This window comes from Symphalangus syndactylus, chromosome 6 (assembly GCF_028878055.3).
Source record: "Symphalangus syndactylus isolate Jambi chromosome 6, NHGRI_mSymSyn1-v2.1_pri, whole genome shotgun sequence".
In the NCBI taxonomy this organism is placed as follows: Eukaryota; Metazoa; Chordata; class Mammalia; order Primates; family Hylobatidae; genus Symphalangus; species Symphalangus syndactylus.
The window spans coordinates 146958612-147029125 of NC_072428.2; the positions used below are offsets into that span (position 1 = coordinate 146958612).

At 52.0% G+C, this 70514-nt stretch overlaps 2 long non-coding RNA genes across 3 annotated transcripts; both read left to right on the plus strand.

The window, feature by feature from the left end:
* The first annotated feature begins 5880 nt into the window (after positions 1-5880).
* LOC129476887 (uncharacterized) lies at positions 5881-28987 on the plus strand. 2 transcript variants are annotated; one of them, XR_008655153.2, is made up of 10 exons: positions 5881-6119; positions 13017-13113; positions 13759-13880; positions 24776-24952; positions 25201-25298; positions 25534-25723; positions 27137-27481; positions 27840-28070; positions 28330-28480; positions 28888-28987. It is a non-coding gene; the product is annotated as an uncharacterized lncRNA (long non-coding RNA). The 2 variants fall into 2 exon arrangements; XR_010121479.1 differs by lacking the exon at positions 27137-27481.
* Positions 28988-60595: 31608 nt separating this feature from the next.
* LOC134736972 (uncharacterized) lies at positions 60596-62427 on the plus strand. The gene is made up of 3 exons (XR_010121480.1): positions 60596-60861; positions 61323-61623; positions 61873-62427. It is a non-coding gene; the product is annotated as an uncharacterized lncRNA (long non-coding RNA).
* The last annotated feature ends 8087 nt before the right edge of the window (positions 62428-70514 follow it).

Below are 70514 nucleotides of genomic sequence, written 5' to 3' on the forward strand. Positions count from 1 at the left end.
TCACCTCCAGGGAGCACTTCCATCACCGTCACCTCCAGGAGCACCTTCATCACCATCACCTTCAGGGAGGACCTCTGTTGTTGGAGGGCAGCACCTCTGTCACCGTCCCCTCCCTCCTGGGCTCCAGGTCATGACTTGTCAGCCTCAGTGCAGCCAAGGGGGGCTCCAAGGCCTGAGGCCTCTCCGGCATCATCCTCTTAATAAATCTCTCTGTGGCCAAAAACGTTCCACGTCATTTCTTCCTCGATGTCACTTTCCTCACTGAATACCTGATTAATGTGACATGATAATAATTTACAAAAAAAACCTATTTGCCATGAAGCCCAGGTCAGATGTGAGGGGTGTGACCGTCAGAGCAGACAGTCCTGGAGCCTGCAGCGTCGGCTGCGTGCCTGCCTGTCGTCCGCTGTGGGCTCTGGAGCTAACGGAAGGGCTTGCCGCCAGTGCTGGCGATTGTCTTCCCCAGCCAGAGCCTGCCTGGGCCGCACAGCCGTGGCTTGACTGTCAGCAGCTCCTAAGCGTGGCACAGTCTGTGCTGGTGGCGTTCTTGCTTCCGCTCTGTTTATGACCAACACGAGGTCACATCGAATGCGAGAAAGTTAAAGGAAGGATCTATTTTCTGAAAAAAGGCAGCAGTGTTTCTGTGTGGTGGTGACCCCGGGACATCACCCCACCCTGATTTCTTCTGGCTCCAGCATCACCCTCCCACCGGCCGCAAGTCGCAGGAAGACCGCAGGGTCTGAGGGGGGCTCTCGGGTTTCAGTTCCACCTTCCACTTTGCACAACATGATGATGGGCGGTGACTTAACCTGCTGAACTTCAGACGCCCCATTTACAAGACAGAGATGAAGAAAACTCAAGCACACAGTTCCCCAAGCACCTGGCTGCGTTTCAGGTGCCCGGGACAGGTGGGTGGCCCCGCCCACTGGAGCTCCCACCCTGGTCACGCACAGAGCCCAGAAACGGGGTCACCATAAATTGGAACTCAGAGCAGAAAGGCCTTGTGCGGCGGGAGGCAGGCCTGCTGCAGGGCTGTGCACACAGTTCCACTTCCAAAGGCTAAGGAAGCCGGGGCGATACCCACCAGCCTCTCTAAATCCCCCACGCTTGTTTCATAGATGAGGGAATCTGGGCTTTAGAGAGAAGAGCCTGCCAGGCTCATGGGGGCTAGAGGCGTCAGACTCTGGACCCTCCACTGTGGACGGCAGAGTAATGGCCCCGATGATGATCACGTCTCATCCCCAGAACCTGAGAGCGAGTCGTGTTTCACGGAAGAGGGAACGGAGGCCGCTCCTCAGCTGACCCTGGAGAGGGGCCTGTGGTGGGCTCTTCGGGGCGGCGCCTGAGGTAGCGTCTGTGGTGGGCAGTTCCTGGCGGCGCCTGTCGTAGCGTCTGTGGTGGGCTGTTCCGGGCGGTGCCTGTCGTAGCGTCTGTGGTGGGCAGTTCCTGGTGGCGCCTGTCGTAGCGTCTGTGGTGGGCTCTTCGGGGCGGCGCCTGACGTAGCATCTGTGGTGGACAGTTCCCGGCGGCGCCTGTCGTAGCGTCTGTGGTGGACTTCCCGGGCGGCGCCTGACGTAGCATCTGTGGTGGGCTGTTCCCGGCGGCGCCTGACGTAGCGTCTGTGGTGGGCTGTTCCCGGCGGCCCCTGTCGTAGCGTCTGTGGTGGGCAGTTCCCGGCGGCGCCTGACGTAGCGTCTGTGGTGGGCTGTTCCCGGCGGCGCCTGAGGTAGCGTCTGTGGTGGGCTGTTCCCGGCGGCGCCTGTCGTAGCGTCTGTGGTGGGCTGTTCCCGGCGGCGCCTGACGTAGCGTCTGTGGTGGGCTGTTCCCGGCGGCGCCTGACGTAGCGTCTGTGGTGGGCTGTTCCCGGCGGCCCCTGTCGTAGCGTCTGTGGTGGGCAGTTCCCGGCGGCGCCTGACGTAGCGTCTGTGGTGGGCTGTTCCCGGCGGCGCCTGAGGTAGCGTCTGTGGTGGGCTGTTCCCGGCGGCGCCTGTCGTAGCGTCTGTGGTGGGCTGTTCCGGGCGGCGCCTGTCGTAGCGTCTGTGGTGGGCTGTTCTGGGCGGCGCCTGTCATAGCGTCTGTGGTGGGCAGTTCCTGGCGGCGCCTGTCGTAGCGTCTGTGGTGGGCTCTTCGGGGCGGCGCCTGTCGTAGCGTCTGTGGTGGACTTCCCGGGCGGCGCCTGACGTAGTCGCAGGGTCCTCAAAGCCGATGGCCGATGGAAGGAGGCACAGGGAGGGGGAGTCCCAGACGCCGGTGAGAGATTCGGCCGCCGCCGCTGGCTCGGGAGACAGGAGGAGCCCCAAGCTGGGGAAAGGGCAGCTTCGAGAAATTGAAAAGGGCTGGAAACAGATTGTCCCCGAAGCTTCCGGAAAGACCCAGCCCCGAGACACGGTGACTTCAGCCTGGGGAGCCCTGGGCCAGACCTCCGGCCCCTAGAGCTGTAGAGCAGGGTGGTGCCCAATATTTTTGGCATCAAGGACCAGTTTGGTGGAAAATTTGTCCACGGATGGCGTTGGTGGGGGGATGGTTCTGGATGAAACTGCTGCACCTCAGATCATCAGGCACTGGATTCTCGTAAGGAGGTGGAACCGGGGTCCCTTGCACGCGCGATTCACAATGGGGTTCTCGCCCCCATGAGGCTCCAGTGCTGCGGCTGGTCTGACAGGAGGCGGAGCTCAGGCTCTAATGCTTGTGGTACTGTCACTCCCTCCTGCTGTGCACCGGCTCCCAACACGCCACGGACCCGCACTGGTCTTGGGCCGGGGTTGGGGACCCCTGCTGTTGGGGACAGACTCGTGCTGTCTTCAGCCCCCGAGCTTGTGGGTGTTCATTTCAGCAGGCTCAGGAAGCTCACACACCCTCAGGTGCTTCCAGTCCCAAGACCCCAGTCTCAACCACCGCGCCCCACCCCGCCCCGGGGCTAGACTGTGCAACACGCCATCCGCATGTGGGCTGTGGAGCTCAGCATGTCTGCGGGAAGGCGCCAGCTGCACGCAGGACCCCACGGTGTTACTGCCCTCCGCCGTCTTCAAGGGCCCAAGGGCTTCTCGCTGCCTCCCGGGCCTGTGTGCCAGCAGGGCTGATTCGCTGTCTCTGTCCGGTAGACGCTTGATTCCCAGGATCACAGGCACACGTGTTCCCGGGGAGCCCCAGCCTCACTCCAGCTAGGACTCTCTCCGTGTGCCTCCTTCTCTGGGGTTGAGGACCCTGTGGCGACATCACTCCCCACCCTGGACAGCCCAGGGCGCTGCCTCCCTGCAGCCTCTGCCCTCCTCGGAGCCCCTGCAGCCCCATCGCTGCCCGGACCCCCGCCCTCCGTGGCTTGCAGAGCCCTTGCCCGTGCATTTGTCCCTCACCTCGGTGGCCTCAGCACATCATACTCTCCTGACAGAACCCACTGTAGAGTGACCTGGGCTGCCCAGGCCCCCGTAACCTCCCATGTGCCATTAGGGTGAGCAGGACACAGCTTGCTAAAAAGTGGGAGGCAGGTAAGAAAGCTGAGTGTAAACAGTATTGACTTCTCAGTGGTCATTTAAATAGGCTGCTGCAGATAGTTTAAGACATGGTTAAGTGGGTGAGATCCTTCTTCAGTTTTAACTTACTCTGTTTAACTAGGATGCTGACCAAGACAAACAGCATAGGGCAAAGGCAGGCCAGGGGAGCGTCTGCGAGGGTCTAAGGGGAAAGGTGTTGGAGGGAAGTCGGGGGGCTGAGCCCGGAAAGAAGCCCCTGGTCACACAGCCTGGCATCATCTTCAGGGTGGGGGTGCCCCGGCCGGGTGTCTGGGGGGCTGCAGCAAGGCCCTCATGACTGTACCCGTGGTCTCTGCAGTAGAGGAGAGTCCCCCTGAAGGGCTCCCCACTGGCCATCTGCAGAGCCAAGGCAGGTGGGGGTCGCACTACCCCAGGGCAGAGCAGCGAGGCAGAGTCAGCGGCAGTGTTTGCCCCAGGACCACGGCCCAAACTCAGACAACCACCACCTTGGCGGGCCTGGGGACCCCGGCCTGGCCCACGTCTGCTTGCTTTTTGCCTCTTTCCTAAGGTGGAATAAACACACCCAAAGCCCAGCTGTTGGCGAGTGCTGCTCAGGGGTGGCCCCACCTGTGGACTCGGCTCCCGGGTGGCTGCAGGGCGGTGGTAGGGTCTCCGTCCTTCAGGTCACCACCCTTGCTGAGGCCAAGGGGTTGGGAGCTATGGCAGGCTGACCTGAGCCCCCAGCTGTTATGTTGAAGCCCCGTCCCCAGGCGGCTGTGTCTGGAGGCCAGGCCTTTACATCTGTCATTAAAGTACAAGGAGGTGGTACGATGATCCTGACCCGCTCTGACTGGGTCCTTACAAAAGGAGACATAAAGACACAGATGTGCGCAGAGGACAGCTCAGGAGGGACCGGGGTGGAGACGGCCTCTGCAGGCCTAGGAGAGAGACCTCAGGAGGAACCAGCCCTGCCCACACCTTGATCTTGATCTTCTAGCCTCCACCGTGAGAAATATCTGCAGTTGGAGCACCCGCCTGTGGGGCGTTGCTGTGGTGGCCAAGCTGACCGTGCAAGAGGTGCGAAGGGGACAGAGGCCGGGGCACCTCCCAAGGCAGGGAAACTGCAGGGGAAGCTGAGGCGGCAGCAGCTGGGGAGGACTGAGTACAGCTGTTTTTCCCCTGTTTGGCTTTTTCTTGCTGTTTAAGCCCTGAGACCCTAGGGATGGAGGGGAGGAGAGATTTGAGTATTTTTAATTATTTAAAATTTTCTTTTTAAATGCTGATGCTGTTCAATAATTAACTTTCTCTAGATCCTGCTGTTTCTTAAATGGAAAATTAAAGGCAAATGGAAGTGTTGAAAAGAGAGCAAAATCAATGACAAAATGCCCTTTATGAAAAGCCCAAACTAGGCGTCACCAGAACGAAGCCTCTCCCACCAGGGTCAACCCTCTGGAGGCTGGGGCTGCATGGGGTGGGGGCTGTGGGGTCCCAGCCGACTTTGGGCAGGACCGTTGCAGGCTGGCCTCCCCCGAGTCCACTTGGATCCTCTGCCTTCACACCGGGAGCCCAGCCCTGTGGGGCTCTGCCTGGGGCGGGCGGCTCCTGAGGGAGAAGCTGAGCGGCTGCAGGCAAAGGCTCTGGGGCAGGGACCTGGGGGCAGTGGGTGCCTGCCTGGGCTTCCTCATTCTAAACGGGCCGTCTCCACCATTTCACCTGCTAGCATTGGAAAAGTCCGTGGTGGGCGTCTGGTCCTGAGGCCTCTGCTGGCTGCGGAAGCTGTGGAAGGAGCGGAACAGGAGCCCCCAAAATCTACTGTCCCCCCAAGTTCTCAGCCACCCAATACTCTCTGACGGGCTCTGCGCTGGCTGTGGGGGTCCCCCTGGGGCATGGTCCACAGGGCCTCACCCTCCCACCCCTCGCCCTGTTCTCCTCTGTCATCACCCGAATGTGTCCCCAGATTCCACCTGCTGAGGCCTGAGCCCCCAATGTGATGGTACTGGGGGGTGTCAAGCTTCAGATGAGGCTGGGACCTCATGAGGGGATCAGTGCCCTGTACCCTGTAAGAGGAAGAGATGCCAGAGCTCCCTCTCTCAGCCTGTGGGTCACAGCGAGAAGGCAGTTGTCTGGAGCTGGGAATCCAGCCCCCACCAGGAACTGAATCTGCTGTCCCCTCTAACTTGGACTTCCAGCCTCCAGCAGAGTGTGCTCTTCCAGCCGCCCAGGCGGCCTGAGCTGACCAGATGCCCTTGGTTTTGGTGTGTGGGGCACAGGTCTGAAGGCAAACATGAAGCCGGCGAAGCCTCTGTGCCGATATTCCCAGGAGTTTTCACCCTCTCGGAAAGTGTCACAGACAAGGACCCTCCCTGAGGATGTGACAACACCCCTCCTTGCCCTCAACTCTACAGCGTCAGGTGTTTGAAATACATATATACTTTGTGTTTTTTCTAGGAAGATTTGAAACTTCTGGCTTAATCTGACATTTTGCTGTGGTGGTGATCCAACCTTTAATTGTTAAAATCATCTGATCCTTAAACGGTTAATTCTTAATCATTAGAGTCCCATCATCAGGGAGTCTCTGTCCGCATGGCCTGGAGTATTTCAGGGCACACATGGCCGGGGCTCGAGACAGGCTGGTGAATGGAAGAATAGGTGAGTGGTGGGCTGGCGGTTGTGGGGGGTCTGCAAGGGACTGGGCCCTGTCCCACGTGAGCACGTCCAGGCCGCAGTTAGCATCACCTTGGCAAGCCCTATAGGCTTTTCTCTTTTTATAATCAACCTTATTGAGCTGTAATTCACATAGAATACAATTCACCCATTTAAAAACATACAGTTCAATGATTTTTAGTACATTCACAGATACGTGTAGTTATCAGCACAGTTGATTTTAGAGCATTTTCATCAGCTTGAAAAGACACCTTGCATCCTTTAGTGGCCATGCCCCTAACCCCACACCCAACTCCAGCCCTCAACAACCACTCATCGGCTTTCTGTGCCCATGAGTTGTGGGTTCTGGGGACTTTCTGGAGAATGGGATCATACAGCATGGACGCCTGCAGGCCAGGGGCCCTCCTCATCCTGGTTTTAAGGTTCACCTACATCATAGCATGTGCCTGTGCTTTATTCCTTTTATTTTTTTATTTATTTTTTTTTTTATTAATTTTTTTTGCATACAAAAACAATAAACATTTTCTAAAAATACATACAAACAAAAAGATGCGTATCAAACATATTAGGAAGGTTGCACATGGGAAGTCGGGGAATAGAAATGGGGGTGGGAGTTAAAATAAATGAGAGAGGGACTTTATATGGATCAGTGATAATAACTCAATCCTCCATTTGACAAAGAAGAGGGAGAAGGAAGAGGAAGAAATAGAAAGTGGGATAAAGGATCAGAAAAGGAGGAAAATAGAAAAAATTAGAGTATGACTCCAGGGTAGACCTGTTTTGTTGTCATTGAGTTGGTTGGTTGGTTTGTCTGTTGTATTCTTCATGTTTCGCCAAGTTGGCCAGACTGGTCTCGAACTCCTAGTCCGAAGTGATCAACCCGCCTCGCCCCCTAGAGTGCCGGGACCACAGGCGTGAGCCACCACGTCCAGCCCCCACATTGCTTCTGGTTTCCATGGTAGACCTCCCAGACGGAGCGGCCAGGCAGAGGAGCTCCTCACTTCTACCCAGACACGGGGCGGCCGGGCAGAGGGGCTCCTCACTTCCCAGACGGGGCGGCCAGGCAGAGACGCTCCTCACTTCTTCCCAGACGATAGGTGGCCGGGCAGAGGCGCTCCTCACTTCCCAGACGATGGGTGGCTGGGCAGAGGCGCTCCTCACTTCCCAGACGATGGGTGGCCGGGCAGAGGCGCTCCTCACTTCCCAGACGATGGGCGGCCGGGCAGAGGCGCTCCTCACTTCCCAGACGATGGGTGGCCGGGCAGAGGCGCTCCTCATCTCCCAGACGATGGGTGTCCGGGCAGAGGCACTCCTCACTTCCCAGATGGGGCAGCCGGGCAGAGGCGCTCCTCACTTTCCAGATGATGGGTGGCCGGGCAGAGGCGCTCCTCACCTCCCAGATGATGGGTGGCCTGGCAGAGGCGCTCCTCACCTCCCAGACGATGGGTGGCCGGGCAGAGGCGCTCCTCACCTCCCAGACGGGGCGGCCGGGCAGAGGCGCTCCTCACTTCTTCCCGGACGGGGCGGCCGGGCAGAGGCGCTCCTCACTTCTTCCCGGACAGGGCGGCCGGGCAGAGGCGCTCCTCACTTCTTCCCGGATGGGGCGGCCGGGCAGAGGCGCTCCTCACTTCCCAGACGGTGGGTGGCCGGGCAGAGGCGCTCCTCACTTCCCAGACGATGGGTGGCTGTGCAGAGGCGCTCCTCACTTCTTCCCGGATGGGGCGCCCGGGCAGAGGCGCTCCTCATTTCTTCCCGGACGGGGCGGCCGGGCAGAGGCGCTCCTCACTTCCCAGACGGGGCGGCCGGGCAGAGGCGCTCCTCACTTCTTCCCGGACGGGGCAGCCGGGCAGAGGCGCTCCTCACTTCTTCCCGGTCGGGGCGGCCGGGCAGAGGCGCTCCTCACTTCTTCCCGGACGGGGCGCCCGGGCAGAGGCGCTCCTCACTTCTTCCCGGATGGGGCGGCCGGGCAGAGGCGCTCCTCACTTCTTTCCGGACGGGGCGGCCGGGCAGAGGCGCTGCTCACTTCCCAGACGGGGCGGCCGGGCAGGGGCACTCCTCACTTCCCAGACGGGGCGGCCGGGCAGAGGCGCTCCTCACTTCCCAGACGGTGGGTGGCCGGGCAGAGGCGCTCCTCACTTCCCAGACGATGGGTGACCGGGCAGAGGCGCTCCTCACTTCTTCCCGGATGGGGCGGCCGGGCAGAGGCGCTCTTCACTTCTTCCCGGACGGGGCGCCCGGGCAGAGGCGCTCCTCACTTCTTCCCGGTCGGGGCGCCCGGGCAGAGGCGCTCCTCACTTCTTCCCGGACGGGGCGGCCGGGCAGAGGCGCTCCTCACTTCTTCCCGGACGGGGCGGCCGGGCAGAGGCGCTGCTCACTTCCCAGACGGGGCGGCCGGGTAGGGGCACTCCTCACTTCCCAGACGGGGCGGCCGGGCAGAGGCGCTCCTCACTTCCCAGACGGTGGGTGGCCGGGCAGAGGCACTCCTCACTTCCCAGACGATGGGTGACCGGGCAGAGGCGCTCCTCACTTCTTCCCGGATGGGGCGGCCGGGCAGAGGCGCTCCTCACTTCTTCCCGGATGGGGCGGCCGGGCAGAGGCGCTCCTCACTTCTTCCCGGACGGGGCGGCCGGGCAGAGGCGCTCCTCACTTCTTCCCGGACGGGGGCGGCCGGGCAGAGGCGCTCCTCACTTCTTCCCGGACGGGGCAGCCGGGCAGAGGCGCTCCTCATTTCTTCCCGGACGGGGCGGCCGGGCAGAGGCGCTCCTCACTTCCCAGACGGGGCGGCCGGGCAGAGGCGCTCCTCACTTCTTCCCGGGCGGGGCGGCCGGGCAGAGGCGCTCCTCACTTCTTCCCGGGCGGGGCGGCCGGGCGGAGGCGCTCCTCACTTCCCAGACGATGGGTGGCCGGGCAGAGGCGCTCCTCACTTCCCAGACGGTAGGTGGCCGGGCAGAGGCGCTCCTCACTTCCCAGACGGTGGGTGGCCGGGCAGAGGCGCTCCTCACTTCCCAGACGGTGGGTGGCCGGGCAGAGGGGCTCCTCACTTCCCAGACGGTGGGTGGCCGGGCAGAGGCGCTCCTCACTTCCCAGACGGTGGGTGGCCGGGCAGAGGCGCTCCTCACTTCCCAGACGGTGGGTGGCCGGGCAGAGGCGCTCCTCACTTCCCAGACGGTGGGTGGCCGGGCAGAGGCGCTCCTCACTTCCCAGACGGGGCGGCCGGGCAGAGGCACTGCTCACTTCCCAGACGGGGCGGCCGGGTAGAGGCACTCCTCACTTCCCAGACGGGGCGGCTGGGCAGAGGCGCTCCTCACTTCCCAGACGGGGCGGCCGGGCAGAGGTGCTCCTCACTTCCCAGACGGTGGGTGGCCGGGCAGAGGCGCTCCTCACTTCTTCCCGGACGGGGCGGCCGGGCAGAGGCACTCCTCACTTCTTCCCAGACGGGGGCGGCCGGGCAGAGGCGCTCCTCTCTTCTTCCCGGACGGGGCGGCCGGGCAGAGGCGCTCCTCACTTCTTCCCGGGCGGGGCGGCCGGGCAGAGGCGCTCCTCACTTCCCAGACGGTGGGTGGCCGGGCAGAGGCGCTCCTCACTTCCCAGACGGGGCGGCCGGGCAGAGGCGCTCCTCACTTCCCAGACGGTGGGTGGCCGGGCAGAGGCGCTCCTCACTTCCCAGACGGTGGGTGGCCGGGCAGAGGCGCTCCTCACTTCCCAGACGGTGGGTGGCCGGGCAGAGGCGCTCCTCACTTCCCAGACGGTGGGTGGCCGGGCAGAGGCGCTCCTCACTTCCCAGACGGTGGGTGGCCGGGCAGAGGGGTTCCTCACTTCCCAGACGGTGGGTGGCCGGGCAGAGGCGCTCCTCACTTCCCAGACGGTGGGTGGCCGGGCAGAGGCGCTCCTCACTTCCCAGACGGTGGGTGGCCGGGCAGAGGCGCTCCTCACTTCCCAGACGGTGGGTGGCCGGGCAGAGGCGCTCCTCACTTCCCAGACGGTGGGTGGCCGGGCAGAGGCGCTCCTCACTTCCCAGACGGTGGGTGGCCGGGCAGAGGTGCTCCTCACTTCCCCGACGGTGGGTGGCCGGGCAGAGGCGCTCCTCACTTCCCAGACGGTGGGTGGCCGGGCAGAGGCGCTCCTCACTTCCCAGACGGTGGGTGGCCGGGCAGAGGCGCTCCTCACTTCCCAGACGGGGCGGCCGGGCAGAGGCGCTCCTCACCTCCCAGACGGGGCGGCCGGGCAGAGGCGCTCCTCACCTCCCAGACGGGGCGGCCGGGCAGAGGCGCTCCCCACCTTCCAGATGGGGCGGCGGCCGGGCAGGGGCTGCAATCCCAGCACCCTGGCAGGCCAAGGCAGGCGGCCGGGGGGTAGAGGCGGCTGCGAGGCCAGACCACGCCACCGCCCTTCAGCCCGGGCAACACCGAGCACTGGGTGAGCGAGACTCCGTCTGTAGTCCCAGTACCTCGGGAGGCTGAGGCGGGCAGAGCACTCGGCGTCAGGAGCTGGCGACCAGCGTGGCCAAGATGGCGAACGCGTGCCTGCATCCAAAGGAGAAAAGGCAGGCAGCGGTGGCGGGCGCCGGCAGTCCCAGGCAGTCCGCGGCGCGGGCAGCAGCAAGCCGAGTAGATTGTAGCCTGGGCCAGAGAGGGAAAGAAAGAAAGAAAGAAAGAAAGAAAGAGAGAAAGAGAGAGAGAGAGAGAGAGAGGGAGGGAGGGAGGGAGGGAGGGAGGAAGGGCTTTTATTTTTATTTTTAAAAATTGTAGTAAAGGGCCTGGTTTTGTTGTTCATGCCTGTAATCCCAGTGCTTTGGGAGGCCAAGCTGGGAAGATTGCTTGAAACCAGAAGTTTGAGACTGGCTTGGGCAACAAAGTGAGACCCCATCTCTACTAAAAAAAAAAAAAAGTCAGGTATGGTTGTGCACCTGTAGTCCCAGCTACTTAGAGGGTGGAGGCGAGTGGATCGCTTGGGCCCAGGAGGTTGGGGCTGCAGTGAGCTGTGATTGCACCACTGCACTCCAGCCTGGGTGACAGATTGAGACCTTGTCTCAAAAAAAAAATGTAGTAAATATACATAACATTAAATCTACCATTTAAACCATTTAAAAATATACAGTTCAGTGTCATTAAGTGCGTTTGCAACCATCACCACCATCCATCTCCAGAGCTTTCTCATCTGTCCCCATTAGGCACGAACTCCCCATTCCCCTCCCACCAGCCCCTGGCACCCACCATTCTACTTCTGTCTCTATGAACTTGACTGCTGTAAACATTAATATCTCATCTAACTGGCATCATGGAGTATTTGTCTACTTGTGAGTGGCTTATTTCGCTTAACATAATGTCCTTAGAGTCCATTCATATCGTAGCATGTGTCTGAATTTGTTTCCTTTTTATGAATGAATAATATTCCATTGTATGGATAGGCCACATTTTACTTACATCTGTCAGTGGACACTTGAGTGGCTTCCACCTTTTGGATATTGTGAGCAGTGCTGCTGTGAACATGGGCGTGTAAATATCTGTCTGAGTCCCTGCTTTTAATTTCTTTTTGCATTTATCCAGAAGTGGAATTGCTAGATCGTATGGTAGTTCTGTGTGAATTACCTCTAATTTTTTGAGGAACCACCATATTGTTTTCTACAGTGGTTGTGTCATTTTACATTCCCATCATCAATGCATTAGGGCTCTGATTGCTCTGCATTGTTGCAAACAGTTGTCATTTTCTGCTGGGTTTTTTTTTTTTTTTTTTTTTTTGAGACAGGGTCTCACTCTGTTGCCCAAGCTGGAGTGCAGTGATGTGATCTCAGCTCACCACAACCTCCACCTCCCGTGCTCAAGTGATTCTCCTGCCTCAGCCTCCTGAGTAGCTGGGACTACAGGTGCCCACCACCATGCCCAGCTAATTTTTGTATTTTTAGTAGAGACGGGGTTTCACCATGTTGGCCAGGCGGGTCTCAAACTCCTGACCTCAAGTGATCCACCTGTCTTGGCCTCCCAAAGTGCTGGGATTACAGGCATGAGCCACCTGTACCTGGCTTCATTTTCTGCTGTTTTGATATTAGCCATCCTAATGGCTGTGAAGTGGTATCTCACGGTAGTTTTCATTTGCATTTTCCTAGTGATAAGTGATGTTTAGCATCTTTTAACATGCTTATTGGCCATTTGTATGTCTTCCTTGGAGAAATATCTATTCAGATACTTAGCCCACTTTAAAATTGGGTTATTTCTCTTTTTGCTATTGAGTTGTAAGAATTCTTTGTATATTCTAGACACCCTTTTCAGATACACGATTTGAAAACATTTTTTCCCATTCTGTAGATTGTCCTTTCACTTTCTTGATGATGTCCTTTGAAGCATGAATGTTTTACATTTTGATGAAGTGCATTTATTTTTTCTTTTGTGTTTCTTATAATTTTGGGGTCATATCAAAGGATTCTTTTTTTTTTTTTTGAGACAGAGTCTCACTTTGTTGCCCAGGCTGGAGTGCAATGGGATGGTCTTGGCTCACTGCAACCTCTGCCTCCTGGGTTCAAGTGATTCTCCTGCCTCAGCCTTCCAAGTAGCTGAGACTACAGGCGCATGCCACCACACCTGGCTCATTTTTGTATTTTTATTAGAGATAGGGTTTCACTATGTTGGCTAGGCTGGTCTTGAACTCCTGACCTCAGGTAATCTGCCCACCTTGGCCCCTCAAAGTGCTGGGATTACAGGCGTGAGCCACCATACCTGGCCATATCAAATAATTCTTTGTGAAATCTAAGGTCATGAAAATTTGTCCCTATGTTGTCTCCTAAGAATTTGATAGTTTTAGATCTTACATTTAGGTCTTTCATTCATTTGAGCTAAGTTTTATATATAGTGTGAGGTAAGGGTTCAATTTTATTTTATTTTTTCACAGGTGGCTCTCCAGTTGTCCCAGCACCATTTGTTGAAAGACTACTCTTTCCCTATTGAATGGTCACAGCACCCTTGTTGGAAATCAGTTGACCATAGATGTGAGGGTTTATTTCCAGACTGTCAATTCTATCCCATAATGAAGAAAGCACCACACTGTTTTGATTGCTGTTGCTTTTTAGTAAGACTTGAAATCAGAGAATGTGAGTGTTCCAGCTCTGTTCTCCTCTTCCAAGATTGTTTTGGCTATTCTGGGCTTCCTGCAATTCTGTGTGACTTCCAGAATCAGCTTCTCAATTTCCACAGAGACATCAGTTGGGATTCTGATAGTGAGTGCATTGAATCGGCAGATCAGTTTGGGGAGGACTGCCATTGTAGCAATGTCAAGTCTTTCAATCCATGAACATAGGTTGTCTTTCCGTTTATTCAGATCTTCTTTAATTTCTTTTAATAATGTTTTTTAGTTTTCAGAGTATAAATTTTACTCTCTTTTGCTAAGTTTATTCAAAAGTATTTTATTTTTGATGTTATTGTGAATGGAATTGTTTTCTTAATTTAATTTTTGAATCACCCATTGCAGGTGTATAGAAATAAACTGATTTTTGTATATTGATCTTATATTATGCTATTTTGATAAGCTTAGTTATTAACAGTTTTTTAGTGGATTTCTTAGGATTTTCTGTGTACAAGATTATGTCATTTGCAAATTTTCCTTTCCAATTTTTTTTTTTTTTTTTTTTTTTTAGATGGAGTCTGGCTCTGTCACGCAGGCTGGAGTGCAGTGGAGTGATCTTGGCTCACCACAGCTTCTGCCTTCCAGGTTCAAGCGATTCTCCTCCCTCGGCCTCCCAAGTAGATGGGATTACAGGTACCCACCACCACACCTGGCTAATTTTTGTATTTTTAGTAGAGATGGGGTTTTGCCATGTTGGCCAGGCTGGTCTCAAACTCCTGACCTCAGGTAATCTGTCTCCCTTGGCCTCCCAAAGTGCTGGGATTACAGGCGTGAGCCACCGTGCCCGGCTTTCCTTTCCAATTTGAATGGCCTTTATTTCTTTCTCTTGCCAGATCGCTCTGGTCAGAACCAGTAAAATATTCAATAGTAGTGATGACGGCAGACATGCATGGCTTGCTCCGGATCTTTGGGGGATGTTTTCAGTCCTTCATCATTAAGTAGGATGCTAGCTGTGTGTTTTTTTGTATGTGTTCCTTATCAGGTTGAGGAAGAAGTTCACGTCTATTTTCATTTTTTCAGTGTTGTTATCATGAAAGGGTGTTGGATTTTGTCAAATGTTTTTTCTGCATGTACTGAGATGATCATGTCATTTTTGTTTTTTATTCGGTTTATAAGATGTATTACCTTAATTGATTTTTGGATGTTAAAACAACCTTGCATTTTTGGGATAAAACCCACATTTTTCATTTATAATTCTTTTTATATGTTGCTGGATTTGGTTTGTCAACATTTTGTTGAGGATTTTTGTGTCCATATTCTTAAGAGATATTGGCCTAGTTTTCTTGTGATGTCTTTGTCTGGTTTTGGTATCAGAGTAATACTGGCCTCACAAAATGCTGAATATCTGAACAAAACAAAACAAAACAACCTCCCAATGTATCATTTAATGAAGTGCTCTAGAATTTTGCTGGCGGTACACGTGAAATTTTCTAGTACTGCAGTTACTAGATGGACAGTCCTATTCTACCAACTTTTTGGCTTTAAGATTCCATTTGCACATTGTTTCTGCCTTCTCCAAAGGCTTTGAACGTACATTTAGACCAAAATATTAAAACTTTGACCACTGTGGGTGGCTACATTTCACCTCACATTCATGAAGTCATCAGTTAGTGAGTGAATGAGTCCCCTGCCTATGGAGACCCTCTCCGCCCAGACTCCACAGATCCCCTCTGCACGTTCTGAGCTGCAGGGAACTCTGTTTATTCCCCAGCTATCGGAGACGTCTCCAAACTGAAATTACGTCTGCAGTTTCTGCGGGGGCTTCTTCCTTCCTGCTTTTCCATTGTTAATAATTCACTCTTGGTCTTCACAGAAACCTGTGCAGCAGGGGCTTTCACTGCCTTCATTTCTTAGATGAGGAAACTGGGGCTTGCTGAGGATATGTGGGCTGCCGAAACATCTCGCGGCGGGCAGGCCAGAGATTCTGCCCTGGTCTGTCTGACTGTGGCCCCGGGACTCAGCTCCTTCAGGCCGCTGGTGCCGCATGCCTTGTTCTGAGGGCTCAGGGGTGGGAGGCCGGGCAGCTCTTATTAAAACATAGACTCCAAAGCGGGGGCGGTGGCCGTGCCCCTATCTCCTGCTGCCTCAGATCTGCCACCCTGCTGTCTGCCCTTGCTCATGCCTGAGCTGCCGGGAGGACAATCATGTCCCTTCAGAAAGGACGAGACTCAAGGACCCCGTTCGACTCACTCCGGCAATTTGTTCTCAATCAAAACCATCGCAGTCCCTGGCTGGGAGTCTTGATTAAACCTCTCCAGTGGGTGCCCTGACTCCAAGCCTCGTCCCTGATTGTTTTATTTAATTTTTTCCCACTCTTCTTTCTGATTTCTAGGTCAGGAGTTTGAGGCTCATTCTTGCTTCATTGGGGCTTGGCGGTTTTGTGTCTGGTGTGAGGTTTCTGCCTGGAGGGTGAGGGTGGAAAACCTTGCCCTTCAGCCAGGACTGAAACCCCAATTGACGGCCCTCCCTGACTCTCCGAGTTCCCAGCCCCGAGGCTCCAGGGCCATTCTTCTTGACCTCTCTTGAACCTTCACCCCCTACAGAGCCAGGGTTAAGGGTCACTTTCGCAGCTTCCTTCTGCTGGAGAGAACCAAAGATCTGCTCCCCCTTTGTGTGCAGGGGGTCGCTGCCCTGTGAACGGTTTCCAGGCGCATGGCCGTGTGTCTGTCTTTGTGGGAGAGACTTGTGGGGTCATCTGTCCTGAAGTGACAGAGGTTTTCTCCTGTTCTTCCAGCAGCAGCTTTGAATTGGGGAGACAGAGAAGGGAGGAGAGCGGTGGGAGAGAGGAGGAGGAAGAACCAGGGACTGTTAAGGATGGTTGATCTCTTTGTGCCTTTTAGAGAGAGAGGTCAGCATCGGATGGATGGTCATGCCTTCGGCCTCACAGAGGTAGAGGCCACCAAGGGTCACTTCCTTGAGCTCGGGGCAGCCCCAGTGTCACTAGGCCCCTCTGAGAGGCACCAGGTGGCCGCTCCCCATCCCTGTTGTGGGGGCACAGGACGGTTGTGCTGGGGACTCCCTCCTTTCCCCTAGTGTTGGGAAGGCAGCACCCCAACCTCTTCCTCAACGGTGACAATTCCCAAGGACTATGTGTCCTTAAAAAGGAGGTGGCAAGGCTTTGCAGCACTTTGGTGAAACCAATGTGGACACTGAGGCACATGCCAGCCACTTAGGCCCCTCGGCCTCTGCCTGGAGCAGTGCGGGTCCCTCTGTGGCAAGGCGGCCTCTGTGGACTTGCTGACCATGTGGCAGGCTCTGGTTCCTCTGAAAACTGCCCCGTCCACTGAGAATCTTCCACTTGGGCTCCTGCCAACAGGTGCTGACCTCCAGAACTTTCTGATGGAGGTGAGCTTCCTGAATTCCTGTTTTTTTTTTTTTTTTTTTTTTTTTTTTTGAGACAGAGTCTCACTCTTGTCGTCCAGGCTGGAGTGCAACGGTGTGCTCTCAGCTCACTGCAACCTCCGCCTCCCAAGTTTAAGTGATTCGCCTGCCTCAGCCTCCCAAGTAACTGAATTCCAGCTCTTTCTAACTGCACATTTCCCCCTGATAGCACAAATGCTCATTTAAGAAAAGTTGCAAAATACAGTTACAAAAAAGTTTTAAAAAGATGAGGGCCTTATCCCCTAGCGTTAATTATTGTAAATGCTTTAGAGTGTTTTTCCCATCCTTTGATTAATTAGCATGTTTTGTGTATGTACATATTTCATTAAAAACAAAAGTAGAATGCTCCTAGGTACACAGTTTTGAATCCTGCCTTTCCACTTAATGGTATGTGTCACGGACATTTTTCACATCATTAAACCCTTTTCATGAACATCATTTAAATAGCTACAGAGCTTTCCATTGTTTGGAGACACTACAATGTATTTTGTTCTTCTCCATTGTTAAAACTTGACATGGAAGATGCTTCTGAATCTGGCTAAATCTTATATAAACACGTTTTGACAATATGAGGCTCTTTTATGATCCGCTGACAGAAGATGCTGATCACAGGCTCCATTGGTCCGGTCTTTGGCCCATGAGGCTGGAGAAGCTTTGGGCACTAGAAAGTCGGTAGAGAAGCCGGGCGTGGTGGCTCACGCCTGTAATCCCAGCACTTTGGAAAGCCGAGGCAGGCAGATCACTTGAGGTCAGGAGTTTGAGACCAGCCTGGTCAACATGGTGAAACCTTTTCTCTACTAAAAATACAAAAATTAGCTGGGCATGGTGGCAGGCACCTGTAATCCCACCTACTGGGAAGCTGAGGCAGGAGAATCGCTTGAACCTGGGAGGCGCAGGTTGCAGTGAGCTGAGATCATGTCACTGCGCTCCAGCCTGGGCGACAGAATGAGACTCCATCTCAAAAAAAAAAAAAAAAAAAAAGTCAGTAGAGAAACAAGCCCTCATGTGCGTATGTCTATGTGTGTATGTGTGTTTGTGCGTGTAGACCAATGTGCATGTGCATATGTAAGAACAGACCCAGGTATGGACTGGATATATGGAAATTCCCGACTGGCCTCTCTCTGGGGCTTTTGGTTGCAGGCACAGTGGCGGTGGGCCGGCCCTGGTGGACTGGAAGCTGGGTTTGGGCGGAGGGTCCATGAAGGCTGACTTTGCTATGAGCCCCTGCCATGGTCATGAAAAGCCCACCGATGGGACCCAAATGGAACTCCAGACAGTTCCTTTCAGAATGGAGGCTACCAGGTGTGGGCCGCAGCCTGGGACAGGCTTCAGGGAGGCCTGTGGGGTGACCGCAGATGATGGTGGGGAAGACAAGTGGGGCAGCAGCTGTATCTGCATAAACTCTCCTGTAGTTTCCCGATCTCTCTCCCCTTTGTGGAAGGCGCAGTGGCAACTTGAGCAGTTAGAAGCACTGTGGCCGCGGAGCTGTGGCCACCACCTGTAACGCTCAGGTGCTCCATCCGTGCCATGTGGCCCCACGTGTGGGCATTCCTTTACTCTGGCAAGTCTGATGTTCGCAGGTGGCTGAGATTATGTTCCTGCTTGCTTGATTTTCAGGTTTTTTTTTTTTTTTTTTTTTTTTTTTAAAGAGAACACATACAGGATAAAAAAGAAATCTGCAAAGTTGTTTAAAAGAGCAAATATCTTTTTTTGCTTTTTGAGATGGAGTCTCGCTCTGTCGCCCAGGCTGAAGTGCAGTCTCGGCTCACTGCAACCTCTGCCTCCTGGGTTCAAGTGATTCTCCTGCCTCAGCCTCCCAAGTAGCTGGGATTACAGGCACGTGCCACCATGCCTGACTACTTTTTGTATTTTTGGTAGAGACAGAGTTTCACCATGTTGGCCAGGCTAGTCTCCAACTCCTGACCTCAAGTGATGCACCTGCCTCGGCCTCCCACAGTGCTGGGATTCCAGGCTGAGGCCCCACGCCCGGCCGAAAATAGCAGATATCTTTTGACTCCTACTATAAACTTTTATCAATATGAGAGGAAAAGACATGCACTGACTCGAGTTTTGTGATCAACGATGGCTCTGGACAGGATGGGTGCTTTTCCTGAGAGGATGCCAGGTGGATCCAGCCAAGGGAATGAAGCCGGTGCGGTCACCTCTCAACCCTGCGAGATGACGTGTCATTGCAGCCACATGGATCTCAGAGGTCGTTAGATTATTTTAGCAAAAGGTCATAGGTCTCATGCACAAAATCTTCTTCCTTTGTGGCTAATTGCAGGGAAAACAGATAGTTACGTTCTCAATTTACTGGCGCTCCTGTAGCTTCTTGTATTTCCACCGCAAGGCTGCTGTTTGGGTGTATTCATGTTTGTCTGTCTGTCTCTCTCTCTCTCTCTCTCTCTGTGTGTGTGTGTGTGTGTGTTTGATAAAGCACAGTGAGCTTTGAGGAGTCCATTTAATCCCTGCAGAAACCTGAGAGTGGTTTTAAAATCTAAATTATTGTTAAGAGTGACATTTTCATTTGACTTTAAGGGAAATGGTCCATTTCAAACAAAGACACAAAATTGCACCAATGTCTCAGGGATGAGATAATTTTTTCCCAGTAATACAAGAAGAACCATTAGTATGAATAGGAGAAAGGGGATCATCTCTCATGAACTTATTTTGAGGAAGGTTTAGAAAGCACCATCTTGGCCAGGTGAGCCCGTTGGCTGGGGAGGGTGTGGGTGGGACACAGGTGAGCCCGTTGGCTGGGGAGGGTGTGGGTGGGACACAGGTGAGCCCGTTGGCTGGGGAGGGTGTGGGTGGGACACAGGTGAGCCCGTTGGCTGGGGAGGGTGTGGGTGGGACACAGGTGAGCCTGTTGGCTGGGGAGGGTGTGGGTGGGACACAGGTGAGCCTGTTGGCTGGGGAGGGTGTGGGTGGGACACAGGTGAGCCCTCTGGCTGGGGAGGGTGTCAGTGGGACACAGAGAGGACCAGGATGCTGCCTTTTCCTCTTCGTCCTTGGCAGCTTGCCCAGGTGCTTGCTAATGTATTGTATTCAGTCAAGTTCAAAATAGGGCAGCTGCCCCCAAAATATAGTTTGAAGTGTCCATAAGAAATGTTCTCATTTTTGCCCCTGCCCCCTGAGCCACATAGGCATGACAGTGGGACACGGGGTCTGGGGCAAGGCTGGGCGCTGCCATCCAGCACCCAGCTCGTTTCGGCCTGGGCTGCCCTCAGCACTGCGCAGACCCGTGAGCTCCTCATTTCCCCAGAAGATGAATGAGAAGGTTCACGCGAGATTCTCTGCAAAGCCCTGGCACAGGCCCCATCACTGCAGCTGTTTATTGACGCTGTGGCGGCCGAGACAGCACGTTTGGAAATCTGCTTGGCATGGAGACTGAGGTGCCGTGACCATTGGAGACAGAACTCATCTTAACACCTGCAGGCTAAAGGAGGAAAGAGTGGGGTGTCTGTGTTAGAGGTTCAGAGCCGCAAGACTCCAACAGCCAAGTTCAATGGCAAGCAGAGTTGGTGCCTGGAAATTTCCGTGGATCAGAGGGTTGTTGGTGGTGGTGGGTGCACACCTCACTCACGGTGGCGGTGTCTGAAACAAGACCCTTTTTGCTTTCTGTAGAACTGGCATAGACTGTGTGGTGCAGGTTCAGCTTCCAGCTGTCAAGAGGAAGTTAGAGATGAGACAGTTACTGAGCAGGCTTCATCAGAGACCAAATGAACGCAGGGTTTCAAAAGCAAGACTTGGGGCCTCTCAACTGAGCATTGTGGCTTCTAGTGGGGTTTACGTGGCTCTGACCAGGGTGTCCTCTGTGGCAGCAGCGTGGAGTGAGAGCACATTGTCCTCACGCTGCTCGCAAACCTGGTCAGGATGAGATGGTGAGAATTAGGTGGATTCTCGATGTGGTCGTGAGGGTATCAGATAGCTAAGGCGTGTTGAGAACACCCCTCAGCAGACGCCCACAGCCAGGTTGTGGTGTGGAAGGTGAGCCGTGGGGGTTAAAATCAGCTGCTTATTTTCACACAGCGGTCCCTTGAGTGCCAATACAGACCTCGCTCTGACATGTGGCAGGTGAACATTATTCCAAGTTATGCTACTTTTGTTTAAAAAAGTACTTGCTGGTGAGAGATGATAATCTGAATGTAGTAACCTGGCACTTAGTTCATTGGCACACACCAGGCCAGTGCACCGCCCGCTGCTCTTGATAAGTACTGGGACTGGCCTCTCACTTTGGCTAATATTTTACCACAGTTCAAATTCACCTCTTCAAGCCTGAGCCCATTTTCTTTTTTCCCACCTCGCCCCCATCCCCATCTTCACCCCTCACCCTCATCCCATCCCCCTCACAATCCCCATTCCCGTCCCCATCCGTCCCCACCCCATCCTCACCCCATCCGTCCCCACCCCATCCTCACCCCATCTGTCCCCACCTCACCCCGTCTTCATCCCCATCCATCCTCACCCCATCCTCATCTCCATCCATCCCCATTCACCCCATCCTCATCCCATCTATCCCCACCTCACCTCATCTGTCCCCACCCCATCCTCACCCCATCCGTCCCCACCCCATCCTCACCCCATCTGTCCCCACTCACCCCATCCTCACCCCCACCCCATCCCACCCCATCCCTGTCCGTCCCCACTCACCCCATCCTCCCATCCTCTTTCCCACCCCATCCATGTCACAGTTCATGGGAAGCCTGGTGCACATGTGTGGAGCCGGAGCCACCTCATCCCTGTCCTTCCCTTCCCTCCCCACTGGCTGAGTGGGAGGGGATGGCCTGGGATTGGCTTCCTCCCGTTGCCATGACTGTTGCTAGGATCAGGGCTGTCTCCAGCCCCTGCAGGAAACATGTAATGAATTATGGATGTCCGATTTTCTCTGAGAGGCCTGATCTGTAATGCAGATGAGCACCAAGTCCCCCTTTTCTTCTGGTTTCTTAAGAAAAAAAATCAGTTTTAAATCCGAAGCTGGCGTTTGTGTCGTCCTGGCTGCCCCTTGCAGTCACCCCCGCCCAGTGTTGATTCTTATGCAAAGAGAGGTCTGGGGTCAGGGTCTGTTGTTTGTTCTGGAAAAGCTTGTAGGATTTTCACCAGACCTTGTGACCCTTTGGGGACATTCTTTTTTTTTTTTTGTGATCAGAGACAAAATGGGATATAAACACTAGAAGTGACATTTTCTAAACGTGAGGCACTTCTCTGGGCTGGCAGTGCCAGGAGCGTGGAGGGCTCAGATCTCTGCTGGCAAAGGTGTGAGTGCTCTCCCTTCTCCCTCTCCCTCCCACTCCAGCCTCCACCCCAGAGCAGAGAAGCATTTGCCCAAATGTGACTTATACCTTCGTTCTGAGAGTAGGCACAGGCAGGCCTTTTCCATTGGCTGTCCTTGTGGGCCTCAAGCAGAGAGGGCCCTTACGTTTACTGAGTGCCCATGTGGCCAGATGGAGGGGACAGAGGTGAAAGGTGACACAGGGCTGGGCTCCCTGTCCAGCCCCCCAGTGGCAGAGGTCCTCGGACAGTGGGAATCAGAAGGGGGTCTTTGCCGGGCCACCCTTGGCAGGTGCTTCCTGTGTGAGTGGGGGTGTCTGGGAACTGTGCAAGGTGCAGCCGTGTGGGCATGCTCAGAGCCTGGTTGGACTGTAAGGTAGGAAGGCATCCAGTTGTTCCCACGGGCCAGCACAGAGGAGGAACAGGCATGTGTGGCTGGGCCTGAAGGCGGCCCCTTCCTGGCAGTCTCACCTAAGCAACTGATCCCTTAGGCTCCCAGCTTTGTGCCTGTCGACCAGCGTCCCCATTGCCCCATGGTTCCCCCTCTCACGGGAGAAACGTCATCAGTGCTGGTGGGAACACAGAGATGCCACCCAGGACCCCCATGAGATGCAGACACAAGCGGCTTTAACTTTACAATGCAATGAAGCAAAATATGCTGGCTTTGAGACTCAGAGGGCACGAAAACAGTGAGCTGGGGTTCTGGAAAGACGCCAGCTCGGCCCAGGCGGGGCTGAAAAATACCTGCTGTTGCCTCTGCCTCGTCGCGGGTTGCCTCCCACCACCACAGAGGGAACCACGCGAGTCAAAGACAGAAAGAAAGGGATGGAAAAGAACTGTATTTCAAAGAGGCAAGCCTTTATATTAGAATGGCAGGAATGCAGTTTAGGTGAAAATTACATTTGTCACCCCCACACTGGAGTGTTTATTATTGAACGGCCACTGGGTCAGCTCAAGGAATTTCAAAGAGACGCAGGACACCAAGCGATGGATGAGTGGAATCCTCCACTAAAACTCCTTCCAGGACACTGTGTATCTGTCTAAAGTTTCATTCTCGCTTTTTTTCTTTTTATTGAGGGAATGCCTTGGACGTTTTGTTTTTAGTCTCAGGACCATTTTAATGAAGAGCCATGGGTCACCACTTCTATTCGGGGTCATGTACAGACAACAGTCATTGGAAATAGCACTTGTCTTTGAATTTAGCACATTGCAAAATAGAGAAGGAAAGTCCTGGAGGAGGGGCTTTCCCACCAGCGTCTACCTGTAGAGAGTGAGACGAAGATGGAGACGATTAATTGGACGGAGCAGGCAAAATCCCCGATAATTGAGGCCAGGTGCCACGGGGTGACTTTCCCTTTCTGGAGTTATTTAGCCAGTTTCTTTCTCTCTGCTGTGTGTGTCGACACAACCTTGGCCTCCCCCACTGTATAATGGAAAAACCACAGCCGCAGAGCTCACCAGGGAATTCTGCAGCTCTCGGAATGATTGCGCGCTGGGCTGACAATGCGAAGTGTTAGATTAACGTGAAAGTGTTCTATTTTGGAACATCGAATACAGACGAGGCGTGTAAGAAAATGATGTTTCAAGAAATATGTTTTATGCCGTATCATTTCTTTTACTGAAAACAATTGGACAAACAAACAAGAAAAGCTAAGGAAAATGCGACCGGAACGTGGAATCGGCCCATCTGTGAGGGGAAGGATCACACTTCCAGCTAAGATAGAAATAAAGCCACACGTGCCTCTGTTTCTATACGTGGTAAAATAAACAAGCAACACTTCGAGGAACTATTGATTCTGTTATTAAAACACAGCCTGTTTGGTTTGCCAGATCGTAGCCGTTATTAATGCATTATTAATTCTGTGTAAGTGCCTGCTTGTCAGATCCATTAACCAGGGGAGTCAGAACGCATGTCACGCTGCTCACTCGGTCTAGGTGGAACGAAGCGGAGAGAAGCCACGCGGAGCAATGGAGGCAGCCGTGTACGGCAGTGTCCGTTTCTGTCTGTGGCCAAAATGGCCAGGGATATTTTTGGCCAAGCTGATGAGACAGAGATTGGAAGAGGAAGGTTTCATACTGATACTTCGGCTGGCTGGCTGCAGGGTAACCTGCATTTTGGGCCATTTTTGGTTAAACGTATGAAAGCAAACATCCACATAAAGGCTGAAATGGTTTGTCAATGACCCAGAGGCTGTTCCCGGGATCTTTTGAGCCTTGGGAACCTGGAGGTACCTGCAGAGCTGAGCAGATTGCTTCCGCATCAAGGAAGCAAACGGAACTTGTGAGAAGGGGCGGTTTGTGAGGCCCCTGGTGGCAGGCGCTGGAGGTCCTGCCACCCAGCGGCACGAGGCTGCCCTGCCTGCTTTAGGGAGGAGACAGGACTATTGACTTGGTCTGATCTGCCTGGACTCCTTGAGTTTCTCACTGCCCGTAGATTCCAGTTGCTTTAACACGGGAAATCGGACCTGCTGGGGGAGACCCTGTGCTGTCCTCAAAGACAACACTTTTTCCACTAATGCAAGGATACAGTGTGATGGAAACAGTGCCCCACCCATAGGGTGCCTAGCGGGTTGAATGTCATGCTCTGTGCAAAGCATTTGTAACGGGGTCTGGCCATACCCAGTGCTATGCATGTGTTTACCACCATTGCCTCTCCCTTCTCCCATCTCATGTTATCTGTCGGTAAAGTGGATGTCGTGAGTGACCTCTGGTATCTGCTGGGGGGGGCGGTGTCTGGGTGAGGCCCGAGTAGTTGGAAGCTTTGGTTTTTGCATAACGGGACCCCCATTTTCCACTTAACCCAAACCAAAGCAGAATCATGGAAGGCCTCAATGCAGGCAGCCCTGAAGGCACAAGAAAGTTTATTTTGTTCCAAGGGCTCCTGGGACCGGGCGATGGGTGACCACGCCAGGAAGCACCTTGACTTGGGTACTTCGCAGAATCTTCCTCCCAGGGCGCCTCGACTTGCCGCCGTGTGGCGGCTTTGACTCCCAGCCCAGTAACAAACACGTCCATGATGCTGTGAACCGACAGAGACTGCAGAGCTGGTCAGCGTGAGGAATGGGGCCCGCACCCCGGGGGAACCTCCAAGGCTGGGGACACGGGAGCAAGCGGGTTACTCAGGCCCACACTAACTGCACTTGTAACTTCTCTCCCTGCGTCAAGGCAAGTTTTCATTCCAGCCAATGTAACACAATCTTGCCAATGATTGGAAAAATCACTAGCTTTGCAACAATTTAAAAGGCTCAGATAATACTCAAATTTGGAGCCCTAATGAAGTATGTAAACCTCATGTCCACAGACTGTGTTACTGGAGCCAGAGGGGGAAGATCCCTGAATAAGCCACCTGGGGCTGCCATGGGAGGTGACCACATGTGGGGGGACAGGACAGAAACCGGGGTAAGCTTGGCACAGCTGCAACATCCAAGTCTGTGTTCATTTAAAACTAACTGCCTTTGATTGCATTTGACAAAAACATTGGTCCATGATTGATTGGAAATAAAATAATGAGGGTTTGAGACCCGGGCTCCGACCTCCCTTCTGTTCTGGGCCCGTGTGAGGCCGGGGACGGCCCGGGAAGGTGTCAGCAGCAGGAGCATTTTCCGGGGCCCTCATGGAGAACATCTCTCCGCAGCTTCTCCTGGAACATTGGCTCCAAGGCTCAGCAGCCTCCTCACATCCCCTGGGTCCACACCTCGGACCCATCTGCCCACCCGGCCAGCCTGCCTCGTCTTCCCCCGTGGGCTCGTGCCTCAACAGGCAGCGTGTGGATGCCACCGTCACCGTCACGGGGGAGGCAGGTCCACCCTGGAGCTGATCCCCTGGTGAGTGGGGACCATCCTTCACTTTGGTGTGCCTGTGTTCTCACACGGGGGCAGCTGTCTAACCCCACACCCTTCGGGGACAGCACAAGACACCCACGCTGTCTGGAGGTGGGCTGGAAGTGCACCGTCAGCTGGGCTTCTGGACTGGATCTGGCAGCCCTGCTGGTGGCCCTCAGGAGACGCCTGTGAGGGTTTTGGTGCTGGAGTGGGGAGGGGCTGCCATGGGTGAGAGGCTTCTTGGACACTGGTTGGGGGGTGGCCGGATGGGGTGACCTGGAGACTTGGATGATGGGGACGGTGCCTGAGTCAAACCACTCAGTGCAGGGACCTCTGGGCCTTGATTTGAGGTCCTCCTGCAGCCTGGCCTCACTCACCCCGTGTTCAGGCTCTACAGAGGTAACCCCAGTGGGCAGGGAGAGAAATGACCCAGGGGCCGCCGCTGAGCTGGCAGCTTGGCGCAGCTCCATAAGAACACGGGCTTTGGTGCTTGGATTCCAGGAAGAGTGACTGTGTCTTTCCAGTGACCTCAGCGAAGCCCGGGGGCTTTCTAGGGTAGTGGGTTGTTTATTTTAACAAAGGAGGGGCGGCTGATGTCCTGGAAACATCACTGCAGACGCTGCAGCATCAGCTGGCGCCTTTCGGGAGCTTCACCGCCTGTTGGCATTTCTGATTGAAGGAGAGGGGCAAATGCAGGAGGGGCGGGACCCTCGGGCCTGGCCACTCACACACCTGAGCCTGGTTGGCAGTGCACAGGGAGCAATGCTCTGAGGTGAAATCTCTGATGCTGTCCGGGTTCCTACCATCCCCTGATGCCCTGCACCAAGCCTGGCAGCTTTTGGGGTTCCCAGGAAAGTCGCCGACCTGAGAGGTTCTCACTGCCATTGATGGAGCCACAAGGTATGGAGCTAACAGCTGCTGAGTAGGGGGCACAGACTCGGCCCCCACCTGCCTGTCCCCCCTCCGCCCCCGACCAAGGACATGCTGGCATCAGAGGGTTTGTGTCTACACTTTTCCCAGCCCCCAGGGTGCAAGAATGAGGCCGGGTGTTTGCGCTGGTCTCTGCTTGTCTGGAAAGGACTTGCTGTCCTGGGGGAAGGGCAAGGGGCTGCTGGCCAGTCCGCAGTGTCCCCCCGAGCTGTCAGCTCCCTCCAGGGTGTAGGTCTGCGGATGGGAGGGGCTCAGGTTGAAGCTGTGTCCAGGCAAAGGGGAAGCGCAAAGTCGAAACGTTTCCTGGGCAAGGGGCCGGCGGCGCCTAACTCCACCTTCTGTGCCAGTGCAGTTCATAGCCCAGCAGTCGCCCTGGGTGGGGTCAACTCTGGAAGACCCCTGTGTGTTGACTCCAGGGTGAACCCGGGACTCCTGAGTGGGCGCCCAGGCCCCTCTAGTGCCGGCCACCTCTGCTTCCCTCTCCAGGCCCACCTGCCGGCCACCATAGTGGACCCCAGTGCCCAGCCCAGGTCCCCCACGCCGGCTTCTCTCAGCCCAGGTCACTCTCTTCACACTGTCATCTGCCAGTCACCTGCACACTCTGATTCCCGAGGCGACTCTGCTCCGGGGACACGCCCTCAGCAAGGCCTGGCTGAGCGCCGTGTGTGCCTGTGGATCCATGTGCAGCTCTCCGGGGGACACCGGCCCTGGCTCCACTCCCTGGACAGATCTGTGCCCAGCGCTGGGTCTACTCCCTGCACAGACCCACACCTGGTCTGGTCCTGGCTCCACTCCCTGGACACACCTGCCCCTGGTGCTGGCCTGGGTGGGGTGTGTCCGTGTGTCCCTGTGTCCGGCGCTGGCCTGGGTTGGGTGTGTCTGTGTGTCCCTGTGTCCGGTGCTGGCCTGGGTTGGGTGTGTCCGTGTGTCCCTGTGTCTGGCGCTGGCCTGGGTGGGGTGTGTCCGTGTGTCCGTGTGTCTGGTGCTGGCCTGGGTTGGGTGTGTCCATGTGTCCGGCGCTGGCCTGGGTTGGGTGTGTCTGTGTGTCTGGCGCTCCAGTGGGGAGTCTGTGGTGGGCATGTTGCTGAGGTGCTGGGAGCAGGGCCTGCGGGCAAGCGACAGGCTGGGCCTGACACTTCTGTATTTTATTGAATCTCCCAACATCCAACATCCCATTTCCATTTAACAGATGGGGAAATGAAAACACAGAGAGGAGAAGGCACTTGCCTGAGGTACCCTGCCAGACGCTGGGGACAGGCTCACACCCAGGGGCCCAAAGCCCGCTGCCTCTCGGAGCAGCAGGGGTTTGGGACAGAAATTGAGGCACAGGGCCTTGGACGTGCCCATGGAGCTGCTCAGCCAGTGGGGGGTTAGCCAGCATTTTACAGGCAAAGCTGCGGAGCTGTGCTGGTGCTTCTGTGTGAGTATTTACATGCAATTTGTTACTTGGGGAAATCATGTACTCTTCTCGCTGCTTCTGGCCGTGCAGAAAACAAACTCAGATCTGGAATCTTCTCGCTGCTTCTGGCTGTGCAGAACACAAAAACTCAGATCTGGAATCTTCTCGCTGCTTCTGGCTGTGCAGAACACAAACTCAGATCTGGAATCTTCTCGCTGCTTCTGGCTGTGCAGAACACAAACTCAGATCTGGAATCTTCTCGCTGCTTCTGGCTGTGCAGAACACAAATTCAGATCTGGAAGCAAAGGGCAGATGCCGTGCAGAGCGTCAGAAAGCACTGCAGACCTCAGACCGGGGGAAGCTGGTTTTTAAACCATCTTCCTGCAAGCCTTTTCAGGAGGACCAAAATTAGACCAGGCGGTTGAAGGAAGGTGGGTGCAGCTAATGCTCCAGTTCAGTCAGCTTTTAACGTGGCTCCTTCAAGCAACTGCTGCCAACCCACTGTGCCCACCCATCCTGGTTGGGAAGGAACCTGCCGTTCTCAACAAGCTGAGTGTCCCTGCCCCCAGCCCCCGCATTGCTGAGGCTGCCCGTGTGTCAGTGGTGCAGTGTTGTTGAGGGTGCGGCACAGAGTGTGGTGATGATGCCGCCTCCATCCCCATTGCTCCAGGGCCAGGACTTGGACCCAGAGTGGGAGGAGCTTCAGCTGGGAGAGTGGCTGTGCATTCAGGGAGTGCATCCATCCCTGGACCATGGGGGACCCCACTGCTGAGGGGCAACAGGAGTGCATTCTATTGCAGACAAACTGCAGGTCCACTCTGACTTCTGTCTTTTCCAGCCTGGCTCTCTCTCTGCCACTTCTGAGGTCCTGGCCTTGCCTCGCTGCCACCCCCCGATGGCTGCTGTCCGCAACTCAGAGCTTGTGCTACTGCTTGGACCTCTTCTCAATTTCCTGTGGTGTCTCCCATGCTACTTGCTTTATACATTAAAAAACCCTCAAAAACAACAACTCCAGGCATTTCCTGCCAAGCAAGCATTTTGGACAGAACTTTTCTACTTCCAGGATGGGCTGGGTTGTTGTTGACTGTCTGAGAAGCACTTCTGCAGCAGCAGAGACATTAGACATGTCTTTCTCAAGAGCAAACCAGGCCTAATACGTTTCTCTCACAGCCAAAATTGCCCTCTGTTTGTGCTACTGGAGTTCACTCTTTGAGGCTCTGAATGGCTACAACCTTCTGTCTCCACCAGCAAGGGTGTGCACAAACAGTACATATCCTGGTGGCAACTGGGAGGAAAGTCCAGGAGGAGAGGCTGTGGGCAGCAGCTGATTTGTAGGGACAAAGTTTACTGAGGAGAGAGGAAGCAAGCCTTGAATGTGTCTGTCCTCTCACCTGGGTTGCAGAGGCTCCCAGGCTGCCCCGAGGGCAAAGCAGGGGAATGTCCCTCTGCCATCTCTCGAGGATGCTTCAAAGGCACTTGCCTGGATCTGTGAACCTCTGCAACACGTGGCTGGGAGGGATGGGAAGGGCTGGCAACGTCTTTCCTGGGAGATGGCAGCCTCTGCAGGAGAGGGAGCCTGTGCCCAGGGAGCCCATGCCTGGGGAGAGGGAGGGAGCCGGTGCCCAGGGAGAGGGAGCCCGTGCCCGGGGAGAGGGAGCCTGTGCCTGGGGAGAGGGAGGGAGCCCGTGCCCGGGGAGAGGGAGCCCGTGCCTGGGGAGAGGGAGCCTGTGCCTGGGGAGAGGGAGGGAGCCGGTGCCCAGGGAGAGGGAGCCCGTGCCCAGGGAGAGGGAGCCAGTGCCCGGGGAGAGGGAGCCCGTGCCTGGGGAGAGGGAGGGAGCCCGTGCCTGGGGAGAGGGAGCCTGTGCCTGGGGAGAGGGAGCCTGTGCCTGGGGAGAGGGAGGGAGCCACTGCCTGGGCTGGCCCTCTAGGCTGGGAGTAGGGTTTCTATCACACTGAGCTTCAGAGAGGAGTGAAGCCGCAGGCTGGGGCTCAGTGCCAGGGCTCTCATGATTTCCTGGAATGCCTGTTTCTTCACAAGCTGTATGCCCTTAAGTTCTGGAACTTTAAAATTTGTTTGAAAAATAAATTTCACCAGTTATGCTTGTTTCACTGGGGAGTGGGTCTCCCCCAGCTGCTGGTCTGGAAGAGGGACTCCCTCTGTTGTCTCTGGACCAAATCCACATTCACCAAAACCCTCAGTGATGATGTCATCATTTTTGCTTAAATTGTGAAATGTGTTTTAAAGCATGCAAGAGAGGAAGAGGGGTCTATTCTTTTTACCCAGACAATTTCCATTTCTGTTGCTCCTTTATCATTCCTGACACTCTGTGTTTTCTTCTGGTTTCATTTTGCCTCTGTCTGAAGAACTTCCCTTAGCAATATTTTTAGAAGAAGTCTGCTGGAAAACAATCCTCTTTTCCTTCAGCTGTGACTATCCTTATTTCACTTCGTTCCTGAAGGCTCTTTTCATTGGAGATAGAATTCTGGGTTGACAGTTATTTTATTTTAGCAGTTTAAAAATGTTGTTCCACTTCCTTCTGGACTTCATTGTTTCTGAGGAGAAATCTGCAGTCTTTTGAATAGTTGTTACCTAATGAGTAATGCCTCCATTTTCTCAAACTACTTTAAAGAATTTTCCTTTGCCCTCAAGTTTTAGTCTTCATTATGATGTGTCTGGGTAAGGATTTCTTTGGGTTTATCTTGCTTGGGGTGTTTGCTCAGATTCCTGAATTTGTGGGTTTATGTCTTTTGCCAGCTTTGGAATGTTTTTTGCTGTCATTTCTTCAAATATTGTTTTCTTTATTGCACTGTTTTTCTCTGTGGAGGTTGGCAAGTCCAAATCTGCAGAGGGGGCTGGCAGGCCCAGGAAAGAACTGGCATCTTGGTTCATGTTCAAAGGCTGAGAGCTGGCAGAACTCCCCCTTCTTTGAGGGAGGGCAGTCTTTTCCTTAAGGCCTTCAACAAATTAAATGAAGCACACCCACATTGTGGAGTGTCATCTATTTTTTTTTTAATTAATTTTTTTTGCACACACAAACAATAAACATTTTCTAAAAATACATACAAACAAAAAGATGCATATCAAACATATTAGGAAGGTTGCACATGGGAAGTCAGGGAATAGAAATGGGGGGTGGGAGTTAAAATAAATGAGAGAGGGACTTTATATGGATCAATGATAATAACTCAATCCTCTATTTGACAAAGAAGAGGGAGAAGGAAGAGGAAGAAAAAGAAAGTGGGATAAAGGATCAGAAAGGGAGGAAAATAGAAAAAATTAGAGTATGACTCCAGGGTAGACCTGTTTTGTTGTCACTGAGTTGGTTGGTTGGTTGGTTTGTCTGTTGTATTCTTCATGTTTCGCCAAGTTGGCCAGACTGGTCTCGAACTCCTAGCCTGAAGTGATCAACCCGTCTCGCCCCCCAGAGTGCCGGGACCACAGGCGTGAGCCACCACGTCCAGCCCCCACATTGCTTCTGGCCTCTGTGGTAGACCTCCCAGACGGAGCGGCCGGGCAGAGGCGCTCCTCACTTCCCAGACGGGGCGGCCAGGCAGAGACGCTCCTCACTTCTTCCCAGATGATAGGTGGCCGGGCAGAGGCGCTCCTCACTTCCCAGATGATGGGTGGCCGGGCAGAGGCGCTCCTCACTTCCCAGATGATGGGTGGCCGGGCAGAGGCACTCCTCACTTCCCAGATGGGGCGGCCGGGCAGAGGCGCTCCTCACTTCCCAGACAGGGCGGCCGGGCAGAGGCGCTACTCACTTCCCAGACGATGGGTGGCTGGGCAGAGGTGCTCCTCACTTCCCAGATGATGGGTGGCCGGGCAGAGGCTCTCCTCACTTCCCAGATGGGGCGGCCGGGCAGAGGCGCTCCTCACTTCTTCCCGGACGGGGCACCCGGGCAGAGGCACTCCTCACTTCTTCCCGGATGGGGCGGCTGGGCAGAGGCGCTCCTCACTTCCTCCCAGACAGGGCGGCCGGGCAGAGGCGCTCCTCACTTCCTCCCAGACAGGGCGGCCGGGCAGAGGCGCTCCTCATTTCCTCCCAGACGGGGCGGCCGGGCAGAGGTGCTCCTCACTTCCCAGACGATGGGTGGCCGGGCAGAGGTGCTCCTCACTTCCCAGATGGTGGGTGGTTGGGCAGAGGCACTCCTCACCTCCCAGACGGGGCGGCCGGGCAGAGGCACTCCTCACTTCTTCCCGGACGGGGCGGCCAGGCAGAGGCGCTCCTCACTTCTTCCCGGACCGGGCGGCCGGGCAGAGGCGCTCCTCACTTCTTCCTGGACGGGGTGGCTGGGCAGAGGCGCTCCTCACCTCCCAGACGATAGGTGGCCGGGCAGAGGCGCTCCTCACTTCCTCCCGGACAGGGCGGCCGGGCAGAGGCGCTCCTCACCTCCTAGACTATAGGTGGCCGGGCAGAGGCGCTCGTCACTTCCCAGACGGGGCGGCCGGGCAGAGGCGCTCCTCATTTCCCAGACGATGGGTGGCCGGGCAGAGGCGCTCCTCACTTCCCAGACGATGGGTGGCCGGGCAGAGACGCTCCCCACCTCCCAGACGGGGCGGCGGCCGGGCAGGGGCTGCAATCCCAGCACCCTGGTAGGCCAAGGCAGGCGGCTGGGAGGCGGAGGCTGCCACGAGGCCAGACCACGCCACCGCACTCCAGCCCGGGTAACACCGAGCACCGGGTGGGCGAGACTCCGTCTGCAGTCCCAGTACCTCGGGAGGCTGAGGCGGGCAGAGTACTCGGCGTCAGGAGCTGGCGACCAGTGTCGCCAAGATGGGGAACGCGTCCCTGCAGCCAAAGGAGAAAAAGCAGGCAGCGGTGGCGCGCGCCGGCAGTCCCAGGCAGTCGGCGGCGCGGGCAGCAGCGAGCCGAGTAGATTGCAGCCTGGGCCACAGAGGGAAGGAAAAAGAAAGAAAGAAAGAAGGGAGGGAGGGAGGGAGGGAAGGAAGGAAGGAAGGAAGGAAGGCGTGTCATCTATTTTACTCAAAATCTGTTCACTTAAATGTTAATCTCATTAAAAAACACCTTCCCAGCAAAATTCAGGCATGTTTGGCCAAATATCTGGGTGTCATGGCCAAGCCAAACGGACACCTAAAATTCACCATCATGCTCCCCTACTTGGATTCCAATGACACAAATCTTAGAATTTTGCTATGGTCCCACAGGTCCCTGATGCTCTGTTTATTTATTTCTTCAATCTTTTCTTCTTTGTCATTCAGATTGAATACTTTCTGCTGATCTTTAAGTTCATAGATCTTTCCTCTGTCACCTTTATTTTGCTAGGGAACCCATCCATTGAGTTTTAAAATTTTGGTTACTGTATTTTTTTGGTTCTAAAATTTTGATTTGTTTTCTTCTTTATATCACATATTTCTTTGCTGAGACTTTTTATTTCCATATTTCTCAAAAGTGTTCACCCCTACTTCTTGGAATATTTTTACAATAACTGCTTGGAAGTCTTTATCAGAGAATCCCAATATCTGCGCCATCGCAGGGCTGATGTCTGTTTTCTCATGTGCATGGAGATTTTCCTGTTTCCCGGGTCTTTGTATGGCAAATAATTTTGGATTATATGCTGGGCATTTTGAATATTATAAAACTCTGAGTTTTGTTTCTATCTTATGAAGCATGTGAATATTTTTGATTTAGCAACCAATTGACTTTACAATCAAACTAACTGGGTTCAGAATGCAAGTTCCAACCAACCTTCTGTTGTTATAGTTTCAAAGTCAGCTCCATTATTTTTTTTTTAGATGGAGTCTCGCTCTGTTGTCCAGGCTGGAGTGCAGTGGCATAGTGGCACAGATCTCTTGTCTCACTGCAACCTTCACCTCCTGGCTTCAAGCGATTCTCCTGCCTCAGCCTCTGGAGTAGCTGGGACTACAGGCATGCATCACCATGCCTAGCTAATTTTTGTATTTTTAGTAGAGATGGGGTTTCACCATGTTGGCCAGGATGGTCTCAATCTCTTGACCTTGTGATCCGCCCTCCTTGGTCTCCCAAGGTACTGGGATTACCTTGCCCGGCCCAGTAAGCTCCATTTTTAAAAGCCTTTGCAGTGCTATCTGGGTCAGTTCCGTGTGTGTGCCACCTGGAGGATGGTCTGGGCTCTGGGTGGGGTCTGTTCCATAGTTCTACATTTGTGGCAGGTTGCTCAAGGTCAGACCCCCACACACGTGCAGCTCAGGGTGGCCCAGGTGTTCAGAAGCAACTTCACTGGGGCACGTCCTAGGCCCCTCTGCTCCTCCCATTGGACCTCCCCTTCTCAGTCTCCTTCCAGAAAGCTGGAGCTTGCTCAGCTCTGTTGTGCCTGTCACACACCTGCAGGTGTCTGGGGCCACAGGGCAGGAGGATGCAGAGACAACAGTAGGGTTTGCACCACCTTCTTAGGACGACAGCTCCTGTGACTGAAGCAAGAGGATCATCTAGTCTCGGAGGGTTAGCAGACCCTCTCCTGGTGCTTGTCTACAACAGAAGCTCTTCCTTCCACACCAGTACCTATTTGTGGGTTCTGGGCTTGTTGGAAAAACATGGTGAACTCATTACTAGTCAGGGGTTATTCAGAAATCTAGTCTTCTTCCCGAATCCATGTGCCTTGTTTTCTGGAGAACCATGCATTCCACAGAAGTTTGGTGGTTGTGTCTGTGGGGAGAGACCGGGTATGCTCACTCCTTCTTACTGAAAATCCCCCTCACTGCCTGGGTTTTGTTTTGTTTGTTTTTTTGAGACGGGGTCTCAGTCTGTTCCCCAGGCTGGAGTGCCATGGTGCAATCTCGGCTCACTGCAAGCTCCGGCTCCCAGGTTCAGGCAATTCTCTTGCCTCAGCCTCCCTAGTAGCTGGGATTACAGGTGCACACTGCCATGCCTGGCTAATTTTTTTGTATTTTTAGTAGAGACAGGGTTTCGCCATGTTGACCAGGCTGGTCTCAAACTCCTGACCTCAGGTGATTCACCCGCCTCGGCCTCCCAAAGTGCTGGGATTACAGGTGTGAGCCACCGCGCCCAGCCACTGCCCGGGTTTTAACTTCTTTGTTTCTGACATCTCAGCATTTCCCTTTTCTTCTCATCTATTTGGGCTGGCTGTGAGATTCACCTTTTGCACGGTGGTCCTTGCAGCATGTGATTGGCTGTGTGCTCGGGTTGACAGCATATTTGGTGGTTTTAGCAGATCGGGATTCCCTGTCAGCTTGGTCCACTGCGGTGCCAAGGCCAAGGGCTCCTGGTTTTCTCCACGTCTCTGGAACCCATGGAGAGAGTGTTGAGAAATGCAGCGTGGTAGGGAGTTGTCTCCAGGGCTCAGAGGAGACTCATTTCTACCAGCCACGTTATACACAAGCATTTTATACTTATTGCTTATCTTACACCTGAAAGTAATTTTTTTGGCCATTGTGAATCCACGGGCTCCTTATAGTGCCTGTTACCTTAGAGAATGAGAAACAGGATGGCGTAATTTAGAAACTGTCATCTTGTTGAAGGTGTTTGTTAGGATTACACTTGGCTGTGACTAGCAGAAGCCCCAAAAACAAAATGGTTTGCCCAAGGTTAATTTGATGGCTCCTCACACCAGCCAATGAATGCCTGGCAGGTGGTGGATGCCCAGGCTTGGGTGCTGGCTTTGCCTTGGTGTCCTCTGACCCACGCCCCTCCCGCTCCCCCTCTACCACCCTTAGGGTACTGGTCAGGTGCCTGCAGGGACAGAGAGCAGCTTGAAGGCAGTGGAATTTGAGAAGGAGTAGAGCTAGTTGGGGAGCCGGTATCCTGGGGACAGAGGATGAGAAAGTGGAAGTCAGAGTGAGACAGTGTCCTGCACAGTGGGCTGGGGAGAGAGGGAGCATCAGAGGCCTTCTGCTGAAGACATGGCCAGCCCGAGGACCTCTCCAACCTGGCCTCTGTCTCCCTTCCTCCTCTCTTCTCCCAGGGCTCTGCTTCAGCCAAACTCGACCAAAGGTGAGCAGGCATGGAGCTGGTCGAAGCTGTCCTTGGCCTGGGCTTTGGGGGCAGAGCGCAGGGCAAGAAGGCCAGGGATGCCCAGGCTAACTTTGAAATCTGAGTTCTTGGCCTTGATAGGATAGATGGCCAGAAGCACCTTGTTATACCTCTGCTTCTGCTAATGCCATTAGGCTTTCTTCCTGGGGGCCTAACAGAAACTGGCTCCCTCCAAAAGACTCCACCGCTGGCACCAACCACCTGCCTGATGCCACCCCTTCTTTCCTGCCTGGTAAGAGACCACTGACCACAGGCTGGCTCCAGACAGGCTGCGGAGGATGCACAGGGAGGGTTTTTGTGTCTGCTGCTTCACCTCTAGACCTCAGAGGGCCGGAAACTCCACCCTCGGGCCATGATAACACCACCACTTTTGCACATGGGACCCATGAGGGGCAAGCAGCTGTTTTGCACACACGTGTGTCTCCTCTTGTGAATATTGGTGACTCCTTCTGTAGCATGTTGAGAATGTATACTTAGCCACTGGCTCAGCATCAATTCCCTTCCCTTTACCCCTCCCTGGACGTGCCTGTTTCTGGCTTCTGGGTCGGAGGCTACACATCCCAGCCTGTCAGGATGGCCCCTGCAGCTCTCCTTTCCAAACAAATAGAAAGGCCGCGGCATGTGGGGGGTGGAGGAGAAGGCGTGGTGTGGCCTTGTGCTCGCTGTGTGGGACAGGGCTCCTGTGTCCCAGCAGAAGACTGGGGAGAGGAAGAAGAAGATGGAGAAGCCGGGAGTCCACTACCCCTCCGGGAAAGCCCCCAGAACTGAAAGCAGCAAGGCTCCTGTTGACATTTTGTTCATTTCTGTTCCTGCTGGTAGAACTGAGTCCTCCACACCCAGCTGCTGGAGGGGCTGGGAAGCCTTTGTTAATTCTGGGACACCCCACGTGGCCTTGGGGCCATATTCACAACTCATGTGCCCCTGGCAGGCACCGGGTTTCCCAGAGGCTCAGCTCTCAGCTCTCTCCCCCTGCCCATGGCCCCGATCGAGAAAGCCTTGGAGAGAGGCGTGGGAAAGGAGGGGAGGCAGGAGTGCAGATCATGCGGAGCTTGATGAGAGGCAGAGCTGCATCCTGGTGGGAGTGGGTGGCAGAGGCTGGGCCTCCGGGGACGCTGCAAACTTGGGGCAGCTCTGTCAGTGCCTTCACAGGACCTGAGCAGAGAAGCCTTGCGGGACCGCCCCTGACGGGTGGCCCTCAGGGCGCGAGTCATGCTCATCCTGTCCCGTCTGCCATGAGCTCCGCACACCCCGTGAAGCCTGGATCGTCTCACGGGGACCAGAGACTGCGAGTTAACTCATTTTCCTCACAACAGGGTGCCGTGACATTGAGGCATTTGCTGGTGGTGAACAACTTAGTTTCTTTCCTGCATAACTTTTGTTATTTTGAGCAATCTCACTTTTACTTTCGGAGAGGGGTTGACGAAGAAATGATCAGGAATTGGAGTTAACAGCTTTTCTGTGGGGCAGTTCGACATGAAGAAAATACCTGTTCAAGGACTTTGAAATAAAGATGAAAAAGAGGCCACATGTCCTTACATACCTGATAGTTATTTTTCTTTCTTTCTTTTTTTTGAGACAGTTTTACTCTGTTGCCCAGGCTGGAGTGCAGTGGCTCAATCTCAACTCACTGCAACCTCTGCTTCCTGGGTTCAAGCGATTCTCCTGCCTCAGCCTCCTGAGTAGCTGGGATTACAGGTGCCCACCACACCCAGCTAATTTTTGTATTTTTAGTGGAGACAGGGTTTCACCATGTTGGCCAGGTTGATCTCAAACTCCTGATCTTAAGAGATCCGCCTGCCTTGGCCTCCCAAAGTGCTGGGATTACGGGCGTGAACCACCATGCCCAGCCTGAGCCACCGTGCCCTGCCTGAGCCACCGCACCTGGCCGTTTTGTATGTTACATGTATCGTATGCTATGTTCTTACAAGTAAGCTAGAGGAAAGCAAATGCTATTAAGCAAATCTTAAGGAAGAGAAGACACGTTTACAGTTCTTAAAGTGGGAGTGGATCCTCATAAAGGTCTTCATCCTGGCCGTCTGCCGGTGGAGCAGTATGAGGAGGGGGAAGAGGAGGAGAGGCTGGCTGTGCTGTCTTGGTGGCAGAGGTGGAAGAAAACCTGTGTGTTAGTGGACCTGCCCAGCTCACACCTGTGCTGTTCACAGGCCAACTGCACTTGAGCTGTTTCTCCTGAGAACAAAGACAGGCTCCATGTGCCGGAAATTTTCCACTGCTACATGTCTACGATTTGATATCAGCCACATTCAACATTCTTCACTATTTCTGTAATTTCCCTCGTAGCTCTTTTTAAAAATCAAACATTCAATCCACCTGCATTTAGCTTTCCCGGTGTCCTTTCTTGTTCTAGGACAATTCCTTAGCCTTTTATTTTCTGCCTTTCGTGACGGTGACATTTTTGAAGAGTCTGAGTCCATTGTTTTGCAGAGTGGCCCCTCCGCTCGGGTTTGTCTGACGGCGCTGACATGCAGCCTCCTCATCTTTGCAGGGCCCCAGGGCCTCGTTCTCTGCTCCCGGACAGCTCAGCAAGACCCGTGGCTCTGGCAGGGAGTCCTGCAGTGCTCGGGCAGAGCAGTGTCCGGGAACACTGTGGCTTTTAGCTCCTCTTTCTCTCCACTTTGGGGAACTTTTCTTTTTTCTTTTTTTCTTTTTCTTTCTTTTTTTTTGAGACAGGGCTCGCTCTGTTGCCGGGGCTGGAGTGCAGTGGTGTGATCTAGGCTCACGGCAACCTCCACCTCCCAGGTTTAAGCGATTCTTGTACCTCAGCCTCCCTGAGTAGTTGGGACCGCAGGTACCCGCCACCACGCCTGGCTAATTTTTATTTTTATTTCTTTGTATTTTTAGTAGAGATGGGGTTTCACCATGTTGGCCAGGCTGGTCTCCAACTCTTGACGGTAAGTGATCCGCCTGACTCGGAGCCACCATGCCCGGCCATACTTCTGGGAACTGTTCTCACTTTATTCATACATCAGCAGTATTAGAGCACTCTCTCTGTGTGAGCACTGTGTGTGAGCACTCTGTGAGCACTCCTCTGTGAGCACCGTGTTTGTGAGCACTCTGTGGGTGAGCACTCTCCATGGGTGAGCACTCTGTGTGAGCACTGTCTGTGGGTGAGCACCGTCTGTGTGTGAGTACTCTCTCTGTGTGAGCACTCTCTGTGGGTGAGCACTCTGTGTGAGCACTCTCTGTGTGTGAGCACTCTGTGGGTGAGCACCGTCTGTGTGTGAGTACTCTCTGTGGGTGAGCACTCTGAGCACTGTCTGTGTGTGAGCACTGTGGGTGAGCACTGTCTGTGTGTGAGTACTCTCTCTCTGTGTGTTAGCACTCTCTGTGGGTGAGCACTCTGTGTGTGAGCACTGTCTGTGTGTGAGTACTCTCTCTCTGTGTGTTAGCACTCTCTGTGGGTGAGCACTCTGTGAGCACTCTGTCAGCACTCTGTGAGCATTAGCCCTGGGACAGGCTCCCTGGGGTCCTGTGCTCGTGGCCACATCAGCTTGTGTGCAGCAGCGGTCAGAGAGAGGGAGAGGTGTGGTTGGTAGGCGCCAAGCCCCCTGTGCATCCCCGGCGTGGTCCATGTTGGGGGCGGGGGGCCCTCGTCCCCTTAGTAGATGCTGATTTTCTGCTCTGAACGGCCACTGAAGCAAAGCCCAGAGAGGCTGCGTTCTCGTCCCAGGCACCAGGCTCTGACAACGGGAGCTGGGTCTGCACCCAGGTCCAACCCAAGCACTCGCGGGGCAACCACCGCCCACTGCTGCCTGGCGAGGACGCCTGTCCCCAGACTGTCCTGCCCCAGCTCAGGGAGGGAGCCAAGAGCATCGTGAGTGAGCGTCCTGTCCACCGTGTGCTCTGCTGGGAGCCAGGCACTGAGACACAGTATTTGATGTGGGACCCAGGAAATGCTGAGCCCCCGCGAGCACAGTGAGGCAAAGCGTGGCCAGTGCTGACTCCGGGAGGTCAGCGGGCATCATGAGCTGTCCGGCATTCCCATAATCCCGCTGCCTGTGTCAAGAGGGGCTTCCAGAAAAGACCCAGCGCCCAGCCTCAGGGTCCCTCCAGGGCCACCTCGTTCCTAACATGATGTCCATGAGCCAGCCAACAAGCAAAACTGGAAGAGGCACCTGCCCCGTTCCAGATCCTTCAGCTGTGGAGACTACATGCTGTGTAGACAGCTCCCTATGTGGAACACTCATGTGTAGACCACTCTGGGTGTGTAATGTGAATGTGTGTGTAAGTGTGTGTGGGGTGTGTGGTATATAGTGTGTCTGCTGTGTGGGTGGTGTGTGTCATGGTGTGTGTGTGTGTTGGTATGTGTTATATGTGTTGTTTGTAGCGTGTGTGGTGTTTGTGGTGTGTGTGGTGTGTGTGGTATGTGGTGTGTTTGTTGTGCGCTTGTGCGTTGTGTGTCATGTGTTGTGTGTCATGTGGTATATGTGTTGTGTGTAGTGTGTGTGATGTGTCATGTTGTGTGTTGTGTGTCGTGTAGTGTATGTGTGGTGTGCCTGTTGTGTGTGTGGTGTGTGATGTGTGATGTGTGGTGTGTGTGTGGTGTGTTGTGTGTCATGTGGTGTGTTGTGTGCAGTGTGCATGGTGTGTGTCATGTGTGTATGTGGTGTGCCTGTTGTATTCTGTGTTGTGTGTGATGTGTGTTGTATGTGTGTGTGTCATGTGTCCTGTGTGTTGTGTGTCATCTGTGTGTGTCGTGTGTCCTGTGTGTTGTGTGTCATCTGTGTGTGTCATGTGTCCTGTGTGTTGTGTGTCATCTGTGTGTGGTGTGTCTGTTGTATGTGTTGTGTGTTGTCTGTCATGTGTGTTGTCACATGTGTTGTGTAGTGTCATGTGGTGTGTGTTGTGTATTATATGTGTCGTGTGGTGTGCATTGTGTGTGTTGTGTATGATGTGTCTTATGGTGTGTGTTGTGTGTAGTGTGTGTGATGTGTATTGTGTGGTGTATATGTGGTGTGCCTGTTGTGTATGTGAGGTGTGCTTGTGTGTATTGTCATGTGTTGTGTGTTGTGTCGTGTGATGTGTGTTGTGTGGTGTGTGTTGTGTGTGTTGTGTCATGTGTTGTGTTGTGTCGTGTATGTGATGTGTTATGTGCATCATGTGTTGTGTGTCATGTGTGTCATGTGTGTTGTGTGTCATGTGTATCGTGTTGTGTGTGGTGTGTGTGATGTATCATGTGGTGTGTTGTGTGTAGCATGTTGTGTGTCTTGTGGTATATGTGTGGTGTGCCTGTTATGTGTATTGTGTGTTGTGTGTGTGGTGTGTGTCATGTGGTGTGTGTCATATGTGTAATGTGTGTCGTGTGTCGTGTGTCATATGTGTGATGTGTGTCGTGTGTGGTGTGTGTCATGTGATGTGTATGTGGTGTATGTCATGTGGTGTGTGTGGTGTGTCGTATGTGTGGTATGTGTCATGTGATGTGTGTTGTATGTGTGGTGTGGTTCATGTGTGTGTGGTGTGTGTCGTATGTGTGATGTGTGTCGTTTGGTGCGTGTCATGTGTGATGTGTGTCATGTGGTGTGTGGTGTGTCATGTGGTGTGTCATGTGGTGTGTGATGTGTATTGTGTAGTGTGTGTGGTGGTGTGTGTGGTGTATGTTTGTGTGGTGTGTGTGGTATCGTGTGTGTGGTGTGTGTGTGTTGTGTGTGGTGTCATGTGTGGTATGTGTGTATGTTGTATGTGTGGTGTGTGTGGTGTGTGTGGTGTGTGGTGTCATGTGTGGTGTCATGTGTGGTGTGTGGTATGTGTCATATGTATGGTGTGTGTGTGTGGTGTGTGTGTGGTGTGTGTGGTGTGTGTGGTATGTGTCATATGTGGTGTGTGTGGTGTGGTGTGTGGTGTGTGTCATATGTATGGTGTGTGTGGTGTGCATGTGGTGTGTGTGGTATGTGTCATGTGTGATGTGTGTGGTGTGTGTGGTGCATGTGTGGTGTGGTATGTGTCATATGTGTGGTGTGTGTGGTGTGTGTGGTATGTGTCATATGTATGGTGTGTGTGGTGTGTGTGGTATGTGTCATATGTATGGTGTGTGTGGTGTGTGTGGTATGTGTCATATGTGTGGTGTGTGTGGTATGTGTGGTGTGTGTGGTATGTGTCATATGTATGGTGTGTGTGGTGTGTGTGTTGTGTGTGTGGTGCGTGTTTCATTTGTTGGATGGGTTTTCATTCACTGGATGGATATTGAGCCTCTCTCACTCTGGGGCTCCTGCTCTCCCCTGGCTGGGGGAGTTTCTTGGGGTGTTTCTCTGAGCACCTCTGGTCCCTTCCTCTGTCTCTGATCTCCTACTTTAACTCGAGGGGCTGCCTCGACGGATTTCTGCACTTTTCTTATCCCTTTTCTCCTGTTTTCAGTTCTTCTTGGTACTTGGAGATTTCCTCAGCTTTGTCTTCCAAACTTTCTTTTTTTCTTTTTTTAATTTTTATTTTTTTTAATTATTTTTTATTATACTTTAAGTTCTAGGGTAGATGTGCACAACGTGCAGGTTTGTTATGTATGTATACATGTGCCATGTCAGTGTGCTGCACCCATCAACTCGTCATTTACAGTAGGTATTTCTCCTAATGCTATCCCTCCCCGCTCCCCCCACAGAAAGATTTTGCTTCTACTGCCACGGGGCTGTTTTTAATTCCCGAGCATTCTTTTGTGTGAGATGGCATCTTGCCTTTGTTTCATGGATGTCACATTTTCTCTTTCTCTGAACATTCTGCTGATATTTTCCATTAGTTTCCCACTCCCCGTGGTTTTGTTCCACAGAACAAATAGTACACTGCTCTGTGTCCTGAAGCTCAGGCACCCAGGGATTTCCTGGGGTTTGAGGCCAGGCCTCTCTGAAGTCCGTGGGCAGGGCTCGTGGGCCCCTTGCGGCCACCCACTTGGGAACCTCACGGTTCAGATCCAGGGACCTGCTCCCCGGGAGCCCAGCGACCTTGCAGAGGCCTGCGATGCTTTGTGTGGCCTGCGCCGTGCTGCCTGGCGTCTGCACGCAATGGCGAGGGCTCCCGGCTCCCGGCTCCCTGTGCGGAACCCTGTGCAGCCAAGGGGAAGCTCCCGGCCCCGTGTGCAGGCGAGGGGTTTTCCCGGCCCCGTGTGCAGGCGAGGGAGGCTCCCGGCCCCCTGTACTTTTGCTGGTGGCACTGATCATGAGGCTTCTCTCCCTGCCCACAGCTGTCCTTGGGGTCTCGGGGTCCAGGGGTTGGCCCCATCTCTTGCTGTGCTACAGGCCCAGACCCCCCAGGGTAAAGGACTTACTGACCCTTTTGGGAATTGTCTCAACTCCAGAGACCTGCTGGGGCCACTCCCTCTGGTCCCGTGACTGTGGGCACACCATGTCCAGTCACCACCCAGGCAGCTCTGAAGGGTCACCTGACCTCGGGGCTTTCTGCTGGGCTGGCGGGGGCTTCAGTGAGACCCACTGCGGAGGCGCCCATCCCACAGCCAGGGCAGCAGCACCCTCCTGCTCACCTCCAGCCAAGTTGGCTTCCCAGGGGCTGCAGCCTCACCCGCACCCCAGGCTTTCATCCCTCCCCACGCCCTACCTTTCGGCCTGAGGCTTCTCTAGCATGGGTGAACTGAAAACACCCACGGAACACCCCTCTAGGTGGGGTGGGGGGCTGGGGGGCCACCTCACTGTTCCTCGACAGCCCCACTGCAGCCCCACATCCCTGCTGCACCTCTTACCGCACCCCTCCCACATCGCCACTGCGTCCCCACTTTGACCTCCAGGGCATCCTTGTTCCCACTGCACCCCCTGTGCACCTTCGCATCCCTGCAGCACCCATGGCGCTCCTGCTGTGCCTCACTGCACCCCCCGCGGCAGCTCCCCGGGGAGCGTCACTGCTACGATGAGCTGCTCAGCTTTCTACCAGCCCGAGCTGTCTTGACCTCCGGCACCTGCTGTCTTCTCCCCATCGAGTTTCTCCCTTGTGGTCACGTTAGTGATGTTTTGGAGCCGTGGACCAGGGCACCACGTTTCACTGAAATTCACCCCAGGCAGCTGAGTGCGGCAGGCTCTGCAAAACACCAGAGCAGCATCGCCCAGCAGAAAGGTGGAGCTCTCTGTCTGTCACTGTGATGTCTCCAGCAGCGTCCTGATGTTGTGACTTGAGCGCGTGTGGGCTCTGATTGTGGCTGTCGTGTTGGAGACGCAGTCCCCGGATGTGAGACCTGTGCCTGGGGGTGCGCAGCTGACCCAGCCCTGCTGGGGTGTAGCCTCCCTCTGAGCAGAAGGGTGGGTTCACCGGGGGCTCTCTGCTGAGTCCACACATGCAGCCAGGCCTCTCCCTCTCCTGGGCAAGTGTGTGGAAAGAGAAGAAGCCGCTGAGGGTCAGCCCGGAGTGTCTTAGCACCCAGGGTCATGGCTACTCGAGGGCCGTCCCATCTCAGGCCGGATTTTAGTGAACGTGCTAAGAAACCACGTTCTGTTGTGTGTTCCCACCGCCTCCTCTGTCACTCCTAGATGAACAGCCCAGTTCGTATGAGGTCATTCATATTTCCACTGACTGCCAGTTTGTTCTTTGGGGTTAAGTGGTTGCATCTCCCTTTTGGTTGAGTGTGGGCCGGGTTTTGAAAGCAGGCACGTTCCTCTCCTGCCCCTGGCAGAGTTCTGGAGCAGGCAACATTCACTTCTGCACACATCTGTGGAAACCCAGGTGCTGAGTCCTGTTTTTCCTTTTTGAACCCAGTGTTGCGTGTAGACCCTACGTGGGTATGCCCGTTTGGTGATGAGCATCTGGCAGGACGCTGTGGTGTCCTGAGATGGGAGGGTTAAAGGAGGCAGGAGGTCCTGTGCTGGGACGGTGCACTCGGGCAGCTCCGCCCAGCGGGAGCCGTGGTGATCTTACTCTCTTAGGGTCTTGATTTCCTTCCCCCCATCAGTGGAGAGCGGCAGCAGCCTCCAAGCAGCATGCACAGGAGGACTCAAATTGGTGGGCAGCGAACAGTGTCCAGAATGCAGCATGTGACCCCCAAATGGACAAGCCTGCTGACCATGGGTGGGCTCAGGGGCCACCACATCACAGGCTAGAAAGTGTCTCACATTTTCAGGGGGCAGCAATGTGAAAACACGTCCGTGGAGAAATTTTGCAGATAATACACCTTCAGCAGACAAGAGCTCTTACCATGACTTAAAAGTGTGTGGGTTTGTCTTTCAATTACTAATAAGGTTAATTTTTTCCAAAGCCCTCTGACTCCTTGCCCCTTTAAAATAGTGTGGACTGTGGGACCTCCCCGCCCCCGTGGTCAGAGGGAGTTGCAGAGCTGCAGGGGACAGGGTCATTTTTGTGCAGTAACCACGGGTGCAATAACCAGGCTAGAATATGCAGGGATGCAGCTAATTAATGAACCAAATGACAACACCCCTATTAAACCATTGTAATCAGAAGTGAAATCATATCATGCTGTTGCGGAGATGGCTGTCCTCGGAAGAAGCGAAGACGAGCTTCACCCTCATTCGCTCTTGGGTGTGGTCATCCACAGTGGGGTCACTCGCAGCATTCTGGGCTGGGGAAACGCCGCCTCAGAGTTGGCTGGTCAGTGGGTGATGGGTCCCTTTGTGTGGGGCAGGCCTGGTTGTGGCATTTGTTTGGAGGGGTGTGTGTGTGTGTGTGTGTGGTGTCCCCATAAGATTTTTTTGAGATAAGCTGCTGTTTCTCTGCATTAATATAATAGCCTAATTAATTTTAATATTCTCCTGACTGTGCATCTAAGTCAGTTGGAGGATGTGTCACAGGAGGAAAATACTAATAGGATATGTGCCAATTTGCAGTTTAAGTAACGCTGCCTCTAATAGGAGTTGAGAGCTTTGTATTAACCCCCCAACAATGGAGAGAAGCCGTCTCGGCGGCTGATTACTTAGGCAACCTCCAGATAGATCCACACAGCCCATTGAAATTCCAATCATTTCCACGTACTATTCCCACCTATATAATTGTCAACTGGCCCTTATCATTATTTATTATGCAAAACTGAATTTTTTTGAAGCGTGAAGAATGAAGTAATTTCGTATGCAAACAGTTAAAACTCTCATGTGTATTCTGATTACGTATGTGTTGATAAATTCACTTATGATGAGTGACAGTGTGAGATTTTGGGGTCGGATCGGTCAATCTGTGGAAGACACTGATGAAAATGACAAACTTCATGCCAGAAGCGTCCCCGGCACATCTCGGGTGGAGTGTGCAAAATGTCAGTGTCTAGCCACTGTCTATTAATAACTAAATATGATTGTGTGTAATGAGCAGAGATTTTCGTGGTGATTGAAGTAGGATTTTTTTGATCTTCCAGATGTTGCTGCTTAGAAATTCATATTGCTTTTCTCCTGATGATGCCTCATGACCTTCTCAACCCTCTCCACTGTTAGAGCCCCTGGTATTCCCCGCACCGCGTCAAGCTGGGGGGCTGACGTGTCCTCCGCCACTGGACCAATGTTCTGCCCTTTGTCAAAGTCCCCTTTTCCCATGTGGCCCAGCACCTCCTTTAGGATGAGGCTGAACTGGTGGGGCTGGGAAGGCTTATCAGGAGGTTTGCAGCGCCAGGTCCAGTCCTTACCCCTGGGGTCGGTGTGGCCTCAGAACAGGCACGAGACACCTGGCCTTTTAGGAGGGGGGAAGTTTGAGGTCAGCAGTGGCCCCAGAGCCTTGGGAGAGGGGCCAGGGGAGGGCCATTCTAGATGCAGCCCAGGGAGCCTGCAGCCCATGGCTACCCGTGAAAAGAAGAGAGGTCAAAGAGGGAGCCCGAGGCCCCACGCAGGGGAGATGAAGACCAGGGCGGGCAGGAGCCCGGGCAGGGGCCTGGCCCAGGTTCCGGAGAAGCAAGGAGTGCTTCTCGGATATCACGGCAGATGAGAGTGACCCAGAGTCGTTAACCAGAGTGTCTATGCGGCCGTGACGAGGCGTGCACTCGGCTGTCCCCATCACGTGTTCGTAAGCTGAGTCTTTCATCCTACAGATAATTTCATGGAGCATCCAAAAAAGTTCCCATCATGTGCTGAGATGCAAAGACGGCTCAGCCCTGTTCCTGCCTTGAGGACTTGAGCCAGGAACAGCATACGGGAGAGCTGGGGACCGCACACGGGAGAGCCGGGGGCGGCACACGGGAGAGCAGATGAAGGTAATACACGCAGTGGCCCAGCTCGGGGGTGTGGATTCTGTATGAAGATTTCCCTAGAGGAGGGGCTGCAGCCCGCGGAATCTGAACCCAGAGTTTGTATGAACAGCAGCAATTCCCATGCCCACATCTCTCAGGCCACGGTTTGAGAAATGGAATCTTCCCCCTATGTTAGGATAGTGCTTCATTCCAAAAAAAATCCTTTCTAGGGCCAATTCCCAAGTCTAAGTTATGAGAACAGAAAGTAAAGTCGAGTCCCTTCAACAGTTCCTGGAAAATGCACCGGGAATGCTCAGTGTTTATGGAGCCAAAGCCTTAATTCAAACAAGCAAAAGCAAACAAACAAGCCTGATGTTGAACATAAAACACATCAGTGAAAACAAAGAAAAGAATGCAGAGAGGCACGATTCAGCTCGCAAATCAGTGGCCCTGCGAGGGAGGCAGCCTGTGCACTGGGCACACCAAAGCCCCTCCGGAGGCTCTTTGTTCCCCGAGTCACCTCACTCCATGCCCCGTCACGAGGGTCGTGCTCCAGCACCCACATTCCTCCAGCCACAGAGGGAGGCTCTGACGAAATCTGTGCAAATTCTCGCAGCCTGTGGTGGGTTGAATCTTGTACTCCCAAAAGATATGTTCATTGGGAGGCCAAGGCAGGAGGATCACTTGAGCCCAGGAGTTCAAGACCAGCCTGGGAAACATAGCGAAAGTCCCTTCTCTACCAAAATAAATAAATAAATAAATAAATAACTAAGCTGAGTGTGGTGGCTCGTGCCTGAGGGTGTAGAGAGCACCACTGCACTCTAGCCTAAAAAAAACGTATAATCAAGGCCTAACCCCCAGTACCTGTGAGTGTGACTTTATTTGGAAATAAGGTCTTTACAAGATGTGCTCAGGTTAAGATGAGGTGATACTAGGTTAGGGTGGGCCCTGCCTCAATGACCGGTGTCCTTATCTGAAGGTCACGTGAAGACACAGACCTAGGAGGGGAGAACACCGGGAGACAATGGAGGCAGAGGCTGGAGCGACACATCTACGAGCCAGGGGACACCAGGGCTGGCCTGCAGCAGCAGAGGCTGCGACAGGCAGGAATGACCCTCCCCCAGCACCTCCAGCAGGGGCCTGGCCCTCCAGGGGCCTTGGTTTTAGACTTCCAGCCCCCAGAACCCTGAGACAGTAAATTTCTATCATTTTAAGCCATCCAGTTTGTGGCAATTTGTTATGGCAGCCTTGGGAAATTGATACATAGCCCGATTGGGCTGGTTTGGTGGATTTTAACATGCTAAAAGTTTGTATTTAGGGCCAGGCCTAGTGGCTTATGTCTGTAAGCCTAGCACTTTGGGAGGCTGAGGTGAGCAGATCACGAGGTCAACAGGTCGAGACCATCCTGGCCAACATGGTGAAACCCCGTATCTACTAAAAATACAAAAATTAGCTGGGCATAATGGTGCACACCTGTAGTCCCAGCTACTCGGGAGGCTGAGGCAGGAAAATCGCTTGAACTCAGGAGGCAGAGGTTGCAGTGAGCCAAGATGGTGCCACTGTACTCCAGCCTGGCGACAGAGTGAGATTCCGTCTCAAAAAAAAAAAAAGTTTGTATTTAACATTAAAAAACAGCTTTATTGAGATATAATTCTCGTGCATGAAATTCACACATTTAAAGTGTATGATTAGGCCTGGCATGGTGGCTCACGCCTGTAATCCCAGCATTTTGGGAGGCTGAGGCAGGCAGATCACATGAGGTCAGGAGTTTGAGACCAGCCTGGCCAACATGGCAAAACCTGGCTCTACTAAAAATACAAACATTAGGCGGGTGTGGTGGCAGGTGCCTGTAATACCAGCTACTAGGGAGGCTGAGGCAGGAGAATTGCTTGAACCTGGGAGGTGGAGGCTGCAATGAGCTGAGATTGCACCACTGCACTCAACCTGGGCAACCTGGGCAGCAGAGTGAGATTCCATCTCAAAAAAAAGAAAAAAGAAAAGTGTACAATTAGATGGTTTTTAATATGTGGCCCTTCATGTCTGGCATCCTTCAGGTAGCATCACGTTTCCAAGCGTCATCCACGTTGTAGTGTGTGTCATTCCTTTTTGTGGTTTGATACTATTCCAGTGTATGAAGCTACCACATTTTATTGATCTGTCTGTCAATGGACATGTGGGTTGTTTCCATATTTTGACTATTATGAGTAATGCTGCTGTTAACATTCATGTTTACATTTTATTTAATTTTTTTTTGAGACAGAGACTCGCTCTGTTGCCCAGGCTAAAGTGCAGTGGCGTGATCTCGGCTCAATACAACCTCCGTCTCCCAGGTTCAAGCGATTTTCCTGCCTCAGCCTCCTGAGTAGCTGGGATTATAGGTGCCTGCTACTGTGCCTGGCTAATTTTTGTATTTTTAGTAGACAGGGGGTTTCACCATGTTGGTCAGGCTGGTCTTGAACTCCTGACCTCGTGATCCACCTGCCTCGCCCTCCCAAAGTGCTGGGATTACAGGCGTGAGTCACCACACCCGGCCATGTTTAAATTTTTGTGTGGACATAGGTTTTGCGTTTCTCTGGGTGTGTTCTTAGGAGCTGACATGCTGAGTCATGGTATCTCTATGTTTAATCATTTGAGGAACTGTCAGACTATTCTCCAAAGCAGCAACACCAGTTTACATTACCATCAGCAAGGCGTGAGAGTTCTAATTTCTTCACATCCTCCCCAATACTTCCTGTTATCTGACTTTTTTGACTCTAGCCATCCTAGTGGGTAAGAAGTGGGAAGTGGTATGTCATTGAGGTTTTGATTTGCATTTCCCTGATGACTAGTGATGTGGAGCATCTTTGTATGTGCTTATTTGCCATATGAATATCTTTCTTGGAGAAATGTCTATTCAGATTCATTGGCCATTTAAAAAGTTGGATTATTTGTCTCTTTTATTATTGAGTTGTAAGAATTTCTTATATATTCCAGAAATGAGTTGCTTTTCAGATACAAGATTTGAAAATATTTTATTTCATTCTTTTCACTTTCTTAATGATATCCCTTGAAGCATAAAAGTTTTTAATTTTTTTGAAGTATTGTGTTTCAGTATTTTCTTTTGTTGCTTTTGCAATTGGTGTCATATCAAAGAATTCTTTGTCAAATCTAAGGTCATGAAGATTCCCCCTGTTTTCTTCTAAGATGTTATAGCTTTAACTTTTACATTTATGTCTTTCATCCATTTTGAGTTAATGTTTTTATATGGTGTGAGGTAAGGGTTGTTTTATTTTTTTCTCTTGTTTTACAGGTGGCTCCACTGGGATCCAGTTGTCCCAGCATCATTTGTTGAAAGACTACTCTTTCCCCACTGAGAAGTCTTGACACCTTTGTTGGAAATCAGTTGACCATAGATGTGACAGTTTATTTCTAGACTTTCAGTTCTAATCCATAATGAAGCCAGTACCACACTATTTTGATTACTGTTGATTTTTAGTAAGTTTTGAAATCAGGAAGTGTGGGTCTTTCAACTCTGTTCTCCTTTTCCAAGATTGTTTTGGCTATTCTGGGTTCCCTGCAATTCCATATGACTTTCAGAACCGGCTTCTCGATTTCTACAAAGACATCAGTTGGGATTCTGATAGGAATTGTGTTGAATTGGTAGATCATTTTGGGGAGCACTGCCATTGTAACAATGTCAAGTCTTTCAATCCATGAACATGGGATGTCTTTCAATTTATTTAAAACTTCTTTAATGTTTTTCAACAATGTTTTGTAGGGTTCCGAGTATAAGTTTTACATTTCTTTTGTTATGTGTATTCCCAAGTATTTTATTCATTTTGATGCCATTGCAAATGGAATTATTTTCTTAATTTAGTTTTTGGATCACTCATTGCAAGTATATAGCAATAAAATTGGTTTTTACAATATCCATCTTGTATTATGCTATATTTCCAAACTCATTTGCTAGTTCTAATAGTTTTTAAGTGAATTCCTTAGGATTTTCTGTATATATGACCATGTTATTTGCAAAGAGAGATAGTTTTATGTCTTCCTTTTCAAACCAAATGCCTTTTATTTCTTTTTCTTGCCTGATTGCCCTGGAAACTTCAATACATTGGTGAACAGCAGGGTGAGAGTGGACATCTCTGTCTTTTTTTGTGACCTTTGTGGGGAAGTATCCAGTATTTCACCAGGAAGTATAATTTTAGCTGTGGGTTTTCCATAGATGCCTGGTTGAGAACTTCCTATTAGTAGTTTGTTGAATATTTCTATCATGGACTGAGGTTAGGATTCTGTCAGATGCTTTTTTTTTCCTGCATGTATTGAGATGATCATGTGATTTTTGTTTTGTTGATATGAGGTATTACCTTAATTGATTTTCAAATGCTCAACCAATCTTGTATTCCTAAGATAAATCCCACTTGGTCATAGAATGTAATTCTTATTATAGCTGCTAAATTCAATCTGCTAGTATTTTGTTGAGGATTTTTGCATCCATATTAATAAGAGATATTGCTTTGTAGTTGTGTTTTCTTGTGACATCTTTGTCTTGTTTTAGAATTGTATAATGCTGGTCTTATTAAATGCTGCACATTCTTTACAAAAAACAAACCCCCAAGCTGTCATTTAATACATTTTTCCAGGGATCAACATAAAATTTGATACTCTTGCAGTTACTAAAATCTCCAGTCTAGAGGAACAGGGGCAGCAGATAGCTGGGAGGTGCCCTTTAAGTGTGTTAAGACAATGATCAGCTGCCCTCAGCACTGATGTCAGCATTGGCATCTCAGGTAGAACCAGTCAGACAGGCAGATACCCTGTGGGAGCATGGGTTCTGCCTGGCACTGAGAGTTCCTAAAGGCTTGTCTTGGGCACACAGTGTGAGGTGCTGTCTTCTTGCTGGTGCTGAAATTCACGTGTCTGCTGTGTCCTTCCTGTGAGGGCCAGTCCCGGACACGCTTCTGGACATTACCACATCCCTTCTAGGAAGATGCTGAACATCTCCAGGGACAAATTGGAGCCTGAAGCCTCAGAGCTACCGACGATGAAGGAAAGAAGCAAACATTCAGGAGCCACAGTGCAAGCTGAGGACAAGAGAAAGGCAAGTGGGGCCAGGCCACACACACCTTGTTCCCACCTTTGGGCTTTTTATCTTCGTCTTCCGTTTGTGCCGTCTGTAAACCAGGGAGGAGAACGTCTCCTAGAGGGAGGGAGGAGGCAGACACCACAGACAGAAGTGGCCTCCATTTCCTTCTCGAGGGCCAATCCTGCGGGAAGCAGTCAAAGCTGGGAGTGCCAACCACAGCCACTTAGTGGGAAAGAGCCCAAGGAAGCTTTCTGGCTCTGAAAAAAAAAAAAAAAATAGAATTATAGACTGTTCTAGAACAAGGCATTTATGCCAGAATTCCATCTCAGTGGCATTGCCATTTACGGAGCTGCTTGAGCCCAAATATTAAGAATCATCCTTGACTCCTCTCCTTTCTTCCCTCTCCCACATCCAAACCACACCTTTGCTTGCCAAATCAGCAGTAGCTGCTGTCTGCTCCACGCCCAAAGCTGCTCAGAGCGTGATCTCTTTTCAGCATCTTGACTACTTCCTCCCCAGCCCAGGCCCCTTGAGCTCCAGGAACTGTCTCTCACCCACATCTCAGACCTCACACTCACGGGCTCCTTGACTGGGAATGTGTTCCTGTCTCCATGGACAGTCCTCCCTGAATCCCTCCATCTCAGAGAGGCCTTCTCTGCCTCCTGCACCCCCATATCCTATCCTGCTTCATTTTTCTCCATTGCCTTTTCACAATGTGACCTTATACATGACCCGTTTTCTCTCCTCTATACTATGATGGGATGTGGGTAGGAATTTTGTTCATCCTGATCATCACTGGTGTATCCCCATCATTTATAAAAGAGTCTTGCATATTCCAAAAGGCAATTGCTGAATGAATGGATTAATAATACTAGAAGGAAAAACCGTTGACAACCGTCTTAGTCCATTTGTGCTGCTATGAAGGAACACCTGAGGCTGGGTAACTTACACAGAAAAGAGGTTTATGTGGCTCACAGTTCTGCAGACTGTACAGGAAGCATGGTGCCAGCACTGGCTTCTGAGGAGGGCCTTGGGAAGCTTCGCTCTTGGCAGAAGGTGAAGGGGAGCCTGCGGGTGCAGAGTTCTCATGGTGAGAGGGAAGCAAGAGTTAGGGAGGCACCAGGTTTCTTTAATAAACAGGTTTCACAGGGACGACTAGAGTGAGACTCACTGACTCATTACCGTGAGGGCCAGGTCAGCACCAAGCCATGCATGAGGGATCTGCCCCCATGACCCAAACACCTCCCACCGGGCCCCACCTCCAGCACTGGGATTCGATTTCAACACGAGGCTTGGAGGGCCAAATACCCAGACCACAGCAGCCACCTGAGCCTGTCCACTCATGCAGCTCTCGCACGGCTGGCATGTTGGGGCGTGGCCTTGCCTAAGTGGTCCTGTCTGCCTCCCACCTCCGAACAGCAGCCTGATGAGGCCTGGGGGCCCTGGCACTGAATCCCTAGCCCATCACTCTTGGGGAGTTTCTTCAAGAGGCATCACTGAGAAGGGCATTTGCCTAGGCCAAATGGCTTCACTCTGTGCTCTCCTGTGAAACAGACAATCGGAGCTCCAGAGCTCCAGAGCTGGGAGGGGCTTTGGCCACATCCACCTCTTCGTTTTAATGCTGACCAATCTGAGTCCCGGGGCTGGAAACTGACCTGCCAGGACACACCGCTGGTGGGAGGTAGAGCACGCCCCCTCAGCATCCCCTGGTGGGTTGGATTTTCTTAAATACTATGGAGAAGCTGAAAGTCTAGGATGGAATATCTCCTTTGAAAAATGTTATTGGGGTTAGCACTGGGGAGATGATAAGGTGAGATAAATACAACTTGCATTTTCAGCAGCTCTTTTCCAAAGAATGAGTAAAAGGTTTCTTGACCACCCTCCTCCTCTGATCATACAGAAACAGTGGGTGGCTTTTGCTCATATCAAAATCACCTGTGATTGATGAGCAAAATTCAGGCTTCCTCAGAAAGTCAAGGGTGAAGTTGGATGTAGAAACTCACGACCGTCATAGAACTGAATCCATTCCCAGCACTTAGAGTTGAATAAATATTTGTTGATTGACTGGATAGATTTATAATTTTAAGCCTCTGGCTCTCTTAGCTAATCCAGGAGTCAGGGGAAATCAGTCTCTGTGAAGTTTTGATCAAAGAGGCCTTAGATCCCTCTGGAACAAGGATGGATAGAAATAATAATAATTCTAAAGATGGGCCACCAGTGCCGGGGAAGGACGGGAAGTGCCGTTTCCCACATTCAGCAGGCATCCGGCCACTGCCTGCTACGGGCATGGCTGCGGGAGGCCAAGGGGGACGAGAAGCGAATCCCGGCCATAAAACTGTTCCTAGCCGAGTGGAGGAGAGAGGGTGTGAACACACTCTCAGGACGCTGTGCTGTGACTGGGGTTTTAGTGCAGTAGATTGAAAAAGGGAAAAAACGTGGCAGGTGGGAAACCCCTTGGGTAAGTCCAAGAATCTGCAGCCACATGAGCATAGCCTCTTACATTTATGCATTTATATATTTATGTATTTATTTAAGATGGAGTCTTGTTCTGTTGCCCAGGCTGGAGTGCAGTGGCGCGATCTCAGTTCAATGCAACTCCGCCTCCCGGGTTCAAGCGATTCTCCTGCCTCAGCTTCCCAAGTAGCTGGGATTACAGGTGCACCACCATGCCCGGCTGATTCTATGTTTTTAGTAGAGACAGGGTTTCACTATGTTGGTCAGGCTGGTCTCCACCTCCTGACCTCAAGTGATCTACCTGCCTTGGCCTCCAAAAGTGCTGGGATTACAGGTGTGAGCCACCGTGCCTGGCCAACCCCTTACATTTATATCCTACTTTTCCTAGGGGCTTCCCTGCACGTTATTTCTAATGTAATAGACAGATGTGTTTGTCCTTCTCACAGTGTAGTTCACTACGTTTTAATGAACTCTTCTTGTATTAAGGCATGGCATGTGCACACCAGAGGGCTTCCAACAGGGGAAGGAGGAAGAGGGCGTCTCCTTCCCAGCCCAGGCGCTCATACATCTTCCTAGGACTCAGCCACTGTCAGGGGGAACTTGTTTGTCCTTCCCAAAGCCAAGCATGTGCACTGAGGCAGAACTGTGAACTTACAGGATGAGTGAAATAGACAACGCATGCGCACGGCAACCTTCCCCGCTGTATGAGTGATGGCAGTGCTTGCTGGCGGTGAAAGAATTCAGCCCTTGTCGTCTTTTAACCATATGAAAGTTGAGAATAGAAGTCTCCAGGCCCATTACCACAGGTTCAGGGCAGCCCCAGTCGTGGTGAAAAGGTTTAAGGCCTTGGGGGCATATTGGTCTGTAGCAGGGCAGTTTGGGCAATACTGCGATGCTTGGGGTGGGCCGGGGGCTGCCAAGAGGAGGACCCCCGGCCGTCCAGCCTGCTGGGCACTGGCTCAGGCTCTTGTTTGCCAAGACGTTTCAGTCCCACCGCGTTTGATTTATTTCTGTCTAAGTCTCTGTTTAAATCCATTTAACAGCTCCCAGTGGCCTCCAGGAAAAAACTCCAAATCCTCGGCCCGACATCCAAACCCGTCTACACCGGGGTTCAGGCTCCACTTTGGAGCTCGTGGCCCCTGCCCAGCCCGCAGGCAGGTTTGCAAGGCCAAGCTCCTGCCCCTCCCTGCCCACCCCGGAGTGCCCCGAGTTCTCTCCTCCTCCCCGCTCACAGGCACTGCCCGAGACCCAACCCTCCTTCTGCTCTCCCCGCACCTTCCCACCAGCGTGGACGTCCCCTTTTCTGGATTCCTGTAGCTTCAGCAATGTGTTTGCTGCCTTCATTTCTAGGACATTTTGGGGTGACTTGCTGTCTGACCTCTGTTTCTGAAGGGCAGGGGGCTGTTTATTTTGCGTCTCTGAATGTGGAGTAGAGAATTTTGTTCCATGAAGGTACTTACGTAATTCTTTATTAAAAGAAAAAACCCCTCAGCTGTTTGAAATTTTTTTCTCCCAGAAGGAGATCTGTTTTAATGGGAACAGGTCTGAAAATGGATTTATTTTATAGATGCTCACAGGAGGAGGGTGATAGGGAGGCTGTGTCCAGCTGTCACCGCAGTGCGGAGGCATGTCTGGCACCTTGGATCCCCTCTAGCTGGGGCTGTCCCGCAGCTGCCAGGCCCACACCCTAAAGGATGTGCGCTCTGTGATTTGAAGGAGATTAAAGGAAACGTGGAGAAACCCCCTGCAGACAAGAGGACGGGTCCTGCTGCCACATCTAGACCTTCCTGACGGATGAGGGGCGCCAGCTGTATTCTTTTTGCTTTGCTGTGGGGGGTATGTGTGTATTTTGGGGGCTGGGGAGGGAGGACTGAGGTGGACCCACTCCTGGCCAGGCCTGAAACCCTCCCGTTGGCACCCCTCTTTGAGCTCCGGCTCACCGCATGCGGCCTGGCGCCCATCACCCAGGCTGTGCCAGGGCTGGGGGTGGCACCCGTAAGAGGCGACACTGTCTGTCTCTGGGCCTTGCCACCCACCCCTCCAGCCTGGCGTTTTGTGAATGAAAGCAGGGCTTGGTTGGAGCAGGTGTGTCAGCAAGGGGGGTGCCGGGTCCGCATGGGGCCTCTTAGCTCAGGGCTTATTAGGAGCATCCATCATCTGCGGTGCCATTTCCAGACTCCCTCTCCCTCACTCAACTCGCTGAACCTCATTCTTTCCCACGCCCAGGTGCTCGGGTGAGAAACGGAGTGTTAATGAGTGTTGGCTTGCTGGCCATGGGCTGGGAGGGGGTTTCCCCTTCACCCCTGACCCCACACGACCCTTGCCCCCTGATCCCGCACGACCCTCATCCACTCAACAAACAGCTGCATCTCCCTTTGAACCTGACCTGGTTTTTGGTGGCCCGAAAGTGCACCACGTCCGTCCATCCACCCTCAGGGTCCTGGCTTTTGGGGGGTGTAAAAGCCAGAGGAGCCGAGGCCACGGCCCACGGTCAGGAGCACCTGAGGCCACGGCCCACGCTCGGGAGCACCTGAGGCCCCGGCCCACGCTCGGAAGCACTCTCGGCCTGGAGACATCGGCTGCAGCTCCCCACGCGGCCTGTCCCCTCCCGCTCTTCATTAATCTTGCACCTACACCCTCTTTATGCTGTTGGAAAAATCGAAACGCCAGGAGGCGGGAGGCAGGGAGAATCCCTCATCAGCAACGTTTATGATATTGACTTGCATCTCACTGACTGTGTCAACAAGCGCTTGGCGTCTACATCTGGGAACAGCCTATAAAATTAGGAAAGCTAAGCGGCCATTGAAAACCCATCACTTTGGATTCACCAGCCACATAACCCTGGACAGGAAGATGAAAAGTACCTTCTTCCCGGCACTCAGCCTCCAGCTCTAGGCCTGGTGAAGACGGGCACAAACCCGTAGCGGTAAAAACACAACGTGAATCGTAAGTCACCATTCAGGCCTGGGGCCTGAGCTGGAAATGACCTTCAGAATTCAACGGAGGAGGCTTTTCGTGGGAGACAAAGAAGGATGGGGCGTCATTGTGCGAGGTTTAACGCTGCACAAAGGACAATCAGGAGGCGGCAATGCATGCGTGACCTGTGCTGGGCAGGGAGGGAGGTTCTCAAGAGGGGTCTGCGTGGGGCGGTGCCCTGTGTGCCTCTGGAAATGAGGCAGAATTTGTGGTGCCATCGTGCCCAGTCTTCCTGCCAACAAAAGAGTGTATCAGGTTGGAAGTGAGTTTTCCATTTCATAGGAGAGGAGGGGTATGGCAGGTGACCCTTGGAAATAGTGGAGTTTTGCTCCTCACAAAAATAAGACCCTGTTCTGAGGATGTGAGTGAGCCGAGCACGTCTGTGCTTCCATCTAGAGGAGCCGGGAGCCCTGGTCCGCCCAGGTGTCTCGCAGCCTCGTGGCTGGCTCTGTCCACAGGGTCCACGAGCTGGAGGGGCACGGATAAAAATGCTTTTCCCACGACAGAGCGCGTGTGGTGGGCTGACTCCGGTTTATCTGTGAGCACAGAGGTGTGGCCTGCTTGCCCCACAGGAGGTGACCCTGCAGAAGGAACACTTCTGCCCTGATCTGCTGTTTGCAGAGGACGAGGGCTGTCATCCTGCTCCCCTGAGGTTGAGGCCTCAGCCAGCAAGGTGGCGGCGTAGAGTGGGGCGTCCGAGCCAGCCCCACAGGGCTCACTGGAAGCTTTGTGCTTTGCTGACCCTGTGACCCGAACAGCCGCCTACTTCTCCAAACCCCAGTGTCCTCGTCTGTAAAGTGGGGTGACAGTAGCTGCCTGAAATGAGTGACAGACTCTCGTTTGTTAAGCACTGTGTGGGAAGCGACTTCCTTCTGGGTTGGGGGGGCTTCTCTTATCCCTGGGCACTGTTGGGTCCCTGGGAGAAGCACAGGTGAGCAGAGGAGGGCTCCCCTGGGCTGGTGCGGCCGGCAGTTCTGCAGGGACCTCGCACCGGCTCCTTAATGTGGTTCGTGTGGCCTCCAGATTTACAGCTGAATTCTCTCCTCTGAGCATGTCACTGGCTGACCAGCACTCTACCAGGGGAACTGTTCTGGGAAAGGTGCCCGCTGGCCAGTGGAGTCGCCTCACATGTCCATGGTGTGTGGGGCTCTGACCGGTTCTGGGTGGGCATTCCCCTCTTCTCCTGGATACCGCCTGCGCTTCCGCTTAGGAGAATTAGGTGGGCTTTTTGGGCCATGGCTTCCTCATCCCTGTCGGTGCATGCATCTGTGTGTGTGTTTGTGTTTGTGCCCATGCACGTGTGTGCGCCTCATGTGTGCATTTGTGGGAGTGCAAATGTGTACGTGTGTGCGCCTCATGTATGCATTTGTGGGAGTGCAAATGTGCACGTGTGTGTGCCTCATGTGTGCATTTGTGGGAGTGCAAATGTGCACGTGTGTGTGTGTGCATGCAGTGGAGAGGGTGAATGTGTGTGGGGCTGGAAATTGATAATCTTTAAAAGATCTCCCAGACTTAAAATTCTTTTATTATGTAACATTTATTTTTATTTATTTATTTTGAGACAGGATTTCACTCACGTCACCCATGCTGGAGTGCGGTGGCACGTGCTCGGCTCACTGCAACCTCTGCCTACTGGGCTCAAGTGATTCTCCAGCCTCAGCCTCCTGAGTAGCTGGAATTACAGGCACACGCCACCACACCTGGGTAATTTTTGTATTTTTTGTAGAGATGGCTTTTCACCATGTTGGCCAGGCTGGTCTTTAACTCCTGGGCTTCAGTGATCCACCCACCTAGCCTCCCAAAGTGTTGGGATTACAGGCGTGAGCCACCGCACCCGGTCTATTATTATGTTAATTTAAGATAAGCAAATACTTGAGTGCCTCTGTACCAGCTCTGTTCTAGGAGCCAGGAGCCGCGCGCCCTTCTCCACCCGCTCCCACACTTTCTCCTTCTCTTAACTCCACCATTGCCTCCTCCCTCCCTTTGTTCTCCCTGCCAGCCCCAGGGACTTGAAGCACTTGGATTGTCGGGAACTGCCCGCCTCCAGCCACCGGCCAGTGGCCAGCACCCCGCACCCCGGGTTCGGCCCTCTGCCAGCGCGGGCTCAAGGCCCCATGCCCACGCAGCCAATCCTCACATGACGGTGACCAGAGGCGACTTGAGCTCAGGCACCTCGGCTGGCACGTACTCCACCCTCCAGGGCTCGGGGCACGACGGGCACCTCGGCTGGCACGTACTGCACCCGCCAGGGCTCGGGGCCTGAGGAGCAGACGGTGGCCCTGCGCAGGCGCTCTGCTTGCGGGAGGCTGCACTTTCAGTCATTATTTGGATTTCATTTTCCACATGAAAATATTTAGAGATCCAGCTCTTGGAAGCCAAGGAGAAACTGGGCTTTTAAGGTAAAGGAAGGCACGTTTGCGAGGTGATGCTCTGCAAGCAGAGCACCTTGCAACTGCTAAACCTCCAAATTTACCGGGAGAAGCTGGCACAGCCTTTGCCGTCGTTTGGAGAATGACTGAGTGCATTGCCGTTCGCTCAGGGCCACCGTGCACGTTTGTTTCTCTGATCACTAACAGCCCGCACGTTTCCAGCGTTTCCAGTTTCCAGTGTTGTATGGAGATTTCCACGTGTTTCAGTCGCTTATTAGCTTTTGTGGCTTCAGGGTGTGCCGTGGCGTCTGAGACACCCAGCCAGATCGTTCCGCAGTGGGCGGGGCATTGAACACCGGTCTGAAAACGTTCCAGCTCTTGCTTCACGTCATTTCTGAACACGTGAGGGATCTGAGTTTCTCTACGATAGCAGCTTCTATTGAGCGAAATGGTCAGAAAACCATTGCTCTATTTAACATTTTAGACAGTTGCAAGTTACTCCATTTACCATACATACTTTACAAGTTTCCAAAGAGTTAAAATACAGAAGGGGCCTTACTTCCAAATATGAAGTGTGTTGGTGCACCGGTTGTTTCAAATTCTTAACGTGTTTTCCACAATGACAACGTCATGAATGCTGTTGAGATTCCCAGGCCGGCTCCTAGAAACCCTTAATAGTAGAAAACAGTAGGGGGAAACACCCGTAATTAGACAGAACAGAATACAATATGATTTGTAAAAGTTATTTTGATCCCTGGTGATCAAATGAAAAACATGATCATGGGAGGCCATGGAAGGTGAACCGTTGATATTCCGAAGGGAAGCTGGGATCCGTCCAAGGCTTTCGAGATAAAAGGTGCTGTTTCATTAATATGTCTAGTTGCACGTCGAGATTTATGGCTTAACTTTGTTTTGTAAAAATTGAATATTAGCTTTATTCTTATGATTTTCAGAAGCAATCAGAGAAGTTTTTAATTTACAAGGAGGGGAAACAGGGAAACAGAGGGAGGGAGAGAGACAGGCATCTGCAGAGACTTCCCTGGAGAGCAGAGGCCAGAGGCAGAAGAGGGAGGGCGTGGAGTGGTTGCCGAGGACTTGCCCAGGAAACCCCTGTAAGAAGGAAGAGTTTTCTCAGCTGAGCATTGAGCCAGCTGTGTCAGGGGCAGCTTAGTTCACCATACTGGGTCCTCTCCTGAGCACAGGAAGACTGTACTGTCCCACCTTCTCTGGAGTCCGCTGGGGCCTCCTGTGTGACCTGTGTCCAGGCCTGGCCCTAAAACATCCCACCAGCCTCTCAGCCCTCTCTTCCCTCTGCAGCAGGAGCAAAGGCCATGTGGGGGAGATGATACATCACAACATGCAGGCAGCATGGGCCTGAGTCACCACGTGGAGACGAGCCTCAAGAGGACTCCACTTCCCAGTGGACGTTGCACGAGCAAGCAGGAAACCTCTTCTGTGAGCCCCTGAGGTTCAGGGGTTTTTTTTTTTTTAGTACCACAGCTAGTGTGACGTATCCTGACTAATGTCGACAGCACAGGGAGCCTCTGCCTGCCAGAGGAAGCGGTGAGGAAGAGATGGTGCGCCGTGCACTTCCTGTTGCTGTTTTAGGACAGCTTGGGTGAGTCCAGCATTAAAAATCAGAATGGGAAAAAGGAGAGGAAACCCGGAACTGTCTACATGGGAAAGCCAGGGTCTGCAGAGGGCTGTTTTTGGAGGGCACGTAGGGTCTGCAGAAGGCTGTTTTTGGAAGGCACGTAGCAGTTGGAGGTTTGCATTTCAGGATTTGCCTTATATTAAAATGCAATTTATTTGTTAATTCTATTTACTTATTTAACTCACATGAATTAACGCCTATTCTGTGTACCAGACAGTTTGTTCCAGGGAAGTGCTACTGAACCAGGTAAACCCAGCCCCCCCATCTTCAGGAGCAGAGGCTGCAAGGACAGGGAGACAATGAGGCAATGGCGTGCTGGGGGGAATCGTGCTAAAGTGAAAGCATCCTTTGATTATTTTTAAGTCATTTTAGGATCTTCAGGGCATCACAGTTTTGCCTGTGAGCCTCAATCGGTCTAATACAAAAATACAGACTGTGGTTAATCATCTGAGCTTTGAGATCATGTGAGATTGTAATCCTGCCATGGTTCTGCCACTTACTGCTGGTGAAGGAAAAATCAATCTTTCCAAACAGCTTGCAAGACAGAAATCATGCTTTCTACCTCCCAAAGCTGCTGTGGGCATGAAACAGCCCACATGCATGAGGTGCCCAGCATAGTGCCTGGAAATCACACACAATCACAGAATCATGGGGCCAGAGGAGGCCCTTGAAGTTTTATCTGATTTACTCCTCCCATGAGATGCTTCAATTCTCCAACTTCTCCTCAATGGCACCTATCAAGAAATGGGTTCTCCCTCTCTTGTTCTCTTGTGCTCTCTCTCTCTTTCTCAAGCTCTTTTAGTACTTAGAGTTACGCCACTTTATTTGAAGTTTAACAGGGTAAATCTTAGAGACCATCCAAGTCCAACACACTTATTTTATTTTTTTTTCTGAGATGGAGTTTTGCTCTTGTTGCCCAGGCTGGAGTGCAATGGCATGATCTCAGCACACTGCAACCTCTGCCTCCCAGGCTCAAGTGATTCTTTTGCCTCAGCCTCCTGAGTAGCTGGGATTACAGGCATGCACCACCATGTCTGCCTAATTTTGTGTTTTTAGTAGAGACGGGTTTTCTCCATGTTGGTCAGGCTGGTCTTGAACTCCCGATCTCAGGTCATCTGCCCCCCTTTGGCCTCCCAAAGTGCTGGGATTACAGGCATGAGCCACCGCGCCTGGTCCCAACACCCTTATTTTAATGCTGTTAATGTCACTGGATTTCATTTTTGGCCCAGCATTTGCTCTCTCTTGTTGAATGTGCCACCTGCAATGGAGAAGAATGTGTATTCTCCAGGTAGTGGGTGCGGTGTTCATTATTTGGGTCAAGGTGATGGATAGTGTTGTTCAGATATTTGTCTTTACTGATATTTTTGTTGAGGGATGTTGAAGTCCCTAATTAAGATTATGGAATCATTTATTTCTCCCTTTAACTCTGTAGATGTTTGCGTCATGTGTTTAGAAGCTGTGTCAACTCTACGACTGTCACATTTTTCTGAAGAACCATCCCTTCAGCATTATGAAGCGTCCCTCTTTATTTCTAATAATACTCTTTGTCTAAATGTCTATTTTATCTGATATTAACAGAGCTTCTCTAGTATTCATATGCTTACTGTTTGCATATTTTCTTTTCCTTTCATTTACTTTCAATCAATATGTCCTCATATTTAAAGGGAAACTCTAAGAACACTAGAATCTAATTAGACAAAAAATAAAGCAAATCTCTTAGAGATAGTATATAGTTGAATCTTGCTTTCAAAAACTGTCTGACAATCTGCCTAATTAGAGTGTTTATTCTAGTCATATTTAATGTAGGTGTTGATATGGTTGGATTTAGGCCTATTTTTTTGGGAGGCAGGGGACAGAGTCTCACTCTGCCACCCAGGCTGAGTACAGTGGCATGATCATGGCTCACTGCAGGCTCAGCCTCCCAGGGTCAAGCAATCCTCCCATCTCCGCCGCCCAAGTAGCTGGACTACTGGCACGTGCCACCACACTCAGCTAAGCATCTTTTTTTGTTTTCTGTTTGTTTCCTCTATTTTCCTTCTCTGTTCCTCCTATTCTGCCTTCATTTGAATTATGTTAATATTTTTTAGAATTCCATTGTAATGGATTTATTGACTTTTTAGCTACATATGCTCTTTGCATTTTTAGGTGGCTGCTCATGGAATTCCAGTGTACATCCTTAGAGTTTTCTTAGGGTTAATATTGTAACATTTTATGTGCATTTGTAAACCTTGCAGCAAAATAAGTCCATCTGCTTCCCCTTCCTCCGTTTTTTAACGCTATATTGCCATAGGTATTACATCCACGTACTTTATAAGCCTCACAAGAAAATGTTTTACTTTTTGCTTTGAACAGTCATATGTATCTTAAAGAAATTAAGGGGAAAATTAGTCTTTTGTATTTATCCAGCTATTTACAATTTCAGATTTCTTCATTCTTTCCCAAAGTTGCAAGTTTCCATCTGGTATTATTTCTCTTTAGTCTCAAAAATCTCCTTTAGCATTTCTTGTAGTCCAGATCTGTTGGCAATAGCCTTCTTTTATCTGAAAATGTTTTACTTTTACATTTATCTTCAAAAGACGTTTTTTACTGGTTGTAGAAGTTTGTGTGACTTTTTTTTTCTTTTAGCTTGTTTGAGTTGTTGTTCCACCATATTCTGGCTTCCATAGTTTCTGATGAGATGTCAGTAGTACCTGGAGTTGCTACTTCTCTCTATATAGTGTGTCATTTTTCATTTGTTGTGTTCCAGATTTTTTTGGCTTGTTTTTCTTTGTATTTATTGAGCTTGAGGCTTATGGAGCTTCTTAAAGTCGTAAAATTATGTCTTTCACCAAATTTGGGCATTTTTGGACAATTATATCTTCAAATATTTTTTGCCCCCTTCTCTCCTCTTTTTATGGGACTCCAGTTTCATGGATGTTTAACATTTGATGTGGTCTTTCAAGTTCCTGAGGTTCTTGTTAGTTATCTATTGCTGCATAACAAATTACCCCCCAAATAGTTGGGGGTTAAACAACAATCATAATTTATTACCTGTCTGTGGTTTCTGTGGGCCAGAATCCACACAGGGCACTGTGAGGACAGATTGTCTCTCCTGGGATGCCTGGCGTTTCAGCTGGAAGGCTGAAGCCTGAAGGTTGGAGTCATCTGAAGGCGCTCTCACCGACACATCTGGCAAGTGGGGGACTGAGGGCCCAGTGTGGCTGTTGGCCAAACACCCATGTGTGGGCTCTCCATGTGGCCGGGACTGCCTCACAACATAGTGGCTGGGTTTGAAGGGCAAGCATGGGGGTTGGAGGCAGAAGTCACGTTGCCTGGGGCGACCTGGCCTGGGAGTCCCCCAGTGTCACTTCCCCTGTCTCCTTTCGGTTGGGAAAGTTTCAGGGGTCTGCCCAGCTAGAGTCCGCCCAGAGTCTGCCTAACTGGAGACTCTGGATTTTGCTCTATCCCTGTTTGTTTGTTCATTTGTTTGTTTAACCTGATCGATCTCAAACTGCCAACTGTTTATTGGGTGGCGGCTCAAATCTCAGAACCATTTTTAAATTCTCCACTGGTGTGCTTTGTGTCTTCCTTGTGCATGCATGTTTCAGGAGCTAGCCAGAGATCTGGGCAGAGTTCATGGCTGTCTCTCCCTTTCTCTCTCTCAAAATTCTCCTCCTCCTTTCCAGAGTCTGTGTTTTCCCTGAACTCTGGCATCCGGTCTTCAGGCAAGGACAACTTCTATTATGGTTTAGCTGCCCCTACAGCACCAACTACAATACACCCGTAGGATAAATCCATAGAAATGAGAAACTCGTTCTGTGTTACCACCTAAGATCGACACTTTAGCAAATTTCACTTATAAAATACAGTATTATAAACTATAGGCACCATGGTGGACATGAGGTCTCCAGCACTTATTCCCCCTGCGTAACTGGAACTTCGCACCCTTTGACCAACACCACCTCAGCTTTCCCACCCCCAGCTCCTGGCTGCCACCACCCTGCTCTCTGCTCTTATAAGTGGCACTATTTTAGATTCCACAGATAAGTGAGATACTGTGGTATTTGTCCTCTGTGATCAGCTTATTTCACTTAGCATGACATCCTTCAGGTTCATCCGTGTTGTTGCAAATGGCAGGATTTCCTTCTTTTGAAAGACGGAGTAAAATTCCACTGGGGATAGGTACACACCACATCCTCTTTACCCGTTTGTCTGTCCATGGATATTAGGCTGTTTCCATATCCTGGCTATTGTGAATAATATGCCGGTGAACACGGGAGTGGAGGCATCTCTTTGAGATTTGGATTTCATTTTCTTTGGGTATATCCCCAGCAGTGGGATTGCTGGATCATATGGTGGCTGTGTTTTTAATTTTTTGAGGCATCTCCATACTGTTCTCCATAATGGCTGTACCAATTTACATTCCCACTAATAGTTCTAAAGCTTCCCTCTTCTTGACACCCTCCATTCCTCATGGTTTTGTGTAAATGCGCAGGTCTCACCTCCACAATTGGTTTGTAATCCCGAGAGCAGAGCTGCTGTCCTCACGCCTGCTGATCCTGTAGGGTGTGGTGGCTCTGTCCATCCAAGGACCAGCCCTGTTCATTGTCTAACACAGCACTAGAAGCTGTGCACACTGACTTTCCCTACAAGAGCAGTGACCAGAGAAAGTTTAATTTATTCCAGGCAGAAATATGGCAAGTATTTTTTTTTTTAACTAATCAAACAGATTACTTATCAGATGGCATGGGTTAAAAATTACTCAGTCTAAAAATGTCTGGTGAACAAGCGCTTAATTTTAGCAAACAATTCTAAATTGAGTACTTATGAAAAGCAATTTTTTTGTTCCCCAAACCCAAAAGACAACCTCCCTCCTTTAGATAAAAAGGGAAATTGCTTATGTGGGTAATTATTTCTGGAGCTGACCACTTACTGGTGTGGAAAGTCATTACAGACACCCGCTGCTTGTTTCCTGGGGATGAGGCTGGCCCTGGTGGGCTGGGAGGAGGTTCTGGGGCCTTTCATCATCAGGGCCTGTGAGCACCGCAGGGACTGCCTGGGCGGGGGGCAAGGCAGGTGCAGAGACCAGGATGCTATTAAGGAGCCCCAGGGGTCCCGATGGTGCATGGGCTGGTCTTAAATTATGAGATTTGTGTGTGTGTGTGTGTGTGTGTGTGTGTGTGTGTCTGTGTGAGACAGAGAGAGAGAGAGAGAGACGTGGCTACAGAGACAGGCAGAGAGGGGGAGCCATTAAATGCCACAGAAAGGCATGGCCAAGCGAGAGCTGCTGTGTAGCCCAGCAGAGCCCTTGCTGCTCTTTCTAGAATGGCTGTTTCACAGGCAGCTTTGTGAGTCCTGCTCAGGGCCAGTGTGGACCTCAGGGGTCTGCCCTGGGAGGCCCTGATCACCACCTTGTAAGACCCATGTCCTCGGGCTCCTGCCCAGGCCCACACCTCCTGCGCCCCATGTGCGCACTGCTCTGTCCTCCTGGGAAGGTGGGAAACCCAGCGTGGTGGTGCCTGCCTGCCCAGTCTGGCACAGGGATGGAGCGAGCTAGAGCCTGGCCTGAGCTGCATGCCATCTGCAGGGGCTCCTCGGTGCTACTCTGTTAAAGCTGGAGTTGGCTGGTCACAGGGGCAACCTCCTGGCACCCCCTCCAAGGCACAGCCTGCCCACAGGCTGCAGCTTCGACCAATAGAGTGCGGCAGGAGGGACATCTTGAGACTTCCAAGCCCAGAGCTGAGGGCACTGGCAGCTTTGCTTCCTTCTGTTGGAATGGCCATGGGTAGAGCCAGGTGTACGGTGCAGAGGATGCAAGCTCAGGCTGGGGGACACACAGGGAGAGGGAGAGAAAGAGAGAGAGGAGAGAGGGAGAGCGAAGGGGAGAGGGAGAGAGAAGGGGATGGGGGGGGAGAGAAGGAGAGAGAGAGGGGAAGAGGGAGAGAGGGGGAGAGAAGGAGAGAGAGGGGAAGAGGGAGAGGGGGAGAGAAGGAGAGAGACGGGGAGAAGGAGAGGGAGAGAGGGAGAGAGACGGGGAGAGGGAGAGAGACGGGGAGAGGGAGAGAGACGGGGAGAGGGAGAGAGAGAGAGGGGAGAGGGAGAGAGGGGGACAGGGAGAGGGGGAGAGAAGGAGAGAGGGGGGAGAGAAGGAGAGAGAGGGGGAGAGAAGGAGAGAGGGGGGAGAGAAGGAGAGAGAGGGGGAGAGGGAGAGAGAGGGGAGAGGGAGAGAGGGGGGAGAGGGAGAGAGAGGGGAGAGGGAGAGAGAGGGGAGGGGGCAAGAGAAGGAGAGAGGGGCAGAGAAGGAGAGAGAGGGGGAGAGGGAGAGAGATGGGGAGAGAGGGAGAAAGGGGAAGAGGGAGAGAGAGGGGAGAGGGAGAGAGAGGGGAGAGGGAGAGAGAGGGGAGAGGGAAAGAGAGGGGAGAGGGAGAGAGACGGGGAGAGGGAAACAGGGGAAGAAGGAGAGTGGGGGGGAGAGTGATGGAGACAGAGAGTGGGGAGAGCGATGGAGATGGGGAGGGACTGCTCATGGTGATTGCAAGATGTTTTCTTCAAATCGAGGTTGGTGGAAAAGCAAGATAGTTTTCGGTTCCTCATGTTTCTCTTCACTGTTTTTTTACATTTGAATCAAAGATGTTTTCTTGGATATAAGTGGATGTTAACCTGGTCTTTTTCCTATTTGTGAAATTGTGAAACAGCAAAGTTAGCATTCAACTTTTAACTTGACCCCATGTTGAAAAGTGCTCCCAAAACGGGATTGGTAAAGACAATGGTCTAAATACAGGCAAATGATGTACAATTCTTAAATGTTATTTTGTTTGAATACGCTTTACATCAGATGATTTTACAGAGATTATAATTGTGATACAATCGAGTCTCTATTTTTCTGCCTTTCAGTATTAAATTCATATTTTTAAGCAGTGTGTAGATGGAAATTTACAGCACTAAATGCCCACAAGAGAAAGCAGGAAAGATCTAAAATTGACACCCTAACATCACAATTAAAAGAACTAGAGAAGCGAGAGCAAACACATTCAAAAGCTAGCAGAAGGCAAGAAATTACTAAGATCAGAGCAGAACTGAAGGAGATAGAGACACAAAAAACCCTTCAAAAATCAATGAATCCAGGAGCTGGTTTTTTGAAAAGATCAACAAGATTGATAGACCGCTAGCAAGATTAATAAAGAAGAAAACAGAGAAGAATCAAATAGATGCAATAAAAAATGATAAAGGGAATATCACCACTAATCCCACAGAAATACAAACTACCATCAGAGAATATATTTATATATATTATAAACACCTCTATGCAAATAAACTAGAAAATCTAGAAGAAATGGATAAATTCCTGGACACATACACCCACCCAAGACTAAACCAGGAAGAGGTTAAATCCCTGAATAGACCAATAATAGGCTCTGAAATCGAGGCAATAATTAATAGCTTACCAACCAAAAAAAGTCCAAGACCAGACGGATTCACAGCCGAATTCTACCAGAGGTACAAGGAGGAGCTGGTACCATTCCTTCTGAAACTATTCCAATCAACAGAAAAAGAGAGAATCCTCCCTAACTCATTTTATGAGGCCAGCATCATCCTGATACCAAAGCCTGGCAGAGACACAACAAAAAAAGAGAATTTTAGACCAATATCCCTGATGAACATCGATGCAAAAATCCTCAATAAAATACTGGAAAACCAAATCCAGCAGCACATCAAAAAGCTTATCCACCATGATCAAGTGGGCTTCATCCCTGGGATGCAAGGCTGGTTCAACATACACAAATCAATAAACGTAATCCAGCATATAAACAGAACCAAAGACAAAAACCACATGATTATATCAATAGATGCAGAAAAGGCTTTTGACAAAATTCAACAACCTTCATGCTAAAAACTCTCAATAAATTAGGTATTGATGGGACATATATCTCAAAATAATAAAAGCTATTTATGACAAACCCACAGTCAAAATCGTACTGAATGGGCAAAAACTGGAGGCATTCCCTTTGAAAACTGGCACAAGACAGGGATGCTCTCTCTCACCACTCCTATTCAACATAGTGTTGGAAGTTGTGGCCAGGGCAATCAGGCAGGAGAAAGAAATAAAGGGAAATTAGGAAAAGAGGAAGTCAAATTGTCCCTGTTTGCAGATGACATGATTGTATATTTAGAAAACCCCATTGTCTCAGCCCCAAATCTCCTTAAGCTGGTAAGCAACTTCAGAAAAGTCTCAGGATACGAAATCAATGTGCAGAAATCACAAGCATTCCTACACACAATAACAGACAGAGAGCCAAATCATGAGTGAACTCCCATTCACAATTGCTTCAAAGAGAATAAAATACCTAGGAATCCAACTTACAAGGGATGTGAAGGACCTCTTCAAGGAGAGCTACAAACCACTGCTCAATGAAATAAAAGAGGACACAAACAAATGGAAAAACATTCCATGCTCATGAATAGGAAGAATCGATATCATGAAAATGGCCATACTGCCCAAGGTAATTTATAGATTCAATGCCATCCCCATCAAGCTACCAATGACTTTCTTCACAGAATTGGAAAAAACTACTTTAAAGTTCATATGGAACCAAAAAAGAGCCTGCATTGCCAAGTCAATCCTAAGCCAAAAGAACAAAGCTGGAGGCATCACGCTACCTGACTTCAAACTATACTGTAAGGCTGCAGTAACCAAAACAGTATGGTACTGGTACCAAAACAGAGATATAGACCAATGGAACAGACCAGAGCCCTCAGAAATAATACCACACATCTACAACCATCTGATCTTTGACAAACCTGACAAAAGCAAGAAATGGGGAAAAGATTCCCTATTTAATAAATGGTGCTGGGAAAACTGGCTAGCTATATGTAGA